This window comes from Coregonus lavaretus, assembly GCF_964263955.1.
Source record: "Coregonus lavaretus genome assembly, chromosome: 16".
Classification (NCBI taxonomy): domain Eukaryota; kingdom Metazoa; phylum Chordata; class Actinopteri; order Salmoniformes; family Salmonidae; genus Coregonus; species Coregonus lavaretus.
Genome location: NC_140003.1, coordinates 30,577,667 through 30,649,755, shown reverse-complemented (window position 1 = coordinate 30,649,755; position 72,089 = coordinate 30,577,667). Strand labels below are relative to the sequence as shown.

Below are 72,089 nucleotides of genomic sequence, written 5' to 3'. Positions count from 1 at the left end.
TCACCTCTCTCTACCTCCCCTATCTGGTTCTCATCAGATTAACATCCAGATATCAATCACATCGACCTCACCAAAATGGCTGCCATCCCCCGGTGACCTCACCAACATGGCTGCCGTTCCAGCCCTCTGTCAGACAGACGCTCCACCGCAGCCAGCCCTGGAGCAGACATCCTGAGGGCTGATGTTGTAACTTCTCTGGCTGGCCTACATCTGAACAGAACATCTAGTCCTCCTGTGTGTCTGACAGCACAGCTGCAGGAGGAGAGGGATCCGCTGAGATCTGAGAGGTGAGGACTGACAGGTAGAGGAGAGATTTTAGTTGTGTGAAAAGATGAGGGGATGCAGCATACAGTAGTCTCTCTCTGTGTGTGTGTGTGTGTGTGTGTGTGTGTGTGTGTGTGTGTGTGTGTGTGTGTGTGTGTGTGTGTGCCAACTGACATTGAACTTGGCTCATCTGTGCATCAAAACACTGAGTTAGCCCACTGAGTTAAAGCCAAAACTATGTTACATTAACTGATAAAGTAATCTCAGTTTTTTACACGTGCTAATCTTTGAAATGCTGTCTCAATGCAATGAGTATTGGCATCATGAATGAACCTGTCATACGACGCCATAGTTGGGATATGACATTCTGTCCTTTAGAATGCCCCTCCCGCATACAGTACAGGGCCCAGATTCACAAAACCTTCTTTATTTTTAAATAACTTTTTACCCCTTTTTTTCTCCCCAATTTCGTGATATCCAATTGGTAGTTACAGTCTTGTCCCATCGCTGCAACTCCCGTACGGACTTTGGAGAGGCGAAGGTCGAGAGCCGTGCATCCTCCGAAACACGACCTTGCCAAGCCGCACTGCTTCTTGACACACTGCTCGCTTAACCCGGAAGCCAGCCGCACCAGTGTGTGGAGGAAACGCCGTACAACTGGCGACCGTGTCAGCGTGCATGCGCCCGGCCCGCCACAGGAGTCGCTAGAGCGCAATGGGACAAGGACATCCTGGCCGGCTAAACCCTCCCCTAACACGGACGACGCTGGGCCAATTGTGCGCCACCTCATGGGTCTCCCGATCATGACCGGCTGCGACACAGTCCGGGATCGAACCCGGGTCTGTAGTGACGCCTCAAGCACTGCGATGTAGTGCCTTAGACTGTTGCGCCACTCGGGAGGCCCACAAAACCTTCTTAAGAAGAAATGTATTCTTAACTGCCATTTTTTTCTTAACCATAGGCTTAAGAAGAAAGCTAAGCAAAGTTGCTATTCCTCAAAAAGGTTCTTGGAAATGTTCTTGTGCTATTTCTTATGTTTCTCCTTAAGCAAAAAGTTAAGAAGAAATTAGATTATTGAAAATAAAGTTATTGGAAATGTTCTTAATTCCAAGATAGCTAAAACCTTGTCTTAAACTCAGGGCAGTGAGAGAAAAAGCTCATGAAAGCAATTGAACATGTTTAATTCACTCACAAACGTCATCTGAAAGTTTCAGTATTGATTATTTTAAACCCAAGAACATGTTTTAGAACAGTAATCTGAGTAAGAAATATGCCAACATGATTGCCTTTCCTAGCTAGATACCTAGCAAAAAAGGTTGCATAGCAACAAACATCTTAAGAAGATTTGTAAGAAGATATTTGAGAAGTTCGTAAGAAAATCATTAAATCTTAAGATATTGTTGAGGAATTGCACTTAAGAACCATCTTATGAACTTCTTTTTTTTCTTAGAAGCTTCTTACGTTTTTGCGTAAGGAGAGTTTTGTAAATCTGGGCCCAGTAGAGCTATTGAAGTGCATCTTGACATTGTAACTTTCAAACAATAGAATGTTGAATAATAGTTGCCAAGCAACCTGTGTCAGGTCATTCTGTTGAGGGAGAACAGAACAAAGAGGAACAGTTGGCCTGCCTCATGTTGTTGTTGTGATCAGAGCAGAGACCAGTCTGTATCTCAGCATCACTGGTAATGGATGACTCCTCATCTCCTAATACTAGCCATGTCATCTTTTCAACCAAGATGGTGTCAGCTAAACAAACCTCTACCTTGAGACTGTCATGCACACACAGAACTAGAATGAGATATTATTTCTATGCAAGCACACTAACATGCACACACCTAAAACACTCTAGAATAGATCATGAGGTAGTTTTCCTGAGCTATACTCTGCCATATGGTTTGGGTTATGTTATTATGATATTAACAGTGGAGAGATATTAGTGGGACAGAGAGAGAGTTTGGTTCTGATGGAGTGTGCTGCTCAGAGACACGTGGAGGACATCACGGCTGAAGCCCTACTGCACTTCTCTGTGATGGCTATCTGAGAGGAGAGGAACCAGATATGTGGATCAAAAACCTGCCTGTGTGTCTGTCTGGGTGCCTGTCAGAGTCTATTCACAGCAGATAACCCCCTATCTGATTCCACATTTACACTAAACTGGCAGAGACCTGAGGATTCAATGCATTCAATGAGTCTTGAATGCCAAGAGTGATGGAATTCTAGAACTCAATGCTCTGGAATGAATGCTATGCTCTTTTTAGAATGTTAGTAGAGATACTATTCTAGAATCTAATGAATGATGAATCCGACTAACCACAACAGGGCATGCCACACATACATTCCTGAGTCCATTCTTGTCTCAGCGTATATCATGTGATATATTTAGGCAAAGCATAGGATATATATTTTATCAGCAAATTCCCAGAGCCTTGCATATTTACAGAGCACAAGCTGTTAAAAACAGTTGGGTGGTGGGAGTTATATAGGCAAGTAATTTCCCCTCTCCAGCATGACAGTAGTACTGCCGAGTTGCAGAAGCTCAGCAAAACAAATATTTTAGACAGCAGGAAGCTGGCTAAGCAAAACCTTCTCTGATATTCGCAAAATCTGTCCTTTTTCACACTTGTTATGGAAAGATACTCTGGTGGAGAGGACTGGTGGAGGGAGGTAGAACGAGAGATCAGGAGGTGGAAGGGAGAGGCTGGCTCAGGAGGGCCATGTGGGTTCTTCAGTTTTACAGCTAGAAATAGACCAATCCACAGGATGGACAGCAGAGCAGAACAGGCCTTAGCCAAGCACACAGAGCCCTGACCTGTATCACAGCAACACACACAGATGCACTTACCCTGTACATGATAATCAATAGCTTCCCAACAGCGAACAACCCAACATCCAGCTGAGACCGGTAGTGTAGTATACTACAGTCAGGTTATAGGGTTTCAGAGGGAACACACACTGACTGCTAATAGGGAAATGCTTTACTGCAACTTCAGATTGGAACTGCATTCCCCCAGAATGAGTTAGTTTAGTATGTATTTTAATGATGCGTAGATGAAGCATGCTGGAATGAAAGCATGTGTAACATAGTCGTCTAAATGGTTGTCTAGCCCTCCGCTTAGATACTGGTATGTGGAAAAACCTTTTACTGCAGGCTACTGGTGAAACAGCTCTCATATAAAGTTACCAAATGTCACTGTTTGGCGCAGGAGCTTCAAAAACATATCTTACCCAATGTTCCCCCTCTCATCAGCACCTGCTATTGCCGTAGCACTGTTAGTAGTTTACTTCAATGGAGTTTCAGCGCAAAGGGACTAATCACAGAAACACATTCAAACAGAAACACAATAATGAGTCATTGATTAACATTCCATAAAATGCTTTATTCAGCAACCTTGGCTAAATTACACACACACACAATTCACAGCGGCCATAATGTCTTTACCACATTGAGGAATTGTAAGGTAACAGAAATGTTTTCATTTGTTTTTCTATGGAATATTATTCACTTGTATCTTATGGTGTATTTACAACAGACTGTACAGTAAACATGTTGACTTTTGTAAACCTATAACTACAGGCGACCTTCAACTTGAAAGAGAACCTTTCCTGACAGACGTAACAAACAAGGATTGTGTATATTGTCCATCGGTGCAGTCGCACTGCTTCTGGGGAAGGTAATGGTAAGGGATAGAAATGGATCTGAAGAGTACTGTAGTCCAGGTCAGCAGCTAGGTCTGTAGTATACTGTAGTCCAGGTCAGCAGCTAGGTCTGTAGTATACTGTAGTCCAGGTCAGCAGCTAGGTCTGTAGTATTCTGTAGTCCAGGTCAGCAGCTAGGACTGTAGTATACTGTAGTCCAGGTCAGCAGCTAGGTCTGTAGTATACTGTAGTCCAGGTCAGCAGCTAGGTCTGTAGTATACTGTAGTCCAGGTCAGCAGCTAGGTCTGTAGTATACTGTAGTCCAGGTCAGCAGCTAGGTCTGTAGTATACTGTAGTCCAGGTCAGCAGCTAGGTCTGTAGTATTCTGTAGTCCAGGTCAGCAGCTAGGACTGTAGTATACTGTAGTCCAGGTCAGCAGCTAGGTCTGTAGTATACTGTAGTCCAGGTCAGCAGCTAGGTCTGTAGTATACTGTAGTCCAGGTCAGCAGCTAGGTCTGTAGTATACTGTAGTCCAGGTCAGCAGCTAGGTCTGTAGTATACTGTAGTCCAGGTCAGCAGCTAGGTCTGTAGTATACTGTAGTCCAGGTCAGCAGCTAGGTCTGTAGTATACTGTAGTCCAGGTCAGCAGCTAGGTCTGTAGTATACTGTAGTCCAGGTCAGCAGCTAGGTCTGTAGTATACTGTAGTCCAGGTCAGCAGCTAGGTCTGTAGTATACTGTAGTCCAGGTCAGCAGCTAGGTCTGTAGTATACTGTAGTCCAGGTCAGCAGCTAGGTCTGTAGTATTCTGTAGTCCAGGTCAGCAGCTAGGACTGTAGTATACTGTAGTCCAGGTCAGCAGCTAGGTCTGTAGTATACTGTAGTCCAGGTCAGCAGCTAGGTCTGTAGTATACTGTAGTCCAGGTCAGCAGCTAGGTCTGTAGTATACTGTAGTCCAGGTCAGCAGCTAGGTCTGTAGTATACTGTAGTCCAGGTCAGCAGCTAGGTCTGTAGTATACTGTAGTCCAGGTCAGCAGCTAGGTCTGTAGTATACTGTAGTCCAGGTCAGCAGCTAGGTCTGTAGTATACTGTAGTCCAGAAGGTCAGTGGGGTGATAGGGGCTGTAGTTATCAGCCCCGTTGGTCTTTATCCAGCAGGTCCTTGGCCTCATTGATCTTTGCGGCCATGTAAGGGGATCCTCCTGGAGAGAGAACACACATCCGCTTCTCATCAATACCAGTCTGTTTCATCCTCCCACACTCTGTCCATTCCTCCATCAGTCCTCGCCACCACCCCATTAAAATGTTCTTCCCATTCTCTGTCCTCCCCAATCTTCCTGTTCCATATCTCTCAGCCCTCTATCCATTACAGGTGAGAACAACATAACACAGTATACACATGGCATGCAAGACATTCAGTCCCGCCGACCCAATGCCCTCTCAAAACCCCCTCAGTGCCATCAACTGACTGACACATCCAGTCTGTATAGAGGTCAGGTAGAGGTCAGGTGTAGATTGACTACAGCAGGCTCAGTCATTAGCTGTCTCAGTCACATCCAATCTACAGCTTCTCCGCCTGCCGGCACTGTGCATTAACACCCTGTGGAACAGTAATCACTATAGAGTACAGGGAATAGGTGTATGCTGAGCTAGCACAAAGAGGTTGGGTCGCATCCTAATGGTGTACAGTGACGTCCTCTCCTCATCTCCTACCCTTCACCACACTGTTCTGAAAACTCATGATAGAGTGTGTGTGTGTGTGTGTGTGTGTGTGTGTGTGTGTGTGTGTGTCTCCTGGGGCAGACTGGTCAATGAGTACAGCATCCTGGGAGTAGTAGGGTCTGCTGTGTGACACCAAGACAGCCTGAGGGCACAGGTGTGTGTACACAACACAAACCTCAGTAGCCAATAGCCATGTGTGTATACTGCCCTCTCTAGGCGGTGTGTGTATTTCAGCATTACTGTGTGTGTGTGTGTGTGTTTTTATAGTAATAAATGAGAGAAAGCGTTAAGGAGTGTTTGCAGTGGCAGAGAGCAGGGCCTGAGGAAGGTCCCAACTAGTCTGCTAATCAGTCATTGACACACACAGAGCCAGCCTGGCGCGTGGCCTACAGCACATTCAGAGAAAGAGAGATACCAAAAACAGGGCTAGAGGGCCAACTCAGGTAATTACTTTCAGAAACAGCACCAAAGAGAGAAAGACATCTTGTCCACTGAACCTCATTGGCTCACAGACAGGAACTAATGGAGGTAATTAACCAATCATTCCATCCTATTACTCTGACCAGGAATCAGTCAACACTTTCCTGACCAGACCCAGCTGACTGACAGACAGGTCTCAAGGTAAATTACCATTAATTAACAAACACTTTAGCATCTCCAGACCTCCACACATACAAGCAGCATACAAGCCACTGATGCATGCCTATGGAACATCTACATTTCTAATAAATAAATTTAAATGTACACCATCACAATAAATCCATTATTTATTTTAGGCAGGTCTAATGAGAAATGCATTTCAGATTAACAAAATATGAGTTGGCCTACTGTACGTTATCTGGCTATTCGCCCTGCCATAGGCTGTAGGATAGTTCTGACAATATATGCTTATAAGTCCTGTGTCATTATTTTATATTATCTGATTTTATAGTAAGAATATAATTGAACTCAGCTGAAAAAAATTGAAAGGATATTTTTCCCATTCCGGAGCGAGTGCGCATATGAAGGCTATGTTGAACGTAAAAGTGATAATTTGAAACAGGTTCTATAGGCTACGCTAGATTTAGAGTTATTTGGCAACTTTAGTTGTTAATGATACAAACCTTAAAACATATGGGCAGCATTATGCGACTATCGGCCATTGATGATTTCGCACAAAAAGCTTGCGCTCCTCTCTTGCCTCAGGCTGCGCATGCTGTTCTCTTATCAAGTGATCATATTTTCACCCAGACTATTCTCAATTGAATCTTGTCATTAATAATAAGTAAAATTAGTTTAGATTTAGAATGGGCCATTGATGATTTCGCACAAAAAGCTTGCGCTCCTCTCTTGCCTCAGGCTGCGCATGCTGTTCTCTTATCAAGTGATCATATTTTCACCCAGACTATTCTCAATTGAATCTTGTCATTAATAATAAGTAAAATTAGTTTAGATTTAGAATGGCCCATTCTAAATGGGCAGGAACAGGGGAAAAAATACGTAATCTGCCTATGCACTCGAATAGCGAATGGAAGCCGCTTTCCCGCATGTTTGTTCGTGTAGGCTACTCAGGTTATTTCACTCCATGCATCAACCACTGTTTGACGAGTGTGCAGCCTCTCGCTGCGCGACAGGTGATATTCCGCCCAAACTCTGTATGCCATGGCCTCCCCAACCCTGTTCCTGCAGCTACCAAGTGCTTAATTTGGGAAAACAAGTGAAATCTGTTTAGGAACATCGATAGTAACATGTTTTCACAACTAACAATATTTAATTAAACTGTTGACAGCGCCGCTCTGCGCCCTTGAGAAAGGAATGAAGGAGAGGAGACGGAAACGCACCGTGGTGAAACATTCTGTAGCTAAAAGGTAGCCTAATGTGTCATCCTATTAATTATGAAAATATCAAACACCCTATTACTAGGCTATTCAAAATCAACTGTAAGCCGCCCTGCACAATCAATGAACCAACAGCATCGCCTTGGCCTATAAATTCTCCCCCACTCATGGATAGAAACTTCAGTGTAGCATAAGGTCCATCCAGTATGCATAATAATAATACAGTCCACACTCAAAGGCCATTACTAGAATTTGTTTAATTTTGGAATATAGGCTAGACCAATGAAATATATCTTAAATCAATTTAAATGTTTTTCTGCAGTGCGTAATATGGATAGGTTGGCACAATTAATATTTGTATTACTTTTTGAAACAACATCCACAATGACCATGTTTTCCACTTTTTCAACCTGGGGCCTGTTGCACAAAAGTAGAATTAAGACATCCGGGATAAATGACTCAGCTGAGCTCAATGAAGCCAAAACATGTGCGTCCAGGCTTAATTGGTTGCACAAAGACCAAGCCAGGATGAGCAGACACGGATTCATTAAGCCAGGTGAAACCAATCCTGGATAGGTGCGCGCTCACGGCTCACTCAAATAGACCCCGCCACAGATCACAGATTAACTGATTTACCATGGCAACTAGAGCCGCGTACTTTTCCCCGTCGGAAGCACAAATCCTCATGGAGGCATACGAGGAAGTAAAATATATAATTAAGAAGAAAGGCAACACCGCCACAGTGATAAAGCAAAGAGAAAAAGCGTGGCAAAGTATTGCAGACCGCCTGAATGCGTAAGTAGTGCACAATTACACACTCACCGCTCCGCTGAAACATCACAATTACAATTCAAATATTTAATTCACATCTCCAAAAATGCAGTTGTACTGTAATTATGAAACGGTTAAATTTTTAATTGAAATGCACTGCAGATATGAGTGAAATTGTGTAAAGTAACTCCATCACACTGTATAAAGCTATGATAAATTTTGTGATATTTTTACTGAAAACAAGACAAAAATATCAAGTAATTTTTTGCAGTGTGACTCCATTAAATGTGTGTGTGTGTGTGTAGATTAAACATGAACGGGCCAAAACGGACATGGCAGCAGGTCAAAATCAAATACAAGAACATTCTGCAGAATGGTATGGTCCCTGACTAATATTTAACAAAGCACAAGCATATATTGTACCCAGAAGGTGCCTGCTCACACATTGTCTGTACTGTTTTAGCAGTGAAAAAGAATACCCACAGACAAGGCACGGGTGGTGGGTCACCAAAGGCTGACCTTACCCCAGCAGAGGACATGGCCTTGGAGCTAAATAAAGGCAGGCCCGTCTTAGAGGGGATCCCTGGGGGGAAAGAGACGAGCATAGGTTCCTCCCAAGATGCCACCCGCTTCATTCAAGGTATGTCCTTCCATCTCTACATGGGATACAACCACATTCATATTGAATCAATTTGGACTGTCTGACTTTGGTTTACCTATTTCCTTGCAGTGTCTGGCAGCACTGTGTTCCTGTTAGAGCCACCAGCACAAGCACCAGACGATGCTGATCCAGTGAGTACTCCATCAAAGGCATACTGTAGGCCTGGCATGTCTTGTCTACTAGCTTCAATATGAATCCGATTAAATGTGATAGGGTGAAGGCCCCAGTGCAGCAGCAACAGCACATGATGGAGACGATGATGAGGAGGAGACCATCTCTCTGGATTCCAGAAGGCATGAGGTATCATGTTAAGACTGTGAAAGTACTATTTACTCTACAATGGTGAGGAGTCCTCATCAAAATCAAAAAATCTAATTTCTTTTACAGGACCCAGATGCTATACAGTGGGAAAACCAGCCTGGCAACATAGTGCGTATTAATAAAAGGACACCACATCCTGCCAAATTCCAGCTGCGCTAATTGTATTGTGTTCACAGAGCTCACAAGCTATCAGAAAGTTGTATGGCAACCACCTCCGGCGCCAAATAGAACTGGCAGACATAGACATTCAGTACAAGAAGAAAAAGATGGAAAATCTTGCACTGGAGTCCGAAATAAAAAAGAGGACAATTAGGAAACTGGACCTTGAAATAAAAAAACTTGAGAGGGAGGTGAGATATGCCTTCAATGTACACTGTATGCTAACTGTAACACAAATGTATTAATCATTATTTTTCTTTCCTCCCCCAGCTCCAAGAAGATGACACAGCTCAAAATAAAAATTAGGTATATTCTCGTAAAGTCAAGTGAGCCATGACATATGAGCTCTTATTGTGAGCACACAGGACGGTGGCATCTTTCTAAGGTTTTTTTTATTTTCCCAGCAATCAGTACAACCAAGTCATCGTTATAAGGCATCGCCCTCTTTTGCCCACCCCCCCAGCACCAGGTGTGGCCACTAGCCTATATGAAGGCCCAAAATTGTGTGTTCCTTTCTGCTCTGACAATGGCATGCCCATTCGTGCGAGATGTGGTGGATGAAGAAGCACTTGTGCTGAGGAGAGCCTTCAGGCGAGAAAGGGTCTTCAGGGACCGGTTGGACCCACTGGCCTTCCCTGATGACCATCTATATGAAAGATACAGGTTTTCTGCAGATGGCATCAGGTATCTATGCAGACTACTGGGTCCCAGGATTAAGCACCGCACTGCACGGAGCCATGCACTGAGTGTGGAGCAAATGGTTTGTGTGGCCTTGCGCTTTTTTGCTAGTGGAGCCTTCCTGTACTCAGTGGGGGATGCAGAACAGCTGAACAAGGCCACAATTTGCCGCACAATAAGGAGTGTGTGTCTGGCTATCAAAGCATTAGCAGATGTCTTCATCTCCTTCCCTGGCCACAGAAGACTCTGTGACATCAAAGAGGAGTTCTATAGGATTGCAGGTAAGAGGATCTACAAATTACAGGACAACTGTTAACACATAGTAGGATACTCATTACTTTGTGTGACAGGTTTCCCCAATGTCATTGGTGCAGTGGACTGCACACACATAAGGATAAAAGCCCCCTCAGGTGCCCATGAGGCCGATTTTGTGAATAGGAAATCCTTTCACAGCATTAATGTTCAGGTGAACATAACTTTTTGATATTGTCCATTGACGAACACTCTGCATTGCCAGTGATGTGCATTGATTGGTGTAATATTCCTCATCTTATGATTTCAGATGGTCTGCAATGCTGACTGTGTGATCAGCAATGTTGTGGCAAAATGGCCTGGCTCAGTCCATGACTCCAGAATCTTTCGGGCCTCTGAAATCTATCAGTGCCTATCACAAGGTAAGCCACACAACCCCTATTTATAACCATCATGGCTGTGTCAAGAATATCACTGTGTTTATGAGGTAGTAATGATGAGATTTTGTGTTGACAGGTGAATTCTCTGGTGTGTTGCTGGGAGACAGGGGGTATGGCTGCCAGCCTTTTCTACTGACACCTTTCACAGACCCCCAGGAAGCACAGCAGGCCTACAACCATGCCCATGCCAGGACCAGGGCCAGAGTTGAAATGACCTTTGGCCTCCTGAAGGCACGCTTTCACTGCCTTCACAAATTAAGGGTCAGCCCTGTTAGGGCATGTGATATTACTGTGGCTTGTGCTGTCCTCCACAATGTGGCCTGCCTGAGGAAGGAGAGGGCCCCCAGAGTGCCACCAGCCATGGACTGGGACAATCCGGCAATCTTCCCTGATGACGACAGTGGTCGGCTGCTGAGGGACCAATATGTGTTGAATTATTTTAGTTAGTATGTGTGCTTTCAATTTTGGTTAAATATGTCCTGCGGTGGCAGAGGAATTTGGTTTTTTTTGGGTTCGTTTTTTTACGAATTTGGCCTCTTATGATGTTTGTGCGGTATACTGTGTGTAATACAAGGCTGCAGGGAGGCTACTGCATCCATTCATTTGTCTGTTCAGTTGATGTGTATGGATTTGTCCTGCATTTATTTTAGTGTGCAGACATGCAGGGTGTGTTATATACAGACCTTTGAATGTGTATGTATCATTTTGTATAATATGCTTGGATTCTGTGCTTTCCATCTTGTAGAGTCACTGTGACTTCAGTTTCGAAAGGAGCTGATGGTTTACCTGCTTTGTTTTGTCCTTATTCAATAAAGGAACATAATGTTACACATTGTGTTTTTATATTCATATGGAATGTGTATTTGTTTATATGACAGAGTACTAGGGCCACACTGAAGAAAAAGGATAAAGTCATAAATTTATGAGGCTGGTTCTTTCTGCAGAAAAGCTACATATTGTTTTTACAGTTTTGATACTTATGACAATGTGATACTTAATATTCTGGCACATCAGCATGTCTTTGTTTATGAAACCATACTGAAGTACAATTTCACGAAATGCCCCACATCTGTCATTTTAACAACTGTCCTCCTTTAAAACAACTGGTTACAATATTATGACTTGTTTTTTCCCCCTCTGTGGCCCTAATATTCTATCATTTTATATATAGCCTTATAGTCTATGGGAAACTGTAAATTATCTAATGATAGCAACATCATCTAAAAATCATTTTTTATCCAAAATCATTGAAATTAATGATCACAAACGTTTAAATAATGACAGTGGGTCTAGTTATATGTGATAACAATGTATAGTGAGCAGTGAAATAACTATTGGTTTCCATTTGTGGTGACTGCTGACTGACATTAGGGATGAGATTAAATAGATCCTGGAATTTAGCCTGGTCTGGAGCAGGCTAGCTCCACAGAATAAATCTCCATGGTAATTTATACCATAACATATCCTCCTGCCCCCTATCCATCTTTAGTGCAACCGGATTACGGATCAATTGAGCCAGGATCACCAAGATATCCTGGCTTAATCCCTTATCCTAGTTTTGTGCAACAGGCCCCAGTTGTTGAACTTCTTCAAATTCAGCAATCAAAGTGAGGAGAGTTTTAAAAGCACAATACTGTTTTTGATAAGTGTTTGATGTGATTATCGATTGCATTGATGTCAGAGTGGTTAGAACGACAATAGAGCCCTGAGTACCTTGCCATTAGCGACTTGGCTACTACCAACGCACGTCCTGGGTGCATAAAAGGAGATGACCATGACTCAACGGTTCCCTGGAACTTTCCTGTGGACATTACCAAACCCAAACGGAATATGCGTCTCTTTCTTCTTCTATTTTCTGCCTCTAGTGCAGTAACATTATTTAATAACATTGAGAACACGGTTTTATGGAAATAAATGCTTAATTCTGTGTATTAGATGACAATGAACCTATGGTTATCCTTCTACTAAAGCTCAGTTAAAAATAACCTCTACACAGACAACCTTTATTTGATCCTTTTATAGTAAATGTTCCCTTATGGAAAAATTTGATAGATAAACAAATAGTGTCAAAGTGCAAAGGCATATAAATACAAATAATACATTGATGAATCCATCTATAAATATATAAACACCAAATAGATTAGATGAACAATTCTGTATCTTCGTTCCATTCCCCATATACAGTTGAAGTCGGAAGTTTACATACACCTTAGCCAAATACATTTAAACTCAGTTTTTCACAATTCCTGACATTTAATCCTAGTAAAAATTCCCTGTCTTAGGTCAGTTAGGATCACCACTTTATTTTAAGAATGTGAAATGTCAGAATAATAGTAGAGAGAATGATTTATTTCAGCTTTTATTTCTTACATCACATTCCCAGTGGGTCAGAAGTTTACATACACTCAATTACTATTTGGTAGCATTGCCTTTAAATTGTTTACAGTTTTTCTCAGTCGCTTTGGTGCATTTCTTAGATCAAAAGTGCAATTCTTGATACTACTTGTACAAATTCCAAATCATCTAGTCACTTGTGCACATCATTAAAGCAATTTCTTATTCCTTTGAACAAATTGCAATTGCTTTTGTACATATTGCAATTGATAATGTACAAGTGTCAGCTTTTTTCCACATTTTCAATTGCTCATGTCATGTTGATCAAAATATAGTAGATGGTTCTCTGTTGAATAGTCTTACCCCTCAAAACATCTAGGCATTAGTTCCTTGCATAAGCCATTACATGCAAAATTGTTGAACTATTTGTCATAAACTGTCAAGCATAGTTTTACACATTTCTATTAGACCTTTTGTACAAAAACGTAAATTGCTGAATCGTGCAGGTGAAATTAACCCTCACTCATGAAGGAATGTAAAGTGTTAGTTCAACCAACAATCAACCAGTTGTCTAAATTGCTCAAAGGTGCATCTCATGAAGAATCAATTGGCAAGCATATATAGACAGACCACAACACAGAGTTGCAATTTTCCAATAATGGATGGACCAGGAAACGAACAGGGTCAACAGCCAAGAGGAGGAAGAAGAGGAGCAAGGATGCGTGGTGGAAGGCAAAACAGAGGAAGAGGCAGAAGAGGACATAGGCGCATATCTGATGACATAAGGGCCACTATTGTAGACCATGTTGTCAATCATGGCCTTACAATGGCTGAGGCGGGTCGAAGGGTGCAGCCGAATATTGGGAGATCAACCGTGTCCTCAATAGTACAAACGTTTCGAAGAGAGAACAGGTATGTCCACCAATGTACAGTGCACTGTTACTGTATATAAGCAGTATACTGTATACTTCCTACAATGCTTCATATTACAGTAGTCCACTTGTATTTCACAGCATACAGAAATATACTCTATACAGATACATACTGCACCTTACATGCACCCACCTGTATGTTTTACAGTAAAATGTGTGTTCGCATAGTTTTTGTCTATGTGAAAGTGTGCGATGCATCACTGCATTTTTCCACACATAGGACTGCAAGATTACCTCAAACCGGTGGCAGAGGACGCCTTTTCACACCTCAACAGGAGGAGGCTATTTGCACCATGGTTCGAGCAAACAATGCCATGAGACTCAGGGAAATACAAAGGACCATTATAGAAGACAACGATGTCTTTGAAAACATCCATACGGTTAGCATCTCAACCATCGACAGGGTGCTGCATAGAAACCAGATGAGTATGAAACAGCTGTACCGTGTACCATTCCAAAGGAATGAGGACAGATTTAAGGAGCTACGGTACCAGTATGTACAGGTAAAACATATATCTATGTAACTACTTTACAGCAACATTTTATAGTGTTACATAGTACAGTAAGCATAAACTGCACACATTTCCATTGCTGTGGAAGGAACATGCAATATATGTACATTTTATGTCACTCTTCCTTACCAAAACAAATTCAACTGTGTGTTCTGGGATATAGCGTATAATGGAGTTGGAATCAAGTGAACCCTCTCACAACTTTGTATACGTGGATGAGGCTGGCTTCAACCTGACCAAATGCAGAAGGCGGGGTCGGAATATCATCGGTCACAGAGCTACTGTGGATTTGCCAGGCCAACGGGGAGGAAATATCACCATGTGTGCTGCTATTTCGGAGCATGGTGTCCTAACCCATATCCCCCTTTTAGGGCCATACAACACCCAGCATCTACTCAACTTTTTAGAGACTCTCTACAGGGCTCTCATCCCTGATGATGAGAGGGGTCTGTTTAGAGAGGATTTGCCAAAGTATGTGGTCATTTGTGATAATGTGAGTTTCCATCGATCAAATATCATAAGGCAATGGTTTGTGACCCACCCGAGGATGCTCATAGAATTCCTCCCACCTTATTCACCATTCCTTAACCAAATTGAGGAGTTCTTTTCAGCATGGAGGTGGAAGGTGTACGATCGTCAGCCACACATACAGATGACCCTGCTGGCTGCAATGGATGCAGCATGTGAGGACACCACAGTAGACGCCTGCAGAGGATGGATAAGGCATTCCAAAAGATTCTTTCCACGTTGCATTGGAAGGGAAAATATCCGGTGTGATGTGGATGAGAATATGTGGGCTGACAGACAGGAACGTCTGGATGTGTAGAGACAGCACTAGAACAGTGCTGTGGGCAAAGTTGTGCCTTAGGGGTGGTTTCCTGTGTTTCTTTCTAATTTAGTTTTTTTTCCTTTGTGCCCCTTGGGTTGCCCAGTCTCTTTCAATCAATAACCCACATACAGTAATATGTAAATAGTACTGTTGAAATTGATATATGCCATAGAAGTGCAGCCTTGTGCATTTTCAATACAGTAACTGTCATCCAAACTGTAGCCCAAGTTTACATCAGGTAATACTGTCAAAGTACACAGTTCCATTGACAACATGCCTAAACATTTTGACAACCTTGTTCGTGAACAATGACTCAATGACTTATCATTCTGATGACACTGACATGATCATTGGCATGAATATTTACTTTTGAGAGATGTACTAAGGATTTTTAGTGACTGACTAGCTTTAGAAACATATCTATTGTATATTGCAGTTTGTACAAATTGTTCTGAGAAATGCACTTATTATTTTGCACATGTTAGGGATGATGTGAAAAATGCACCAAAGCGACTGAGAAAAACTGTAACTTGGGTCAAACGTTTCGGGTAGCCTTCCACAAGCTTCCCACAATAAGTTGGGTGAATTTTGGCCCATTCCTCCTGACAGAGCTGGTGTAACTGAGTCAGGTTTGTAGGCCTCCTTGCTCAAACACACTTTTTCAGTTCTGCCCACACATGTTCTATAGGATTGAGGTCAGGGATTTGTGATGGCCACTCCAATACCTTGACTTTGTTGTCCTTAAGCCATAACTTTGGAAGTATGCTTGGGGTCAATGTCCATTTGGAAGACCCATTTGCAACCAAGCTTTAACTTCCTGACTGATGTCTTGAGATGTTGCTTCAATATATCCACATAAGTTTCCTTCCTCATGATGCCATCTATTTTGTGAAGTGCACCAGTCCCTCCTGCAGCAAAGCACCCCCACATCATGATGCTGCCACCCCCGTGCTTCTGCTTCACGGTTGTGATGGTGTTCTTCGGCTAGCAATGTCTCCCTTTTTCCTCCAAACATACCGATGGTCATTATGGCCAAACAGTTCTATTTTTGTTTCATCAGACCAGAGGACATTTCTCCAAAAAGTACGATCTCTGTCCCCCATGTGCAGTTGCAAACCGTAGTCTGGCTTTTTTATGGCTGTTTTGGAGCAGTGGCTTCTTCCTTGCTGAGCGGCCTTTCAGGTTATGTCTATATAGGACTCGTTTTACTGTGGATATAGATACTTTTGTACCGGTTTCCTCCAGCATCTTCACAAGGTCCTTTGCTGTTGTTCTGGGATTGATTTGCACTTTTCGCACCAAAGTATGTTAATCTCTAGGAGACAGAACACGTCTCCTTCCTGAGCGGTATGACGGCTGCTTGGTCCCATGGTGTTTATACTTGCGTACTATTGTTTGTACAGATGAACGTGGTACCTTCAGGCGTTTGGAAATTGCTCCCAAGGATGTGGAGGTCTAGAATGTATTCGGAGGTCTTGGCTGATTTATTTTCATTTTACCATAATGTCAAGCAAAGAGGCACTGAGTTTGAAGGTAGGCCTTGAAATACATCCACAGGTACACCTCCAATTGACTCAAATGATGTCAATTAGCCAATCAGAAGCTTCTAAAGCCATGACATCATTTTCTGGAATTTTCCAAGCTGTTTAAAGGCACAGTCAACTTAGTGCATGTAAACTTCTGACCCACTGGAATTGTGATACAGTGAATTATAAGTGAAATAATCTGTCTGTAAACAATTGTTGGAAAAACTACTTGTGTCATGCACAAAGTAGATGTTCTAACCGACTTGCCAAAACTTTCGTTTGTTAACAAGACATTTGTGGAGTGGTTAAAAAACTAGTTTAAACTTCCGACTTCAACTGTAACTATTAATTAACTATTATCAAATTGATTCAAACCAAAACACAGGAAGAGTAGAGTGGTAGAGTTGGTGGGTGTGGGGGTGTGTGAGACTGACATGCTTTTTAGTGCTCAATGCGATTATACTTTGCAATCAACATTTTTCTCTGTGAGGCTCCTTCTACACTGACTAACATCTGATAAATGTGAGAAAAGTCTCTACATCGACTGAGGTAGTGGGGAGGCACAGATGTATCGCCGCAATGTGAGCTAAGGCTGGCATCCTGGCCTGCCTAGCTGCCCACTGCACTCACTTCCATAGAGTCTGCCTTGTCGATGCCCATGTGTCTGTGCCACTCCTCTGCAGACACCTGGCTCAGAGCAGGGACGGCATGGACATAGTCCTTAGTGTCCTTTCTTGCGCCTACCACCTGGGCTGGATCTAGAACAGTTATTGACTTGAACATGTGAAGGCAGGGGTGCTTGTCCAGCACAGTCTGCAGCTTGATTGAGCATGCTGCCATGGCAGACTGGAACAACTCAGTGCAGGAAGACCAGGAGAGCTGGTCTTCCTCTGGAAGCTGCCCCAGCAGCTCAGTTGTATGAGGGTGCCAGTCGTCAGCACCAGCTGTTCTGCCATACTCAAACTGTATTTGCAGGTCCTCCAGCTTGCTGGTGATGTTGTGGGCTGCTGGCACAGAGGTCTCCTCCAGCTTTGTCAGGTTAGCCACCATCTGGTTCACCAACTACTTCTCAGATAGAGTTCAATGTGTCAAAATCGGAGGGCCTGTTGTCTGGACCTCTGGCAGTCTCTATGGGGGTGCCACAGGGTTCAATTCTCGGGCCGACTCTATTCTCTGTGTATATCAATGATGTCGCTCTTGCTGCTGGTGACACTCGGATCCACTTCTATGTGGACGACACCATTTTGTATACATCTGGCATTCATTCATTGGACACTGTGTTAACAAACCTCCAAACGAGCTTCAACGCCATACAACACTCCTTCCGTAGCCTCCAACTGCTCTTAAAAACACTAGTAAAACTAAATGCATGCTCTTCAACCGAACGCTGCTTGCACCCGCCCACCCGACTAGAATCACTACTCTCGGCGGGTCTGACCTAGAGTATGTGGACAACTACCTAGGTGTCTGGTTAGACTGTAAACTCTCCTTCCAGACTCACATTAAGCATCTCCAAATCAAAAGTTAGATCTAGAATCGGCTTCCTATTTCGCAACAAAGCCTCCTTCACTCATGCTGCCAAACATGCCCTCGTAAAACTGACTATCCTACCGATCCTTAACTTCGGCGATGTCATTTACAAAATAGCCTCCAACACTCTACTCAGCAAATTGGATGTAGTCTATCACAGTGCCATCCGTTTTGTCACAAAAGCCCCATATACTACCCACCATTGTGACCTGTACGCTCTTGTTGGCTGGCCAAATCACTGCTAGGCAAATCCCTGTCTTATCTTAGCTCACTGGTCACCATAGCAACACCCACCCGTAGTCTGCGCTCCAGCAGGTATCTCTCACTGGTCATCCCCAAAGCCAACACCTCCTTTGGCCGCCATTCCTTCCAGTTCTCTGCTGCCAATGACTGGAACGAACTGCAAAAATCTCTGAAGCTGGAGACTCTTATCTCCCTCACTAACTTTAAGTATCAGTTGTCAGAGCACCTTACCGATCACTGCACCTGTACACAGCCCATCTGAAATTAGCCCATCCAACTACCTCATCCCCATATTGTTATTTATTTTGCTAATTTGCACCCCAGTATCTCTATTTGCACATCTATCATTCCAGTGTTAATACGAAATTGTAACTATTTTGCACTATGGCCTATTTATTGCCTTACCTCCATAATTTACTAAATTTGCACATACTGTATATATATTTTCTGTTGTATTTTTGACTTTGTTTTGTTTACCCCATATGTAACTCTGTGTTGTTGTTTTTAATCGCACTGCTTTGCTTTATCTTGGCCAGGTCGCAGTTGTAAATGAGAACTTGTTCTCAACTGGCTTACCTGGTTAAATAAAGGTGAAATAAAAAACATAATGAAGAAAATCTCCACAATGAACAATGCCTGGGCCTTCAGTTCCCTCAGCAGCTCACAAAGGTCCTGGACACACTTCGCCGTTTCTGGTAAGGTCCTAGTGAAGTTGGTGAGCACATCCATGTACTCTGCAAGGTACGCCATAGCACGTATCCAGTAGCCACACCTGGTCTGCACAGCATACACAGGCATCACAGTAGAATGGCCATTTTCCAGCATGAATGATGTCAGCGCCTGACGACATTGGGGTGCCTGAAAGAACCTTCACCAGAGCACACAGCCTGTTCACGTCCTCAAACATCTCTGGAAAAACATCCAGCACCAGGCTCAGGAGATGGGCAAAGCAGGTGACGTATCCGGAGTTGGGGAAGAGGCCCTTCAAGATGCTGGTGAAAGCCTTCTTCATGTAGCTAGCTGAATCGCTTACAAAAGCTGACACATTGTTAAAGTCAACCCCATTGTTGTTGAGACAGGAAATGACAGCTTGGGACACAGTGGTAAAGTTAACTCTATCCAAGAAAGCCAGATCTGCTACAACAGGTCGCTTATCCACTGGCTGGAGTAGGATGGCGAGTGCACATCTTCCAAAGGCATCGGTCGTCTCATCAAGGATGACATAAATGTCCTTTCCCTCTACAGCATCTTTGATGTCCTGTTTATATTGTGGATAGAGGCCTGGTAGGTACTCTGTACGCAGATGGGATGGCACTGGGAAAGACCCTCCCTGCTTGCAGTGTTTCTTCAGAAATGTGGAGAACTTGGGCCCCATCTCAAGTATATCTGCTTTGATTAATGTTCTTGTGAAGTCCAAGATGAACTCCTTTCTCTCTGTGGAGGGGGTCTTTGTCAGACAGGAGGCCAGGGTCTGTGTTCTTGTTTGGACAAAAAAAAAAGAAAAAAAAAGAACAATTGTTAAATTAAGAAAGAAGAGTACAATAGCAGGCCTACAGTGGATCTCAAGCTTTGAAGCTAAGCACACGCTCTCCTGAAGCGACACACACAAACCTGACACAGAGGCCTGGAACACACAGACAAAAACACACAGCCCATAAACCTGACAGTATGTCTCACACGAAGACTAAAAAAAGTCAAAAAAATGTCAGTGACTTGCTTCTTTTGTCATTCCTAACTTGTCACTTGTTTTGATAGCTCCACCATGTCACTTTGGCTAACTTGTTAGCTAGCAAACATTACCTCTGCTAAGTTAGCTAGCTAGCCTAAATGACGTGATGGAGCGACATGGGAAGCTTGCCAGGCTAAAGTTAGATAGCTAACTTGCCACTATGTAGATAGACAATTTAATTGTCAAGAACAGATATTAGCAAACTAGAACAAACCTACTAGCTAGTTAATGTCTGTAGCTAGCTAAAGCATCAGAATGTTTACCTGGTCCACTAGCCCTCCTATTTTTGAGTCGGAGTGACCTCAGGTGCTCCACCGCAGTTTGACACTGTATGTAGTCGATTGAATGCTGACAGACTTTGCAGAAAAGTACTCCTCCATCCTCGTACAGTTCAGCTGGAAACTCCTCCTTCCTGTCACCTCAGCCCTTATCGCCCAGAGTCAGATAGGAATCCCACAGACCATTTCACACAGAGTAAAACTAACCGCCGTGTGTACTCCTCTCAGGAGAGGGAAAAACACATTGAGGACGAGTGTGTAAAACTAGCTACTGTGTATGCGTATTGGTGCATGACTGTGTGTAATCCTCTCAGCAGAGGGAGACTGAGGGAGGCTATTAACCTTGAGTAGAAGAGAAAAGGAACAAGTGGTTAAATAGACAGGTGCTCTGCTGTTCATGCTGATAACCAGTAATAAGAGATTAAGCACGTAAAAGCAATATCTAATCTGTAATTTCTCATGTCTAGTACCTTGGGTTTAATACAGCGGTTAAACTGACCTTTATCTGGGTGGTTCAGGACCATGATCCTCCGGTGGGCATCTCTCACCTTGGACTTGGTGCTGGTTGGGCTTCAGGGGAAGCGACAGATAAAGGTTTGAGGTTAGAGAGGGATGGTTGGGCTATACAAAACAGATTTAGAGCAGAATTACAGCACCATCTACTGGCTACACCACAGACTGACAAGTCGCAGTAAAACCCATCCAGTTCTTCTGACCACTAAACTAGTCAGTGGTGTTCTGTTCTCTCCCTAATGTGTTAGACAGTGTGAAATTGAACTAAACCAGGAAGAGAGATGACTAATATAAACCCATCAAAGACCCAGAGAAATCACACACATCCTTAGCTTGAACACACACACACTGACTGAAATAGTAAAATTTGCACACACCTGCACAAAACAGGCAAGTATGAGTAGCACGCACACACACAAGCATGATTTTAGCAGTCTTACCTAATACCAAGGATGAGGCTGGCTTCTCTTTTAGTCATCTTCTGGTCAAACCCTCCTTTATAATGGTAGGATGAGAAGGCCTGGAGAGAGAGGAGAGATGTCAGTACTGAAAGTATACAACACACCTGTATTTATCAGTCACCTCACCTACTGACTGCTTATAAACGTATCCTTCTGTCCTCAGTTTAAATGTTTATAGTATGAAAGGTGGAAGTGCATTATTTGGTACAACAGATCAGAGATCAAAACTGTCAGAGATATGAGTAGTTGTTTGGTTAGGGTTCAGTAACTCCCTTCGCTCACACACTGCTTTGTCTCACACATGCTGGGAGTGACTCCCACAGACACAGTGTGAGAGGTCTGATCACTCAACTATCGCACGTCACGCACTGCCTCAAACACACTATATGGAATGACTGTTTCACTCACACACACGCAAAGTGGGTCATCAAGAAGTGCAGCTGTGTGTCTGCCCTTTCTGACCCCTCCCTGTCCCAGCTGACCTAGGTGCCCTCCAACTGAACTTGGGTACACAGACACACAAAACCGGTTCAAGAGGAGGTGAGAGGGCAGTGGGTGCATAATTCGTCTGGGAACCTGTTGTTGGAACCTCTGGCCTGTGGAGACAAACTCAGGTGCAGCAGGGGAATGTCTACTGTGAGTCAGTCCACCCACAGGCGCAGGTAGCCTAGCGTTTAGTGTTGGACCAGTAACCGAAAGGTCCCTGGTTCGAATACCCGAGCTAACAAGGTGAAATAAAATCTGTTGATGTGCCCTTGAGCAAGGCACTTCATTCTATTTTGCTCCAGGAGCGCCGTACTACTATGGCTGACCCTGTAAAACAACATTTTACTGCACCTATCTTTAGTATGTGACAACAACAAAAAACATCACCCTACAGACAGCCAGTCCACCCACTACCCGACCTACAGACAGTGGGATGAACACTTCACCACAAACACGCAACGAAACAGTGGTGCTTGGTGACTGATGGGGCAAAACATGAAACCCCCAGTTTTGCCAATGTGTGCACGTGTAGGGTGGTGGGAGAATTTTCTGCAAAACCAGTGGGTGTCATCACTGATCATGCATAGCTTCAGTGCTGTGTTCTAATAAAAGACAAACAGCAAACAGTAGGTAGAAGTCGCTCAAAACCACCCTATATGTTTCATCCCCCTTATTGTTAAGGTTAGGATTGTGGTACTCTCCTAGACCTGTGAACCACATAGCTAAGTTAGTTGGTTACTTACTGAGGTGGGCATCTTCTTAGCAGTCTGTGACAGGACCTGTCCTAGAGGCTTCCACAACTGGAATGCATAGCGACCTGAAACACAGTACATGTTTATTGCCCCACACACAAACACCTTTCCACAGCTCACCACAGTTCCATGTTCTTGCCCTGTCTAATATGGGTGGCAGGTAGCCTAGCGTTTACAGTGCTGGGCCAGTAACCAAAAGGTTGCTGGCTCGAATACCTGAGCCATCAAGGTAAAATAATATGTTGAGGTGTCCTTGAGCAAGGCACTTAACCCTAATTTGTTCAAGGGGCGCAATACTATTGTGGCTGACCCTGTAAAATAACACATTTCACTGCACCTATCAGGTGTATGTGACAATAACACACAGTGCATTCTGAAAGTATTCAGACCCCTTGACCTTTGCCATATTTTGTTACGTTACAGAATTATTCTAAAATAGATTGTTTTTTCCCTCAATCTACACACAATACCCCATTATGAGAAAAAATAAACAGGTTTTAGAAATGTTTGCAAATGTTTACATAGGTATTCAGACCCTTTATTGAAGCAGCGATTATAGCCTCAAGTCTTCTTGGGTATGACGCTACAAGCTTGGCACGCCTGTATTTGGGGAGTTTCTCCCATTCTTCTCTGCAGATCCTCTCAAGCTCTGTCAGGTTGGATGGGGAGAGACGCTGCACAACTATTTTCAGGTCTCTCCAGAGATGTTAGATCGGGTTCAAGTCTGAGCTCTGGCTCGGCCAGTAAAGGACATTCAGAGACTTGTCCCGAAGCCACTCCTGCGTTGTCTTGGCTGTGTGCTTAGGGTCGTTGTCCTGTTGGAAGGTGAACCTTCGCCCCAGTCTGAGGTCCTGAGCGCTCTGGAGCAGGTTTTCATCAAGGATCTCTCTGTACTTTGCTTGGTTAATCTTTCCCTTGATCCTGAAAAACATCCCCACAGTATGATGCTGCCACCACCATGTTTCACCATAGGAATGGTGCAAGGTTTCCTCCAGACATGACACTTGGCATTCAGGCCAAAGAGTTCCATCTTGGTTTCATCAGACCAGAGAATCTTGTTTCTCATGGTCTGAGAGTCCTTTAGGTGCCTTTTGCCAAACTCCAAGCGGGCTGTCATGTGCCTTTTACTGAGGAGTGGCTTCCGTCTGGCCACTCTACCATAAAGGCCTGATTGGTGGAGTGCTGCAGAGATAGTTGTCTTTATGGAAGGTTCTCCCATCTCCACAGAGGAACTCTAGAGCTCTGTCAAAGTGACCATTGGGTTCTTGGTCACCTCTCTGACCAAGGCCCTTCTCCCCTGATTGCTCAGTTTTGCCGGGCGGCCAGCTCTAAGAAGAGTCTTGGTGGTTCCAAAGGTTTTCCATTTAAGAATGATGGAGGCCACTGTTCTTAGGGACCTTCAATGCTGCAGACATTTTGTGGTACCCTTCCTCAGATCTGTGCCTCGACACAATCCTGTCTCGGAGCTCTACGGACAATTCCTTCAACATCATGGCTTGGTTTTTGCTCTGACAGGCACTGTCAACTGTGGGACCTTATATAGACAGGTGTGTGCCTTTCCAATTCATGTCCAATCAATTGAATGTACCACAGGTGGACTCCAATCAAGTTGTAGAAACATCTCAAGGATGATCAATGGAAACAGGATGCACCGGAGCTCAATTTCAAATCGCATAGCAAAGGGTCTGAATACTTATGTAAATAAGGTATCTGTTTATTTCTAATACATTTGCAAAAATGTCAAAAAACCTGTCATTATGGGGTATTGTGTGTAGATTGATGAGGGAAAAAATTTAATTAATCATTTTAGATTAAGGCTGTAACGTAACAACCTACCATTAAAATTATAGACTGATCATGTCTTTGTCAATGGGCAAACATACAAAATCAGCAGGGGATCAAATACACACATTGAGGGGAAAAAAGTATTTGATCCCCTGCTGATTTTGTACATTTGCCCACTGACAAAGACATGATCAGTCTATAATTTTAATGGTAGGTTTATTTGAACAGTGAGAGACAGAATAACAACAACAAAATCCAGAAAAACACATGTCAAAAATGTTATAAATTGATTTGCATTTTAATGAGGGAAATAAGTATTTGACCCCCTCTCAAATCAGAAAGATTTCTGGCTCCCAGGTGTCTTTTATACAGGTAACGAGCTGAGATTAGGAGCACACTCTTAAAGGGAGTGCTCCTAATCTCAGATTGTTACCTGTATAAAAGACACCTGTCCACAGAAGCAATCAATCAGATTCCAAACTCTCCACCATGGCCAAGACCAAAGAGCTCTCCAAGGATGTCAGGGACAAGATTGTAGACCTACACAAGGCTGGAATGGGCTACAAGACCATCGCCAAGCAGCTTGGTGAGAAGGTGACAACAGTTGGTGCGATTATTTGCAAATGGAAGAAACACAAAAGAACTGTCAATCTCCCTCTGCCTGGGGCTCCATGCAAGATCTCACCTCGTGGAGTTGCAATGATCATGAGAACGGTGAGGAATCAGCCCAGAACTACACGGGAGGATCTTGTCAATGATCTCAAGGCAGCTGGGACCATAGTCACCAAGAAAACAATTGGTAACACACTACGCCGTGAAGGACTGAAATACTGCAGCGCCCGCAAGGTCCCCCTGCTCAAGAAAGCACATATACAGGGCCGTCTGAAGTTTGTCAATGAACATCTGAATGATTCAGAGGAGAACTGGGTGAAAGTGTTGTGGTCAGCTCTTTGGCATCAACTCAACTCGCCGTGTTTGGAGGTGGAGGAATGCTGCCTATGACCCCAAGAACACCATCCCCACCGTCAAACATGGAGGTGGAAACATTCTGCTTTAGGGTTTTTTTTCTGCTAAGGGGACAGGACAACATCAAAGGGACGATGGACGGGGCCATGTACCGTCAAATCTTGGGTGAGAACCTCCTTCCCTCAGCCAGGGCATTGAAAATGGGTCGTGGATGGGTATTCCAGCATGACAATGACCCAAAACACACAGCCAAGGCAACAAAGGAGTGGCTCAAGAAGAAGCACATTAAGGTCCTGGAGTGGCCTAGCCAGTAGAAAATCTGTGGAGGGAGCTGAAGGTTCGAGTTGCCAAACGTCAGCCTCGAAACCTTAATGACTTGGAGAAGATCTGCAAAGAGGAGTGGAACAAAATCCCTCCTGAGATGTGTGCAAACCTGGTGGCCAACTACAAGAAACGTCTGACCTCTGATTGCCAACAAGGGTTTTGCCACCAAGTACTAAGTCATGTTTTGCAGAGGGGTCAAATACTTATTTCACTCATTAAAATGCAAATCAATTTATAACATTTTTGACATGCGTTTTTCTGGATTTTTTTGTTGTTATTCTGTCTCTCACTGTTCAAATAAACCTACCATTAAAATTATAGACTGATCATGTCTGTCAGTGGGCAAACGTACAAAATCAGCAGGGGATCAAATACTTTTTTCCCCTCACTATATATATATATATTAGTTCCAGTGGGTCAGAAGTTTACATACATTAAGTTGACTGTGCCTGTAAACAGCTTGGACAATTCCAGAAAATGATGTCGTGGCTTTAGAAGATTCTGATAGGCTAATTGACATCATTTGAGTCAATTGGAGGTGTACCTGTGGATGTATTTCAAGGCCTACCTTCAAACTCAGTGCCTCTTTGTTTGACATCATGGGAAAATCAAAAGAAATCAGCCAAGACCTCAGAAAAAAAATTGTAGACCTCCACAAGTCTGGTTCATCCTTGGGAGCAATTTCCAAACGCACCACGTTCATCTGTACAAACAATAGTATGCAAGTATAAACACCATGGGACCACGCAGCCGTCATACCGCTCAGGAAGGAGACGCATTCTGTCTCCTAGAGATGAATGTACTTTGGTGGGAAAAGTGCAAATCAATCCCAGAACAACAGCAAAGGACCTTGTGAAGATGCTGGAGGAAACAGGTACAAAAGTATCTATATCCACAGTAAAACCAGTCCTATATCGACATAACCTGAAAGGCCGCTCTGCAAGGAAGAAGCCACTGCTCCAAAACCGCCATAAAAAAACCAGACTACGGTTTGCAACTGCACATGAGGACAAAGATCTTACTTTTTGGAGAAATGTCCTCTGGTCTGATGAAACAAAAATAGAACTGTTTGGCCATAATGACCATCGTTATGTTTGGAGGAAAAAAGGGGGTACTTGCAAGCCGAAGAACACCATCCCAACCGTGAAGCACGGGGGTGGCAGCATCATGCTGTGGGGGTGCTTTGCTGCAGGAGGGACTGGTGCACTTCACAAAATAGATGGCATCAGGAGGAAGGAAACATATGTGGATATATTGAAGCAACATTTCAAGACATCAGTCAGGAAGTTAAAGCTTGGTCGCAAATGGGTCTTCCAAATGAACATTGACCCCAAGCATACTTCCAAAGTTGTGGCAAAATGGCTTAAGGACAACAAAGTCAAGGTATTGGAGTGGCCATCACAAATCCCTGACCTCAATCCTATAGAAAATGTGTGGGCAGAACTTAAAAAGCATGTGCGAGCAAGGAGGCCTACAAACCTGACTCAGTTACACCAGCTCTGTCAGGTGGAATGGGCCAAAATTCACCTAAATTATTGTGGGAAGCTTGTGGAAGGCTACCCAAAACATTTGACCCAAGTTAAACAATTTAAAGGCAATGCTACCAAATACTAATTGAGTGTATGTAAACTTCTGACCCACTGGGAATGTGATGAAAGAAATAAAAGCTGAAATAAATCATTCTCTACCATTATTCTGACATTTCACCTTCTTAAAATAAAGTGGTGATCCTAACTGACCTAAAACATGTAATTTTTACTAGGATTACATTTCAGGAATTGTGAAAAACTGAGTTGAAATGTATTTGGCTAAGGTGCATGTAAACTTCCGACTTCAACTGTACACACATATATATATATATATATATATACACATATATATATACACACATACACGCTGAACAAAAATATATAAACGCAACATGTAAAGTGTTGGTCCCATGTTTCATGAGGTGAAATAAAATAACCCAGAAATGTTCCATACGCACAAAAAGCTTATTGCTCTCAAATGTTGTGCACAAATTTGTTTACATCCCTGTTAGTGAGCATTTGTCCTTTGCCAAGATAATCCATCCACCTGACAGGTGTGGCATATCAAGAAGCTGATTAAACAGCATGATCTTTACACAGGCGCACCTTGTGCTGGGGACAATAAAAGGCCACTAAAATGTGCAGTTTTGTCACACAACACAATGCCACAGATGTCTCAAGTTGAGGGAGAATGCAATTGGCATGCCGACTACAGAAATGTCCACCAGAGCCGTTGCCAGAGAATTGAATGTTCATTTCTCTACCATAAGCTGCATCCAACATTGTTTTAGAGAATTTGGCAGTAAGTCCAGCCGGCCTCACAACTGCAGACCACGTGTAACCACGCCAGCCCAGGACCTCCACATCCGGCTTCTTCACCTGCGGAATCGTCTGAGACCAGCCACCCCTGATAGTTGATGGAACTGAAGAGTATTTCTGTCTCTAACGAAGCCCTTTGTGGGGGGAAAAAATCATTCTTATTGGCTGGGCCTGGCTCCCCAGTCGGTGGGCCTATGCTCCTGCCCAGTCATGTGAAATCCATAGATTAGGGCCTAATTTATTTATTGACTGATTTCCTTATATGAACTGTAACTCAGTAAAATCGTTGAAATTGTTGCGTTTATATTTTTGTTCAGTATATATTTTTTATATACACTTCAGAGTGTCTGTGTCATCGGTGTGTACTTGGTCAGTGGCTGTGTTGGTAAGATGCCATAAACTGTGGTCCCGCTCCAAACCCACATACAGCTAGTCAGCACCTAGACCCTGCCAAACATTCTCTGTTTATATACTCCACACACACGTTAGCAGAAACCCCTCTGGGAGGACTTGGTTTCCAAGAGAAAAACACTAAACCAGTCATCTATAGAGCCATGCTGCTAAACTCAGCTCAGGGAGTAATCAGGGCATTATTTATAAGCTGATGATTGACATGTTCTGAGTGGGCTATTCCACCTCCAGGCTGCCTGGAAGTTCTGTTTTCCTAAAAGTCCAGAGCTGAAAGCCCTTCCCCAGTGTAGGGACCGCGCACATACACGGCTGGGCTGCTGCTGCCCTTTCCATGTACAGAGAGAGGATAATTAGGCTGTGCTGTTCCTCAAAGCCGCCACAACTACTAACACTGACCTCAGATCACTCTAAACCTTTGGCAACTGGCAGACCACACACTGCTTAACTATTAACCATGATACAATATGGATGCGCAGACACTCTTCAACCAACCTTGATAGTAATGTCATGAAGGACCTACTCACTGTTGCTCTCTGCAAGAACCTGAAAACACCACCGAATAACTGGAAGATGACAATGCTCTGTAAGACACTAACTTTCTGAATAACAAAATAACCTGGGTGTGTGAGTGTTTGCCATTTCTTACCTGCAAATCCTGCGGCAGCAACACCAAGGCCAACCGCTATCAGAGTACCACCCTGAAGATACAGAAGAATATCAATACTACTACAACAACGCAGTTTCATTCATTGCATAGCTGAGTCACAAGCCGGTTGATTCCATCACAGCATGTTACCTGACGTTCATGTTACTGGAGATTGCTAGATTAATATTCATAATGACAACCTTTTGCTAGATTAATAACCATAATGACAACCTTGGTTCCGTTGATAATTGCTGTGATTTGCAACCATAACTTGCTTACTGTAGTTAGCTATCCATTAGCTAGCTAGCGTAGCTGTAAAACTGTTTGGCTTAGGGTCTGGTATTAACGTTAGCTGGCTAGCTAGCTTTAGAGTTTTGTAACTAGCTAGCGCAGCTATCCACCAAAATTTAAAATAACAAAATAATCGATATTCGTACAAGTCTTTTGTCGATTTCTGTTTCGCTCCTGATGTTAGATTGAGGATTGTATTCAGCATATAGCATCGTTTCGTTCGCCATGGTGTCCCTGTTCCGTCACTTGAAGGGCACAACTACGGAGCGTCTGATGTAACAAAAACCAAGGTCAATTTAAATACCATTTCGTAATCCAGAACGAACAGGTGATCTACAGGTAACTGACAAAATAAAGATAACACTTGAGTAAATAAGGGATACAACGTATATTGAAAGTTAATTAAGCAATTAACATTCCATCATGCTTAGGGTCATGTATAAAAATGCCCAGTTGCCCATTATTTTGGCTACCATGGCTAGAAGAAGAGTTCTCAGTGACTTTGAAAGAGGGGTTTCAAAGGAGCATAAGGGGTTTAAAGTGTGTGTGTGTGTGTGTGTGTGTGTGTGTGTGTGTGTGTGTGTGTGTGTGTGTGTGTGTGTGTGTCACAAGATCTCAACCTAATTGAACACGTACGGGAAATTCTGGAGCAGCGCCTGAGACAGCATTTTCCACCACCACCATCAACAAAACACCAAATGATTTAATTTATCGTGGAAGAATGGAATCAAATAGAGTTCCAGACACTTAGGCTATATGCCAGAATATATGCCAAGGCGTATTGAAGCTGTTCTGGCGGCTCATGGTGGCCCAACGCGCTATTAACATACTATGTTGGTGTTTCCTTTATTTTGGCAGTTACCTGTAGGCCTAACTTGCAAAACATTCTGTGGAAATTTTTAATAAATCAATTAACCACATGAAAACAAACAAATTAAATGTCAAAAAAATATACATAGTGAGATAATTCACAGCCATAGCAGATGACAGCAATACATTTGTATTTACTCCTAGGGAATGTAAATCCTGCCACACAATTTTTATTAGGATACAGCAATATTACATTTTACATTTACATTTTAGTCATTTAGCAGACGCTCTTATCCAGAGCGACTTACAGTTAGTGAGTGCATACATTTTTCATACTGGCCCCCTGTGGGAATCGAACCCACAACCCTGGCGTTGCAAGCACCATGCTCTACCAACTGAGCTACAGGATATACCCTATATAACATTTTGATTAAGCATCCAACTCACTCACTCACTCACTCACTCACTCACTCACTCACTCACTCACTCACTCACTCACTCACTCATATTACTTTTTATTCAGTTGTGAAAACGATTCTGCTAAACTTTTATAGTGTTGGGCTGACTGTAGGCTGTACAGTGCCTTCAGAAAGTATTCACACCCCTTGACTTTTTCCACATTTTGTTGTTTTACAGCCTCAATTTAAAATGGATTTAATATATATTTTGTGTCACTGGCCTACACACAATACCCCATAATGTCAAAGTGGAATGATGTTTGGGGAAATTTTTACAAATGTATTAAAAATGAAAAGCTGAAATGTCTTGAGTCAAAAAGTATTCAACCCCTTTGTTATGGCAAGCCTAAATAAGTCCAGTAGTAAAGACTTGCTTAACAAGTCACATAATAAGTTGCATGCAATTTCAAACACAGATTCAACCACAAAGACCAGGTAGGTTTTTCAATGCCTCGCAAAGAAGGGCACCTATTAGTAGATGGGTAAAAATAAAAAATCAGACATTGAATATCCCTTTGAGCATGGTGAAGTTATTAATTACACTTTGGATGGTGTATCAATACACCCAGTCACTACAAATATACAGGCGTCCTTCCAAACTCAGTTGCCGGAGAGGAAGGAAACCGCTCAGGGATTTCAGCGTGAGGCCAATGGTGACTTTTAAACAGTTACAGAGTTTAATGGCTGTGATAGGAGAAAACTGAGGATGGATTAACAACATTGTGTAGTTACTCCACAATAGCGTGAAAATAAGTAATCCTGTATAGAATAAAAAATATTACAAAACATGCATCCTGTTTGCAACAAGGCACTAAAGTAATACTGCAAAAAATGTGGCAAAGCACATAACTTTTTGTCCTGAATACAAAGTGTTATGTTTGGGGCAAATCCAATACAACACATTACTGAGTACCACTCTCCATATTGTCAAGCATAGTGGTGGCTGCATCATGTTATGGGTATGCTTGTAATCGTTAAGGACTGGGGAGTTTTTAAGGATAAAAAAGAAATGGAATGGAGCTAAACACAGGCAAAATCCTAGAGGAAAACCTGGTTCAGTCTGCTTCCACCAGACACTGGGAGATGAATTTACCTTTCAGCAGGACAATAACCTAAAACAGAAGGCCAAATCTACACTGGAGTTGCTTACCAAGAAGACAGTGAATGTTCCTGAGTGGCCGAGTTACAGTTTTGATTTAAATCTGCTTGAAAATGGTTGTCTAGTAATGATCAACAACCAATTTGACAGAACTTGAAGAATTATGAAAATAATAATGGCCAAATATTGTACAATCCAGGTGTGGAAAGTTCTTAGAGACTTACCCAGAAATACTCACAGCCAGTGGCGGCTCCTGAAAAAATTCTCAGGGGGGGCAATTTTTCTGATGATTTAGGTGACCTACACACATTTTAAAAAAGATATGTCCAGCAACAACATGAAGACAGGGGCAGCATATAAGTCAATACCAGAAGCATTTATTGACTGATCTCAAAAGTGTTGGCTTACCAGGGTTGGTGGAGCCCTCAGTTTCATCTTTGCCTCGCAAAGCTAACTCAAACACTCCGCAAAACTTCACACACTGGATTAGCCGGCTGAGGATGTGGCGGTTCTTGCTAATGTCGTAGTAAATATATTTGTTATAGTGAATATGGAATATGATATGTTGAGTAAAATGTTGTGCTAAGATCTATTTAGGTCAGGAGCTGGTTATAAGTTCTGTTCCTATCCAATAACAATGGACAAAAGGGTCCTATCTTGTCAGCCTTGTCAGTTTCAGTTCTCCAGTAAACTTGTGATTATCAACACTAACCTCATCGTTGTGGCGGCGGACAGCTAGCCTGTATCCCTCATCCAGTTGAGTGGGAATGTTCACTCTCCCCAAAGCAGACAATCTCAAACAGCTATCCATGTGGGTCTTTGACAGCTCATGTTTCTTAATCTTTCCTGAAAGATGGTGCATGTCCGTTACACACCAGTCGCTGTCCAAGCGGTGCTGTCTGCCGTGCCGCCTTCAGGGTGAAAGAGTAAGCAGGGGGTAGCAGAAGACTGCATTAGCTACATCGCAGCCTGCTAGCCAGGTTTTTCGTTCGTACCAATTTTTGGAAAATCCTCGGGTGTAGGACTTCCCCCCTTTAGTAGAAACCTGTTGAATTATTAAATTTGGTCTGGGAGGTCCTAATTGTTTCGTTGCCAATTTATCTTCATTTGTTCGCCGACAAAAAGGAACTTCTTTCAAAGACACAATCGAGTTGCACTGAAGCCTAGCCATTTTGACAGTAATAGTGAATTGATTGACGCTGCTACCCGCTCTTTTCTTAGTTACGTTCATGGTTACGTTACGTATGACGAAAGCGCGTAAGTGCAAGCCCTCAGAAACCCATAGAGATTGTATTGAAAGCTCTGATATTTGAAAAAAATAGATTTTACATGGGAGTCTATGACAGACTTCTGGGCGATTTTCAACCTGACTGAAATCGCCCCAAAAGGGGGGGGGGGCCATTTGAAGCACGACTTTAGCCTGATTGGACATTTAGTGGCACTGTGGCAGATCAGACGTCTAGATTACAACACTGATAACTACTGTTGCCGTGATATAATTGATTAGAAAAAAAATCCCTTCCTTTTCCCGTTTGGCAGTGCGTCGCCCATATCGCCCTATTGAACACACCGCCCCTGCTCACAGCTGTAATCGCTGCCAAAGGTGATTCTAACGTGTATTGACTTAGGGAATACTTATCTAATCAAGATATATTAGTATTTTATTTTTCATGATTTGTTTTACAAATGTTATAATTGTTCTTACACTTTGACATTACAGAGTATTTAGTGTAGATCATTGACAAAAAATGTCAATTAAATCCATAAAAAAATCCCACTTTGTACAACAAAAATTGGAAAAGTCAAGGGTTGTGAATACTTTCTGAAGGCACTGTTGTCCCGCACATTAACTAACCTGTACCCCAGCACATTGACTCGGTACAGGTACCCACTGTATATAGCCTCATTATTGTTATTTTATTGTGTTACTTTTTAATTCTTTTTTACTTTAGTTTATTTGGTAAATATTTTCTTAACTCTTTCTTGAACTGCATTGTTGGTTAAGGGCTTGTAAGCATTTCACGGTAAGGTCCTGTTGTATTCGGCGCATGTGACAAATAAGGTTTGATTTGATACTGGGAGTTAACTCTCCAATACGCGTGTCTGCCACAGGGGGTAGGGACTTCTCCAATTTACCGCCGTCTCAGACAGTTCTGTGTCAGGAGCCATAGGATATAGGGTGCCATCATGGACGACCAGGGATATTATAGTAATAATAAAATCAATTCTACCAATTCAGGAGCTAATCGGAGAACAAATAGGCAGTCTGTAAATAATGCATGTCAAGAGCCCCGGGATTCCAACCCTGATGCCAATGCTAACGCACCTGTCAACGCAAACACCGATCCACAAACACAGCAGGATCCAACTCAGCCTCAACAGTGAGTAGTAGTCAATACTATTTATCTCCAACTCAGCCTCAACAGTGAGTAGTAGCCAATAATATTTATCTCTATTAGACTATGTGTTTTCATATGTTTCAAGGGGATATTCGGGCTATACGGATATGGAAGGTTCTCTTCTGCATCAAGTTTAAGAAAGATTGGGAAAAGTTTGGGAAGTACTATTATGTAAAAGTATGGAATGTCATTCACATTTAGAATGTATTAAATTTAGTATTTATGTAAGGTCATATTCACGTTTAGCCTACAGTAAGTTTCGTTTCATGCTCTTAATTCCTGTGAAGCGGAAGAGAAACCAGAGATTATTTTGAGGAGATGGGAAACTCCATTGGATTCCTATTAATGCCTATTGAGTACGTTGCCTGTACGTCGTCAATGGGCCGCGCGGTGCATTTTGGGCGATTGTGGGACAAGGAGATCTCTCCTTTAAGGAGTGAATGGTTTAAAAACCTAACATTACCATGAATTTCGTGAACAAGAAGTACAACATTACAAATATTTTCTGTAAATAGGCAGGTTTATTGACTCATACCCTGAGTTTGAGAAGGGATTGCGTGACGATTAATTTAGCAACCGTGTGACGCAGCATGACAACGTGAACGTGATTGGTCGACAGTCTGCTGGGTGGGGCGTTAAACATTGGCCATTCATTCCTATCTCCTCCTTTCTCTAATATCTCTGGTAAAACTAGTCTATACACACGCATGCGCACATGGACAGACGCTTGTGTTCTGTTTGGGTGCACAAGAATAGTGTGTTTTGTGCATGAATTAGTTTTAGCACCACACCTCTGTCTGGTAAAACCCTTGGCACAGAAGATTATGAGGGTTATTAAATGTATAAGTAGGGGGAGGCATTTACATTTCCCTTTCTCTCGATTTCTCTGACTGGTTGCATCACCGCTTGGTATGGCAACTGCTCCGCTTCGACCGCAAGGCGCTACAGAGAGTAGTGCGTAGGATGGCCCAGTAGATCACTGGGGACAAGTTTGCTGCCATCCATGACCTCTATACTAGCAAATATTTTCTTACTTACTTAAAAAAAAAATCTGCATTGTTGGTTAAGGGCTTGTAAGTAAGCATTTCACGGTAAGGTCTACTATTTATATATATGCCATTTAGCAGACGCTTTTATCCAAAGCGACTTACAGTCATGCGTGCATACATTTCTGTGTATGGGTGGTCCCGGGGATCGAACCCACTACCTTGGCGTTACAAGCGTCGTGCTCTAACAGTTGAGCTACAGAGGACCACTACACAATACTACACATGTTGTATTCGGGCCATGTGACAAATACAATTTGATTAGATTTTTATTTACATCCTCTCATTCTCTCTCTCTCTCTCTCTCTCTCTCTCTCTCTCTCTCTCTCTCTCTCTGTCTCTGTCTCTGTCTCTGTCTCTGTCTCTGTCTCTGTCTCACAGTTCAGATGGGTTCACCATGATACCACCCATTGAATCAAGAAGGAGTAAACTACAGAGGAGTAAGTCTCGTTGTAGCGACCCTGGTTTATAAGCCTGGATATTGACTCTGCCACTTGAGCACGCTTTTGTGGCACAGTCGATTTCCGTGGGACTTCGGGCCAGAAGGTTGAGAGTTTCGAGGTGCACTGCCTGCCTGTTTCAGTACAATAGCATTGTTATGATATCTCTCCATCCCTCTTTCCATCCATCCCTCTACCCCCCCCCCCCCCCCCCTTCCCCTCTACTCCTCCCTCCAGTAATAGTATATATTAGTAATATACTATATATTGTAATATACTTGGAATGTAATATGCCAACATGTCACCATTCTCCCTTAACCCACAGTGGCTCAGAAAGAAGAGGAGGACTTCCAGAGATGGAAGGAAGCAAACAGACCTGGTCCTGTCCAACTGGCCCCAGAGAGGCTAGGTACACACACACACACACACACACACACACACACACACACATTAATCATATTATATTCTAATGCATGTATCTCTGTAAGGTGGTGCTGTGTCACTGGCTGAGGCCAGAGACAGGCAGCTGGTGGAGTTACGACACTCTAAACTGAAGAAACAGGTACTCAATCTTTACATTTTACAATAAATACTTATTTATAACATTATGGCCCGTATTCCATCCAATTTGTGCCTGGCATGTAAAACTCTCACATTCTGCTAATTTCTTGATGATGCCTTCTAAACAGCCCTTGACAGACGGTATGAGTAAGTTGTCTACTTGTGTTGTGTGTGTGAAGCTGAGAAAAGAGGAGCTGGACCAGCAACGGAGACAGGCTGAGGAAGAGGAGGATGAAAGGATGAAGGCTAAACAGCGGGAGAAGGTAAGAGAGGGATGGAGAGGGTGTTAGCACTGTACTATTGACGTCATTGTATTGTTACTATGTACTGTAGGTATACAGAAGGTATTGTTTCTCTCTATAATACCATTTAATTCCAACAGAGGCCACTGCAGACAGCTGGCAGGCACACTAAAAAAATCCTAGATGTGGTGATAGAGAGAGAGAGAGAGAGAGAGAGAGAGAGAGAGAGAGAGAGAGAGAGAGAGAGAGAGAGAGAGAGAGAGAGAGAGTGAAAGACAGAAATGGCAAGACTTCTAGTGTGTATGTATTTACACTTACTCAAATCCAATCATACCCTCTAAAGCCCCACTGTGCCCTGGCTCTCTCTCACAGAGAGAGAGAGAGCATAATAGACAGAGAGAAAGAGACATATCCACACCCATCATTAAGGAGACAATATTTCCCTGACTGATTGATGAGCGTTGGTGTTTCCAGGAACCACAGGCTACAGCAGAGAGAGCTGTTAGACATGTTCGAGTCCATGTCTGGCTGGCCCTCTCTGAGTGGTTAATACAGACAGAGATGTCTTAATAGTGGTTCATAAAGGACACTAGAGCAGTGGTTACGGAACCTTTAAAGAGTTGTGACCCTAATAACACTTCAAGCCTTGTGACCCACTTAATAAAGCTGACCAAGTTTCTCTCCACAACCTAGTCCTTGGTTGTGACCTGAGAGGGAATGGTTACGACAAGTCACTACTAATTAGTAACAAGTCACTGATGTTTTTAACTATGTTACAGGCTGAGAGACTGGAAGAGAGGAGAGAACAGGAGGACAGGCGGAGGAGAGAAGTTCTCGCACAGGACCACCTCAGGTCAGCACTTTGAACTTGTGAATAAAGGAGGTGTATCTGTAGCAGACAGAGGAGAGGAGATGGGTGTGTGTGACACACACTTAACCTGTGTGCCCCTATTTACCCTCACATGCATCACTGTTCTACCTAATTTCTACCATCATTAAATGTGCAACCAGAGGGAAAAAAACTCTAGACCACCTTTACTCCACACACAGAGACGCATACAAAGCTCTCCCTCGCCCTCCATTTGGCAAATCTGACCATAACTCTATCCTCCTGATTCCTGCTTATAAGCAAAAACTAAAGCAGGAAGCACCAGTAACTCGGTTAATAAAAAAGTGGTCAGATGACGCAGATGCTAAGCTACAGGACTGTTTTGCTAGCACAGACTGGAACATGTTCCGGGATTCTTCAGATAGCATTGAGGAGAACACCACATCAGTCACTGGCTTCATCAATAAGTGCATCGATGACGTCGTCCCCACAGTGACCGTACGTACATACCCCAACCAGAAGCCATGGATTACAGGCAACATCCGCACTGAGCTAAAGGGTAGAGCTGCCGCTTTCAAGGAGCGGGACTCTAACCCGGACGCTTATGAGAAATCCCGCTATACCCTCCAACGAACCATCAAACAGGCAAAGAGTCAGTACAGGACTAAGATTGAATCGTACTACACCGGCTCTGATGCTCGTCGGAAGTGGCAGGGCTTGAAAACTATTACAGACTACAAAGGGAAGCACAGCCGCGAGCTGCCCAGTGACACAAGACTTCCAGACGAGCTAAACCACTTCTATGCTCGCTTCGAGGCAAGCAACACTGAAGCATGCATGAGAGCACCAGCTGTTCCGGATGACTATGTGATCACGCTCTCCGTAGCCAATGTGAGTAAGACTTTTAAGCAGGTCAACATTCACAAGGCTGCAGGGCCAGATAGATTACCAGGATGTGTACTCCGAGCATGTGCTGACCAACTGGCAAGTGTCTTCACTGGACATTTTCAACATGTCCCTGACTGAGTCTGTAATATCAACATGTTTCAAGCAGACCACTATAGTCCCAATGCCCAAGGACACTAAGATAACCTGTCTAAATGACTACCGACCCGTAGCACTGACTTCTGTAGCCATGAATGTGCTTTGAAAGGCTGGTCATGGCTCACATCAACACCATTATCCCAGAAACCCTAGACCCACTCCAATTTGCATACCGCCCCAACAGATCCACAGATGATGCAATCTCTATTACACTCCACACTGCCCTTTCCCACCTGGACAAGAGGAACACCTACGTGAGAATGCTATTCATTGACTACAGCTCAGCATTCAACACCATAGTGCCTTCAAAGCTCATCACTAAGCTAAGGATCCTGGGACTAAACACCTCCCTCTGCAACTGGATCCTGGACTTCCTGACGGGCCGCCCCCAGGTGGTAAGGGTAGGTAACAACACATCTGCCACACTGATCCTCAACACGGGGGCCCCTCAGGGGTGCGTGCTCAGTCCCCTCCTGTACTCCTTGTTCACCCATGACTGCATGGCCAGGCACGATTCCAACACCATCATTATGTTTGCCGACGACACAACAGTGGTAGGCCTGATCACCGACAACGATGAGACAGCCTATAGGGACGAGGTCAGAGACCTGGCCGTGTGGTGCCTCTCCCTCAACGTGACCAAGACAAAGGAGATGATTGTGGACTACAGGAAAAAAAAGAGGACTGAGCACGCCCCCATTCTCATCGACAGGGCTGTAGTGGAACAGGTTGAGAGCTTCAAGTTCCTTGGTGTCCACATCACCAACGAACTATCATGGTCCAAACACACCAAGACAGTCGTGAAGAGGGCATGACAAAGCCTATTCTCCCTCAGGAGACTGAAAAGATTTGGCATGGGTCCTCAGATCCTCAACAAATTATACAGCTGCACCATCGAGAGCATCCTGACTGGTTGCATCACCGCATGGTATGGCAACTGCTCAGCCTCCGACCGCAAGGCACTACAGAGGATAGTGCGTACGGCCCAGTACATCACTGGGGCCAAGCTTCCTGCCATCCAGGACCACTATACCAGGCGGTGTCAGAGGAAGGCTCTCAAAATTGTCAAAGACTCCAGCCACCCTAGTCATAGACTGTTCTCTCTGCTACCGCACGGCAAGCGGTACCGGAGTGCCAAGTCTAGGTCCAAAAGACTTCTCAACAGCTTCTACCCCCAAGCCATAAGACTCCTGAACAGCTAATCATGGCTACCCAAACTAGTTGCACTGCCCCCCCACCCCCACCCCCTCTTTTTACGCTGCTGCTACTCTGTTAATTATTTATGCATAGTCACTTTAACTCTACCCACATGTACATATTACTTCAACTACCTCAATTAGCCAGTGCCCTCGCACATTGACTCTGCACCGGTACCCCCTGTATATATAGCCTACCTACTGTTATTTTATTTTACTTCTGCTCTTTTTTTCTCAACACTTTTTTGTTGATGTTTTATTTTACTTTTTTTATTAAAAAATAAATGCATTGTTGGTTAAGGGCTGTAAGTAAGCATTTCACTGTAATGTCTACACCTGTTGTATTCGGCGCATGTGGGCAATCAAATTTGATTTGATTTGATTTGAACCATGTAAACCCTTTTGTTCACCTAAAGTAACATACAGTATAATTACAGGTGTAGGAGAGTCAAAAACTGAAGTAGAATGCAGGAACATTGCACTTTAATGGATGTTTATTTGCAGAGTGTACAGAGTGTTATGTGCAGGAATCTCTTATCCAAAGCATAATAATATTAACACTGGTCCAAACCCTTAGCCCTCAAGCACCCCACAGAGTTATTGTGTTATTGGAACCCTGACTACTTTCCAACCCCTCTGGAGGAAAATGTCTGTTTGACACCACTGGCATCAGCCCAATAACAACAAACATGACACAACAACACACTAGGAGAACTGTAGGGAAGGAACAATACAAACATGTAGAGACAGACAGACGGACAGACAGAGGGAGCATGTTGGAGTCAGGGGTGGAGAGAGAAGAGGAGGTTACAGATGATGGGGCTAGAGATGGGACTGAGACGGGGACAGGACAGATAGGACAGAGTACTGAAACAGTAAGAGTCAGACCAGGACAAACAGACTAGGTGACTCCTCTGTGAAACAGCATCCTGCTGTGGGGAGAATCAGGAGTGTCTGCAGAAAACATTAACACTACAACACCACATCTCCATTTCACAACTGTGTGTGTGTGTGTGTGTTTGTGATCTGCAGGAGGACAGAGCAGTTCCTTCAGAGGGTGGAGAGGTCAGATGCAGCTCCAGTGGCATTGACTAGTGCCTCACACACATCACCCTGGGTAGGACTATGTGTGTGTGTATATCCTAGACAGGGCCCTGGGTTCAGGACTCTCAGAGCTGTGGCTGTGAGGTCAGGGGTAATTCACACCAATGGATCCGTCTTTGAATACGCTCTGCTCTGGAGCTCTCATCGACTGGGGTGGAGTGGGGATAAACTCAGCCCCAGAAAGGTTGGTCCAGCCCAGCCCGGGGAGAGGACTCATCCCCCTAATATTGTCCTCTGGTCAGAGCTAGTGGACACTGCGTGCGTGTGTGTGTGTGTGTGTGTGTGTGTGTGTGTGTGTGTGTGTGTGTGAGAGAGAGCCAGGGCACAGTGGGGCTTTAGAGGGTATGATTGGATTTGAGTAAGTGTAAATACATACACACTAGAAGTCTTGCCATTTCTGTCTTTCACTCTCTGTCTGTCTTTCTTTCTTTACTCTCTCTCTCTCTCTCTCTCTCTCTCTCTCTCTCTCTCTCTCTCTCTCGTTACCCTCACTTTCCTTCTCTTTCGCTCTCTCTCTCTATCCCCCCTCTCTCCTCATAAGTTGATGGTTAGAGGAAGGGAGTTGGTGGGGTGAGGCTCACAGAGTTCAAGGGACTTCCCAGAGTTCACAGAAAGTACAGAGAGATGGATAGAGACAGGGAGAGAGAGGGAGAGAGAGTTCACTGCAGACAGACCAAGGGTGGAATAACCTGCGTAGTTCTGGTGAAAGTACCTGAAAGGAAGCCAGGCTGTCAGCCAATGAGAGGCCAGGATGCAGGAAGACCTGCCAATCACAGAGGTCATCTTTGCTATGTCATCCAGGTCGCTATGTCAACCAGCTCCAGAACAACCAATCAATTTACCTGGTGAGGAAGGAGAGATAGACCACAAGCCATCATAGCTTAATGTGTGTAATATACTATTATTTGTATGTAGTGCTAATAATAGTAGTGTTGATGTCTCATCTCAGCCCTAGCCTGGTCTCAGTGGTGTCGTGTTGTGGTGATGCTGCAGACAGCAGACAGGGAAGTGCAGGAAGGAAGGGCCCCAGGGTTTGAGTATGTGTGTGTTAGGGAAGGGTTTCATAATGTACCGACTGACGACAGTATTGTGTCAACTGACATCTTTATTCGAATCGTACACACAGCTCCTGTGGAAGACAGACAGATGGACAGACAGATAGACAGGCAGAGGAAATGTTTTCTTGTGTGGCTTTTCTCATTGTTGTTCAAGTTTCTCTCTTTTCCCTTATTTCTCACATGATTGGGAGAATTAGCAGTGCCAGGAGTGAGAGAGAGGGTGAGGAGAGAGAGAGAGGGAGAGGAGAGGGAGAGAGAGGCTGACGAGAGGTCAGGAGAGAGAGTGAGGAGAGGGAGAGAGAGGATAGAGCGAGAGAGGGTGAGGAGAGGGAGAGAGCGAGATGGAGAGAGAGCTGTAGGCAAAGATGAGGAAACAGGACAGGAAGAGAGAGGGACTCCTCTCCCTGACAGACAGTGACTATAGGAGAACCCAAAAGGATAGAAACATCATATGACAATACCTGTCATCCCTGTGGAGACAGACATACACAGAGTAATGTGTGTAGCAGTATGCCTCTCCAGTTTCCATAGAGATCCTACATTCTATTCATATATTTTCTGCTTGTTTCCTCTGAGAACATGGTAGTGAAGGAGTGTCAGGATGTCTGTGTGATCCTGCTTTACTCTCTACTGACCTGGCTCTCTGGCAATGCTCCAGACTGCAGTACTGGATCCCTCCAAGCTAAACCAACGTCACAGACCCAGCGATCAAAGCTGCCTAGCAGGAGTGGGGAGAGCAACGGGGAGAAGGGGGAGAGAGGGGGAAGAGAGTGTGGTTGATGTGGTCTCTACAGTGGTACTGGGGAATTTGTTGTTCTTTCAGAGATGGTTCCTTAAGGCCGATTTAATATTCCTTATATCCTCTGTTTGTGTGGGGGAGTGTGCGTGCGTGTGCGTGCATGTGTGTGTGTGTGAGGATAGAGAACAGAGAAAGAGCAAAAGCCTGACTCCAGAAAAACAATGTACTGTATCTCTCTCACACTCTCTCTCTCTCCCTCCCTGCCTGTGTTTAAGCAGAGGCCTGAGACCCTGTTTCTTGTGTTCCTCTCCTGCAGGCCAGAGCCCAGGAATACAGGGCAGAGAGGAAAGAGGAGGAGAATACAGCTCTACAGCTGAAGAAGAAGGAACAGAGGATGAAGGTACCCTGTCAAATATACAACCATTGCTAACAAATGTTATCGGTATATGTAGCCCAAGCAGGAATTAAACTACACTTCAGTTATCGGGGCAGTACTAATCCATGTTCTTCCCCTCAGAGTGAAGTCTTGGAGGAGAAAGATAGTGATCAGGAGGAGGAGAGGAGGAGAGAATTGAGAAGGTGTGCTCATTTTTACAACCATGTTAAAACCTAACTTTCATTTTTGAATATCGAGGGATCTGTTTAGACATTGTTCCCTTATTTATTTTGCTCCAGTAATTGGCCGGACGGCCTGTAATCTATTGATATTGCTAATCTCTTTTTAAGAGTTTAGAATATATTATTATCCCTGTAAGGAGATGTGGCTTGCAGCATTACAAACATTAGCATAGAAATACTGAATACATTCCAAAGAAACATTCTGACATTTTATAACACACAAATGACTATGTCTGGTGGCAGGGGGAGATCAGCTTTCCTGGACCGACTGCAGGGTGGGGGCACAGAGGTTGCAGGGGGGCAGATGGAGCTACAGCGCCCCCCTGTGGTTATGGAGGAGGACAGAAGAGACTGGCAGACCCATAGCCAGACCTCCAGACCACAAGACACCTTTACATCCCCGGAGCCTGACCCAGCACACAGCACCTCAGAGTGGCGAGAGGAGACCAGTAAGACACACACGGATGCACGTACACATACACACTTGCACACTGGGTACCGTTAATTACAATGTGTCAGGAAGGGAGGGAAATTCTCTGCCATTCAGTCTGCCAAGCTGTCAAGTAGAAAGGAAAAGCCCCTCAGTGTGATTCTGTCAGAGAGAGAGTCTTAAATGACTGGCATGCTGGCTGCTTTGCGTGTGTGCTCGAACCATTTCACGGCCGTAAGCTAGATGTTTTGGGGTTTAGTTTCCCATGCCACTTCACGGCTCTCAACTCACCTGCCATGGGCCACTTTGACCACTGCCCATATCTACAAAAAAGGCAATAATACAGTGTAGCGTAAATACAATTCCAAATGAATTGATGAAACAACGTGTCAGAGACATTCCAGTAGTCAGGGCTTGGAACACAGTCAGATGCTGCCTTCTGGAATGATTTCATTTACCTGGTGCCAAGGCATGCAGTCTTCAAATCAGACATGTCTCTGTGTGTGTGTGTTTGTGCAGAAGACTAAACCCTTTAAATGAACCTATCAATGGCGGCAGCCAAAGCCAAAGCCCCCATAGCAGCAGCAGCAGCACAGGAGCAGATGTTCTGTTGACTAGAGTTACCTCATAACAAAGGTACGCTTTGATTCCCTTCCCACGTTCTTGGGCTTCTGTAGCTGATGGCATCTGATGCTTAAGCTTACTTCTGTTGGGTTTCACAGTTCAGTTCAGGAACAGTTCAGTTCAGGACCTACTGCTACTTGTCATCACATCTGCAAAATACTTTTGCTCTCACGGTCACATCGCACCCATGAAAACTTGCATTAGTTACCCAAGGCAACCCCTAGGCTTTTGCTCAGTGGGCTTAAGCAGGAGACCTGGGTTCGAACCCAGCTGTCATCACAGTACACATAGTTTTCTGCCTGTCAGTGCAGAGCTGGCTTTGCCTGGCCACACTATCTCAGCCACCATCCCTGACAAACCAACTCCATTCATCCTCTCTATCCAGTCAGCAGCAGCTTGTGAACTGGCTTGGATGGCTCAGTGGTTTGGAGCATGGGGCTGGCAATGCCAGGGTTGTGGGTTTGATGCCAGGGTTGTGGGTTCGATGTCAGGGTTGTGGCTGTGGGTTCCATGCCGGGGTTGTGGGTTTGATGATAGGGTTGTGGGTTCGATGCCGGGGTTGTGGGTTTGATGATAGGGTTGTGGGTTCGATGCCAGGGTTGTGGGTTCGATGCCAGGGTTGTGGGTTCGATGCCAGAATTTTGGGTTGGACGCAAGTGTTGTGGGTTGGATGCCAGGGTTGTAGGTTCAATGGCAGGGTTGTAGGTTTGATGCCAGGGTTGTGGGTTCGATGCCAGGGTTGGAGGTTCGATGCCAGGGTCGTGGGTTCGATGCCAGGATTGTGGGTTGGTCCTGAATACACCCGTCAACTTGCATCCGATAGCTGTTGTAAATGGCCATGTTCAGCAACCACCCTGATTAGGGTGTAATGTCAACTGGAAATAGTTTTGGAGAAAAGCCTCCGTTGGCTAAATGGCCGTGGTGATTAGGATGTAAAGAGGATGTTAGTCCTTCATCACCATAACACTCCTAATCTCCTCCTGGCTGGCTGATGCCCTCTCCCTCCAGGCTCCTCACACTGCCCTTCTGTGTGTGTGTGTGTGTGTGTGTGTGTGTGTGTGTGTGTGTGTGTGTGTGACCGACCAGGGCCTGGTATAGTGTGGTTAGTTGGAGGATCAGAATGACTGTGGTGGAAGACCAGTGTTTCTTCTCTCTCTCTCTCTCTCTCTCTCTCTCTCTCTCTTTCTTCTTCTTCTTCTTCTTCTTCTTCAGTCATCTGTCCTTCCTGGCTGAACCAGATGACCCAGCAGAGAGCATCATGGGAGTGTCCTCTCTAACTGCAGTGAACGGGCTTGGTCATTAGGACTGTCATCCTAATGTGTGAGCCTGTCTGTGTGTGTACAGTGTGTGTGTGTGTGTGTGTATGCGTGTGGGCCTGCGTGCGTGTGTATGTGTATATGCATGCATGGGATTGGATGAGGCTGAGCTCTGTGTCTGTCATCGTTTCTCATTACAAGGAACATTCATCCAAAATCAAAGTTTTCAGAAGGTTTCGTAACTCATAAAGTGATCTAAAGTCAAGTCTATATTCCATGCCATCTGTTGCGCAGATCCTGCTGTATGCAGAATAAATATACAGCTTTCATTTAGGGTTTGATAGGCCAGGATATGGTACCTCTGTCTCCATACCCCGCCATTTAGATACAGATGTAGGATCTTAATTTGATCAGGCTCTTTTTGCTGAAAATGTTCCTGCAGGAAATGCAGATGAGCTTTGTGATTTACATAAATTCACTGAAAACCCACACTAACAAACGGTTATATTAACAATATTGCACTTTTCATGTAGCCTACTTTTGGCTAGCTAATAGCCTAACCACTGATCAAGCAACATTATGGACAAAGCGTTTAAATCCTTTTGCTGCATGATTCTTTTGCTGTGACAACCTAGGTCAAATTAAGATCCTGCATCTGTATTCAGAACTAAAGGATCATACACAGTGTGTGGTATAAAACTCCATGAGAGCAGTTGTCTTGCTTTCCTAGGCTTGTCAATAGACTGCAACAAAGGCTTTCTTTGTTACCTAATATGACTGGAAAAATCATACATATGCATAAATGTACAATTTAACACTGAACTCTGTGTTTCTCCTCTGTAGATCCAGACTTTGAGTGGGTTGTGATGAAGCTTCAGAATAGCTTCCCGTTCTGTGAGAGACCCTTTCTGGAGGACATCGTCATTCAGTGTAACGGAGACTATCAACAGGCCTATGACTTACTTATCTAGTGCTGCAGAGACCACCAACAGGCATGTGTGTTAGTCTAATGACAACCCTTGTGTATTAACCTTTAGTACTGAATCTTCGTCATATCTTCATCTCTAATAGTAAAATTGTGAAACTTGATACCGTAATAATGATAATATTGTGAAACTTGATAATATCTATTAGATCAAGTAATGATAGTATTGTGAAACGTAATATCTTACTAATAATAATAGTGTGAAACTAGTTAATTTCTTCAACACAAATGACTCGTATTGCTCCATTGTGTTTGACATTGATTTAGGATGATGTGTGTTTTACAAATGAGCTGTAGGTCACTAGGATGAGTCAGCATCTTTATATCCGTTTGGCTTTTAACAAGCTCATTGTGTTGTTATGGAAACATCTGTCCAGGGAGAGATGCTGTTTTCTGTTTCTCTGTATAAAGGCTAATCACAATAACATGTTGGCTATCCATTACAAGGGTTTCTCATCTGTAAGAATGGACAACAATAGACCGTCTCCCTTAGTGTGTCCTATTAGATAATAGATTGGGTCTTTATGATATGTGTGATCTCTGGTTTCACTGAGATGTTTGACTTTTCACTTTGTATTCTTCAAATGTTTCCTTGATTGAATTAGTATTGTAATGTTTAGGTCAGCTATCCAGGGCTGTGTTTAATAAATGGGTGTTCAACACGGTACTATGCATGGTTGAAGAAGCTTTGTCTTTGTCTTTCTATGATGCTGTACTTTGTAAGGGTACTTGCAAATAGGTCTTTGTCAGTTGACCAAAAATAGAACAACACAGAAGCCAGTGTTTGTAACAATAGGACACAAAGGTGGTTAAAAACCCCACTTCCATTCATTATTTACCGGACAATAGCGATGTCATCCCCTTCTTTTAAATGATCAGAAACAAAGAACAGAGTGGTACTTTCACATGGCACAGGGTTGTGTTACTGCCAACCAAAACCCCCCTCAGACGTAATGGAAGTACTTATGGTAAATGTGACTCTACAAAGTCTTCAGCGATGACCTGGAGATCTTCCTGTTCCCATTGCTCAACTGGGCCGGGTTGAGATACAGTGGGGAAAAAAGTATTTAGTCAGCCACCAATTGTGCAAGTTCTTCCACTTAAAAAGATGAGAGAGGCCTGTAATTTTCATCATAGGTACACGTCAACTATGACAGACAAAATGAGATTTTTTTTCCAGAAAATCACATTGTAGTATTTTTAATGAATTTATTTGCAAATTATGGTGGAAAATAAGTATTTGGTCAATAACAAAAGTTTCTCAATACTTTGTTATATACCCTTTGTTGGCAATGATACAGGTCAAACGTTTTCTGTAAGTCTTCACAAGGTTTTCACACACTGTTGCTGGTATTTTGGCCCATTCCTCCATGCAGATCTCCTCTAGAGCAGTGATGTTTTGGGGCTGTCGCTGGGCAACACAGACTTTCAACTCCCTCCAAAGATTTTCTATGGGGTTGAGATCTGGAGACTGGCTAGGCCACTCCAGGACCTTGAAATGCTTCTTACGAAGCCACTCCTTCGTTGCCCGGGCGGTGTGTTTGGGATCATTGTCATGCTGAAAGACCCAGCCACGTTTCATCTTCAATGCCCTTGCTGATGGAAGGAGGTTTTCACTCAAAATCTCACGATACATGGCCCCATTCATTCTTTCCTTTACACGAATCAGTCGTCCTGGTCCCTTTGCAGAAAAGCAGCCCCAAAGCATGATGTTTCCACCCCCATGCTTCACAGTAGGTATGGTGTTCTTTGGATGCAACTCAGCATTCTTTGTCCTCCAAACACGACGAGTTGAGTTTTTACCAAAAAGTTCTATTTTGGTTTCATCTGACCATATGACATTCTCCCAATCCTCTTCTGGATCATCCAAATGCACTCTAGCAAACTTCAGACGGGCCTGGACATGTACTGGCTTAAGCTGGGGGACATGTCTGGCACTGCAGGATTTGAGTCCCTGGCGGCGTAGTGTGTTACTGATGGTAGGCTTTGTTACTTTGGTCCCAGCTCTCTGCAGGTCATTCACTAGGTCCCCCCGTGTGGTTCTGGGATTTTTGCTCACCGTTCTTGTGATCATTTTGATCCCACGGGGTGAGATCTTGCGTGGAGCCCCAGATCGAGGGAGATTATCAGTGGTCTTGTATGTCTTCCATTTCCTAATAATTGCTCCCACAGTTGATTTCTTCAAACCAAGCTGCTTACCTATTGCAGATTCAGTCTTCCCAGCCTGGTGCAGGTCTACAATTTTGTTTCTGGTGTCCTTTGACAGCTCTTTGGTCTTGGCCATAGTGGAGTTTGGAGTGTGACTGTTTGAGGTTGTGGACAGGTGTCTTTTATGCTGATAACAAGTTCAAACAGGTGCCATTAATACAGGTAACGAGTGGAGGACAGAGGAGCCTCTTAAAGAAGAAGTTACAGGTCTGTGAGAGCCAGAAATCTTGCTTGTTTGTAGGTGACCAAATACTTATTTTCCACCATAATTTGCAAATAAATTCATTAAAAATCCTACAATGTGATTTTCTGGATTTTTTTTTCTCAATTTGTCTGTCATAGTTGACGTGTACCTATGATGAAAATTACAGGCCTCTCTCATCTTTTTAAGTGGGAGAACTTGCACAATTGGTGGCTGACTAAATACTTTTTTTCCCCACTGTAACTAAACAACCAACGCCATGCCTCCTCAGCTATACAGTGAGGATAGGAGTACACCTGAACACACCTGCCATGGTTGAAGCAGCTTGTGTGTGCCACGTATGCATGTGTGTGTATATATATATATTTTTTTCTCCAAATGGGCTTTTGTTTTTTAGGCTGTTTGCTATCTCTTAAGTGGACAAGTCCTCTGTCCCTAGATGAATGTTGTGTGTACATACAGTTGACTAAATCGTGGTACAAACCACCACCCTCAGCATAATCAAACCAGTATTGCACAAAGCTTTGTCTTGATGAGACCATGCTATAATAAGGTATCACATGATGATTCTCGGGCGGTATATGTGTATCTGTTACAGGATCACACGCACGCGCGTGCGCGCACACACACGCGCACACACACACACACACACACACACACACACACACACACAGTAAGCAATACAAGCAGACTGGACGAGTGTGTATGATATGCACAGGAATCAGAAACTCCTAGAATCGATCCAAAACTAGTCAATAATGACAAAAACAATGTTTCTCTCAGGGATGTAGATATAGCTAGCCTTAACCCTATCCTTGACCTTTATCTTAGCCCTAACCCTAACTTCATGTCCACACCCCAGCTCAACCCTAACCCTGGCCATAACCATAAACCTTACCCTACACTCTTAGAAAATAGAGTTTCAAACGGGTTCTTCGAATGTCCCCATAGGAGAACCCTTTTTGGTTCCAGGTAGAACCCTTTTTGGTTTCAGGGTAGAACCCTTTTGGGTTCCATGTAGAATCCTCTGTGGAAAGAGTTCTACATGGAACCCAAAAAGGTTCTACCTGAACCAAAAATGATTATTCAAAGGGTTATCCTATGGGGACAGCCGAAGAACCCCTTTAGGTTCTAGATAGCACCTTTTCTAGACTTTACCATATCATCTTAACCAGCGTTCACCCGACCTTTATTTTACTGCTACAATGTACGTCTGTGTGTGTGTGTGTATCTCAATATGGCAATATGGCATTTGCAAAAAGTGATACAATCTCTCCCCAACTCTCAGTTTGAATGTACAGTATCTTGAAGATGTCTTTCAAACCGCTCGGCTCAAAGCAACTAGTCCTCACCTCATAACACCCTGGTGTGTTTCTCCGCTGACCCAGAATCAGGGCAAGACAGTTCCGGATCTAGCAAGGAGGAGAGATGGAGGGAGTGAGGGAGGGAATAATGTTCCTGTCCAATCTGACCCTGATATCCGACAGTGTGAGACTCTCCAACTTTTCCAGGGATTTAAAGTTGAACGAGCTCCTTCCCTCTCTCATATCCACAGTACAAACACACACACAAGCACTAAGGCACGCACACACACACACTGCTGCTCATCCAGTGTTGTAATAACAGGAGGTTTGTGTGAGGAAACGGTAGGTCTACAGTGGAAGGTATTAGCATCATAAAGTGTGACGCCAGCCCTTCCTGTACTCTGGCCTGATTCATCTCTGTTCAATAACAACATGGAGCAGCTCTCTCTCTCTCTCTCTCTCTCTCTTCTCTCTCTCTCTCTCTCTCTCTCTCTCTCTCTCTCTCTCTCTCTCTCTCTCATCTCTCTCTCTCTCTCTCTCTCTCTCTCTCTCTCTCTCTCTCTCTCTCTCTCTCTCTCTCTCCTCTCTCTCCCTCTCTCTCTCTCTCTCTCTCTCTCTCTCTCTCTCTCTCTCTCTCTCTCCTCTCTCTCTCTCTCTTTCTCCTCTCTCTCTCTCTCTCTCTCCTCTCTCTCACATCTCGTTCTCTCTCATCTCTCCTCGCATCTCTCTCCTCTCTCTCTCTTTTACCGTTGGCCCAAGAGGAAACAGTTCAGTATCAATCACCCTGCCGGTGTGCGTTTGTTTGTGTGTGCGTGTATTTGTGTGTGTTTGTTTATTTCTATGAAATAGGAATGGAATTTGTTTGAATAAAAATTGGAAAGAACTTGAAAGGTGTCCCATCCATTTCTCTTCACCTCTCCACCGCCACAGCTAGCCATCACAGCTGCTGAAACTATCAGAAAGAGCAGGTCAATGATAGCCCTCCGCAAAACAGAAACGTCTAAGAGTGGTGCAACATAGTGGTCATAAATATCCAGATCAAATCAGTATTTAATCACCTCAATATTAGCTGGAACACACGCACTCACACACACAAACACACACACACCAAAGTGTGAGTCGGGGGATTACCCATGGGTGGTTCCCACCCTGAATGAGGTCATGGCGTTACACGCACACAGAGTTCTGGCAGAAAATACAATAAAGTCTATCAACCACACACAATACACACATACAAATCTGGATAATATTCAATGTCGGTTTCAGAAAGACAAAATATACACACACACACACACACAACACATCTGCATGCACAAATCATAGTCATGCATGCTGAAATACACACACTTGCACAGGTGGTGTTTAAAGAGATACAGTGGGAGTGTGAGGCAGAGGCATCAGCCACTAGTCCTGTACTGATTCTTGTGTGGTCCAACTCTATGATATAGTGTTACCTTAAACACACATACGTTACATGCACGCAAGCACACATGCATGCACGCACAAACTTGACACTTTTTCATTCAGTATCCATTTCAAAGAAAAATCCTCATTCAGAATACAGAGCCAGTACTGTAACTTTGATTTATGAGCAAGTTCATTATTCTATCACATCCCAAACAATTGAATAACATGTAATAGAGAAATGTAATACTCTCTCATGTTTCTCTTTCAGTGTGTGTGTGAGAGAGAGAGAGAGAGAGAGAGAGAGAGAGAGAGAGAGAGAGAGAGAGAGAGAGAGAGAGAGAGAGAGAGAGAGAGAGAGAGAGAGAGAGAGAGAGAGAGAGAGTGTGTGTTTGTGTGCGTGTTCTTAAACTCTCTGATCTAGGTTCTTGGCTCTGAAGCAGAAACTGAAAATGTATACTGTTCAATCTCTTACCGCAATACTGTTAATCCATGAATGTCATTCAAAATTGAACAGAATACTGTGGGGGGAAAAAGTATTTAGTCAGCCACCAATTGTGCAAGTTCTCCCACTTAAAAAGATGAGAGAGGCCTGTAATATTCATCATAGGTACACGTCAACTATGACAGACAAAATGAGAAAAAAATATCCAGGAAATCACATTGTAGGATTTTTAATGAATTTATTTGCAAATTATGGTGGAAAATAAGTATTTGGTCAATAACAAAAGTTTCTCAATACTTTGTTATATACCCTTTGTTGGCAATGACACAGGTCAAACGTTTTCTGTAAGTCTTCACAAGGTTTTCACACACTGTTGCTGGTATTTTGGCCCATTCCTCCATGCAGATCTCCTCTAGAGCAGTGATGTTTTGGGGCTGTCGCTGGGCAACACAGACTTTCAACTCCCTCCAAAGATTTTCTATGGGGTTGAGATCTGGAGACTGGCTAGGCCACTCCAGGACCTTGAAATGCTTCTTACGAAGCCACTCCTTCGTTGCCCGGGCGGTGTGTTTGGGATCATTGTCATGCTGAAAGACCCAGCCACGTTTCATCTTCAATGCCCTTGCTGATGGAAGGAGGTTTTCACTCAAAATCTCACGATACATGGCCCCATTCATTCTTTCCTTTACACGGATCAGTCGTCCTGGTCCCTTTGCAGAAAAACAGCCCCAAAGCATGATGTTTCCACCCCCATGCTTCACAGTAGGTATGGTGTTCTTTAGATGCAACTCAGCATTCTTTGTCCTCCAAACACGACGAGTTGACATTCTCCCAATCCTCTTCTGGATCATCCAAATGCACTCTAGCAAACTTCAGACGGGCCTGGACATGTACTGGCTTAAGCAGGGGGACATGTCTGGCACTGCAGGATTTGAGTCCCTGGCGGCGAAGTGTGTTACTGATGGTAGGCTTTGTTACTTTGGTCCCAGCTCTCTGCAGGTCATTCACTAGGTCCCCCCGTGTGGTTCTGGGATTTTTGCTTACCGTTCTTGTGATCATTTTGACCCCGCGGGGTGAGATCTTGCGTGGAGCCCCAGATCGAGGGAGATTATCAGTGGTCTTGTATGTCTTCCATTTCCTAATAATTGCTCCCACAGTTGATTTCTTCAAACCAAGCTGCTTACCTTTTGCAGATTCAGTCTTCCCAGCCTGGTGCAGGTCTACAATTTTGTTTCTGGTGTCCTTTGACAGCTCTTTGGTCTTGGCCATAGTGGAGTTTGGAGTGTGACTGTTTGAGGTTGTGGACAGGTGTCTTTTATACTGATAACAAGTTCAAACAGGTGCCATTAATACAGGTAACGAGTGGAGGACAGAGGAGCCTCTTAAATAAGAAGTTACAGGTCTGTGAGAGCCAGAAATCTTGCTTGTTTGTAGGTGACCAAATACTTATTTTCCACCATAATTTGCAAATAAATGTGATTTTCTGGATTTTTTTTCTCAATTTGTCTGTCATAGTTGACGTGTACCTATGATGAAAATTACAGGCCTCTCTCATCTTTTTAAGTGGGAGAACTTGCACAATTGGTGGCTGACTAAATACTATTTTTCCCCACTGTATGAACAATATAGCGTAAATGCACTATTATCAAACCGAGAAATGTCAGTTAGAAATCAAATCACTCAATTGAGAAAAGGTAGCAGTAGGCTATGGAAATACTGTGGACATCATTTTTGTCACGATCGTTATAGGAAGCAGACCAAGGCGCAGCGTGATATGCGTACATCTTTTAATGAGTACTTTAACCAAATAACAAAACGATACGTGAAGTCTACAGGTTCACCAACACAAACCTATACAGAACAAGATCCCACGAATCACAAGTGCAAAAGGCGGCCTAAGTAATGGTCCCAATCAGAGACAACAAGCAACAGCTGATTCTCGTTGCCTCTGATTGAGAACCACCCCGGCCAACATAGAAACACATAACCTAGAACAGAACATAGAAAACGAAACATAGACACTACACAAAGAAACTAACACCCTGGCTCAACATACAAGAGTCCCCAGAGCCAGGGCGTGACAGTACCCCCCCCCCCCCCCAAAGGCGCGGCAACCGCGCCAGCATAAACCCAACAGGGGAGGGGCCGGGTGGGCACGCGCACCACAGGCTTGGTGCGGGGAGCAGGAACAGGCCGGGCCGGGCTGACGACGCGCACCATTGGCTTGGTGCGGGGAGCAGGAATGGGCCGGACCGGGCTGACGAAGCGCACCACTGGCTTGGTGCGGGGAGCAGGAATGGGCCGGGCCGGGCTGGCGACGCGCACCATTGGCTTGGTGCAGGGAGCAGGAACAGGCCGGGCCGGGCTGGCAACGCGCACCATAGGCTTGGTGCGGGGAGCAGGAACAGGCCGGGCCGGGCTGGCGACGCGCACCACAGGCTTGGTGCGAGGGGCAGGAACAGGTCGGGCCGGGCTGGCGACGCGCACCACAGGCTTGGTGCGAGGGGCAGGAACAGGCCGGGCCGGGCTGGCGACGCGCATCACAGGCTTGGTGCGAGGGGCAGGAACAGGCCGGACCGGGCTGGCGACGCGCACCACAGGCTTGGTGCGGGGAGCAGGAACAGGCCGGACCGGGCTGTGGAGACGGACTGGAGGTCTGGAGCGAAGAGCTGACACAACCCGTCCTGGCTGAACGCCTATTTTTACACACTCTGTGTGAGGCATCAGCACAGGACGTACAGGGCTGTGTACTCGTACTGGCACTACAGCACGTGACACTGGCGCAGGATATCCGGGACCGAGGAGGGGTACTGGAGGCCACGAGCGTTGAGCCGGCACACTCCGTCCTGGCTGCATGCCCACCTTAGCACGACACGTGCGTGGTGCTCGCACAGGACGTACCGGACTGTGCCGGACCACTCGCGGCACAGTACGCAGCTCCGCATACCCCGGAACCTGCCCAGTCTCACGCTGCCTAGCCTGAGTACGGGGAGTTGGCTCTGCTCTACCTCTAGGCTCCGCCAACCTCCCTTCCAGCCCCCCAAACCCGGTGGACTCCTCTCCTAATCCACAAACTCGCCCAGTAGCTGCCTCCAGCAGCCCCGTCGTCCATGCCGTGTGCCCCCACCCCCAAACATTTCTTGGGGTTGCCTCTTGCGTGTCCGACGTCGGCCCGGTTGGCGCCGCTGCTCCTCTCTATGGCGCGCCTCCACCGTCTCCTCCACGGACGGCGATCCATTCCGGCCTGGATTTCCTCCCAAGTCCAGGACCCCTGCCCGTACAAGATCTCCTCCCAAGTCCAGGCTGTCTGCTCCTGGACACGCTGCTTGGTCCTGTTTTGGTGGGATCTTCTGTCACGATCGTTATAGGAAGCAGACCAAGGCGCAGCGTGATATGCTTACATCTTTTAATGAGTACTTTAACCAAATAACAAAACGATACGTGAAGTCTACAGGTTCACCAACACAAACCTATACAGAACAAGATCCCACGAATCACAAGTGCACAAAAGGCTGCCTAAGTATGGTTCCCAATCAGAGACAACAAGCAACAGCTGATTCTCGTTGCACTGATTGAGAACCACCCCGGCCAACATAGAAACACATAACCTAGAACAGAACATAGAAAACGAAACATAGACACTACACAAAGAAACTAACACCCTGGCTCAACATACAAGAGTCCCCAGAGCCAGGGCGTGACAATTTTCCATCTCCTGTTGTCTGTTGTGATTGTTTTGATAATAACATGGACCTTTCCATGATCTGTTTGTGTGTTGCATGTCTTCAGAATTACTCTGAGTCTAACTGCACACTAATTTTAGCTTGTCACAAACAACTCAGGTTATTGAGGTTACAGTTTTTCTCAATTGCTAAAACACTAAAACCCATTGGCTGAACAAAGTTCTCAGTTGCCTGGACTCATTTAGCTAATTATGCAGTCTGTTGTCAATACCTTAAACCATTTCACATGGTAAAACACAATTTGCAGATCTCACTTAGACTTTTCAGCAAAACTCTAAACACATTCTCATTCTCAAAACACATTCTGCACTCTAATGCACATGTCATCCATACTGGTAAACACAAGTGGCAACAATCAAATACAAATAGAGAACACATGTCATTGATTGAACACAACCACTCAAAATTGATTTAACCTGTTTCAAATGATGCGACACAACCAATATAAGCCAGTTCAGAGAGCAAACAGGTTGTTGAAGGTGGGAAGGAGAAAGTCTGAGAATGGATAGAAGAAACAATGTGAGAGGACGAGGACGAGTGCGTATGCGAGGTGGGCTACGAGGAGGAAGAGGAGGAAGAGGAGGAGGAGGGCAAGAAAGAGGAATAGGAGGACGAAGAGGAAGACAAAGAGTGGAAATATCTGATGAAATTCGACCAATAGTCATAGACCATGTTCTTGTCCATGGACTGACAATGAGGGAAGCAGGACTTAGAGTGCAACCCAATTTGAGCCGATTTTCTGTGTCCACCATAGTAAGGACATTCAGAGAAGAGAACAGGTACAGTATACTACTGTATTTTTGTAATTGCAAATTTACTGTACTACACTATATGCAGCTGTTTCAATAGACATTTGTAAAGTTAATCACTGTATGTATTGTACTGCATGAATATGTTTTGTAACTGCACAACTACTTTTTGTAGAATTGCAAGGCTGCCACATGCAGGTGGAAGGACAGGTATATTCACTCGGGAGCAAGAGGCCGTTATAGTTGGCATGGTACTTCAAGATAATGCAATACGACTCAGAGAAATCCAGGAACGAGTGATACAAGACAACACACACTTCCAGGGAATCGACAGTGTGAGCATTTCCACAATTGACCGTGTCCCCATCGTAACAAGATGCGAATGAAACAAGTATTCAGAGTACCTTTTGAACGCAACTCACCAAGGGTGAAAGAACTGGGAGTTCAGTATGTGCAAGTAAGTGTACATTCAGAAACATCAATGGGCAGTTTATGAACTTGTACCTCCCTCCATACTCGCCTTTCCTGAATCCGATTGAGGAGTTTATCTCCTCTTGGAGATGGAAAGTGTATGATAGACAACCCTACACCAGAGTAAATCTGCTGCAAGCAATGGATTTAGCCTGTAGTGATATATGTGAGGAATCATGTCAGGGCTGGATACGGCACACAAGAGGCTTCTTCCCCCGTTGCCTCAGGAGGGACAATATTGCTTGTGATGTCGACAAAGTGCTCTGGCCTGACCCAGCCCAAAGACAAGAAGAAGCACATTGATCACATGTTTACTCCTTTGATTTTTGTCCCTTTTAGTATTGTATACTGTAGTACAGTGCATTGTAGGCTGTATACTGTACAATGGACAAATTGTATGGCCCTGAACATTGGGCTTTCCATTTGTTAACAGGACTGACTGCTCAATAGATTTAGACTGGTTGCAGGTTCATATCAACAAAGAACAATAATTACAGTATCACAGAGACAAAGGACAAGTTTGTGAGATGCAGGGTACAGTACTGTAAAAATAGGGGTACAAGGAGGAGGAAGAACAACAAATGTTGACCTACTATGATAGAACATGTTTTTGTTCATCAAAAGACAATGATGGAAAAATATGAAATTTGTTTTGAGATAAAAAATGTACTTCTCACTGAGAACTGTATGTTTTGAACAATGTGTTTTCTATTTTTCGGTGTATTGTTTACTGACTGCTTGAGAGTGTATATCATTTTGATCACTTTGTTTATGATTTGAGAGCAGTGTTTGATTTTGAACACAGGTAAAACTGTTTTGAGGCGAATGTTTCATTTTGCAAGAGGAGTCAGAGGTTTTGTAAATAGTGCTTGAAAATGAGGTTTTGTGTTCAATGTTTTCAGGAAATGGAGCAAGGTTTCAGAAATTGTGTTTTAGCAATTGAGAAAAACTGTAATAGTTCACTGCTACTTGTGGCGTCCTGTACCGGGGGAGTGTGGGTGTCTTGACTGATTTATGGAGAGAGAGAGGAAGAGAGAGAGAGATTGAGAGAGAGAGAGAGAGAGACAGAGACAAAAAGGGGGGACATTAGAGAGAGAGGTGGAGAGATAGGGAAGGAGAGGTTAAAGCGATGGTTAGAGTCTCTCCACTACTTACTACAGCTTGACGTTCCTGTATTGCTGGGTTGGACCCTGGCACCATCCAGCCTCTAGCTCTGTCTCTGTCACTCTAACCCAGGGGTAACATTAGTTCTCTTATGCTCTTCCCTGCTGAACTTTGAAAGGAAACAAATATTTGTTTCTGATCATTTTATTGTGTGTCATGAATTCTCTCCTGTACTCGGCAGCATCTCAGGCGTAAAGACAGGAATAACATAAACAACTTACAGTACAATGAACCCACGACCACGGGTCAGCTCGCTCTTCCCAAAACATCCCCTCCCCAAAAAATCACTGACTTAATATATCCGCTCCACAGGACCGTGACCTGTCTGTGACTTGATCGTGTCTTGACCAAGCCTGTGGTCACTCTGTGTCTCTGTAGTATCCTCACTGATGAGTCTGAACTCCCGACAAAGCTTTGGTTTATACCAGCTTAATCAGCCTAGGAGCCTGAGAAACACACACACACACGCACACGCTTAATGCACAAACACACTTACACACACTCATACATACTACACAATGATCCCAACAAAGCTGCTGCTGTTGCGTAAAGGCCAATTCAGGGAAAAATGTAATTGCGGTCTTCCTCACAATACAGGTCTCTGTAGACCATGTCTCTCTATGTCCGCTATGCACACACACACATACACACACGAACGCACACACACAACCACACACACTACACAAAGACAACAAAGTGTTCTCTTCCACTTGATCCATCCCATAATTATCACATAAATCATGGAATATTGCAGGATAATTGTGATGTATATGTTCCAGTGGTGTAATAATGGTGGAGGACTGGGTAGGATATAGAAATACCTCTGTTTTTCACACGGTCAGTGTCTTGTGTGTGTATGTATGTATGCATGCATGCATGTATGTATGTATGTATGTATGTATGTATGTATGTATGTATGTATGTATGTATGTATGTATGTATGTATGTATGTATGTATGTATGTGTGTGAAGATAATGGGACTACTGTAGATCTAAGATTACAGCTGATTTCCATCCCCTCCTGTCTGTTTACAGCTGATTTCCATCCCCTCCTGTCTGTTTACAGCTGATTTCCATCCCCTCCTGTCTGTTTACAGCTGATTTCCATCCCCTCCTGTCTGTTTACAGCTGATTTCCATCCCCTCCTGTCTGTCTACAGCTGATTTCCATCCCCTCCTGTCTGTTTACAGCTGATTTCCATCCCCTCCTGTCTGTTTACAGCTGATTTCCATCCCCTCCTGTCTGTTTACAGCTGATTTCCATCCCCTCCTGTCTGTTTACAGCTGATTTCCATCCCCTCCTGTCTGTCTACAGCTGATTTCCATCCCCTCCTGTCTGATTACAGCTGATTTCCATCCCCTCCTGTCTGTTTACAGCTGATTTCCATCCCCTCCTGTCTGTTTACAGCTGATTTCCATCCCCTCCTGTCTGTTTACAGCTGATTTCCATCCCCTCCTGTCTGTTTACAGCTGATTTCCATCCCCTCCTGTCTGATTACAGCTGATTTCCATCCCCTCCTGTCTGTTTACAGCTGATTTCCATCCCCTCCTGTCTGTTTACAGCTGATTTCCATCCCCTCCTGTCTGTTTACAGCTGATTTCCATCCCCTCCTGTCTGTTTACAGCTGATTTCCATCCCCTCCTGTCTGTTTACAGTGGGGTTGTCTTCTCTCTGCTTTAGGTAATTGCAGTGAATGTGCACGTCCGTGTGTCTGTGTGTAATTCAGCTTCTTTTGTCGTCTGTGTGTTGGACACAGTACAGCGACCTTAATCGCACACACACACACACACACACACACACACACACACACACTGGCTCCTCAGATAGACAACACCGCAGGGATCAAGTCTTCCACTCAAGCATTTTATTTTCAGAGAGAAGGCTCTCTGCTTCTGACTGAGATCATGTTGGTTTAAGCCCCTCTGATCTGCCTAAACAGTAACCAGGCTTTCTGTATCTGCATTCTGTGAGTGTGATCTAACCCAGCAGGCTTACTGTATACTGGGTGTGGCTGGAGGGTGTAGACAGATCTTCCAACACCAAGAGATAATAATAATAATAATATGCCATTTAGCAGACGCTTTTATCCAAAGCGACTTACAGTCATGTGTGCATACATTTTTGTGTATGGGTGGTCCCGGGGATCGAACCCACTACCCTGGCGTTACAAGCGCCGTGCTCTACCAGCTGAGCTACAGAGGTCTGCGTTTGTAAATGGTGTGACTCAATCAGACATTAAAGAACAAAAGAAAGAAATAATAAAAAACCAGCAGGCACTGCAGCCCTCCAGTAATGGAGTTTAACGCCTTCATCACCATTGTATTTCCTTTCTAAACAAATCTACTGTATAGGAAAACACAGGTTTCCAAGGTGAAATCAATCTTTCTTAATCCTAGTGATGGGAGTTTTTGTTATGACTGCAGCAGCTGATTGGATGTCTGGATCTGACACACTCGGTCTGAGAACAACCACTCAGACACACCTTGGAAAAGAAGCGTTTCTGAACGCAGACCGAGACAGGGAATTCAGTCATGTGTGTACAGTCTGCGGACGCAGACGTGAATGCAACACCCACAGTGGAGATTAATAGCTAATGATATTGTGAGAACACACAGACATACATTTCCAGGGCCTGTTGCTCATCTGAGGGAGAAGTTTACCAGAAGTCTGTCCAGAGGATACCAGCCAGCTACCAAGTATTTCTGAGGTTGGAGGTACAGTAATGTAATGATGTATTTCAAGACCAGGCCCATCCTACCACCTCTTCTGTCTAGTATGGTGCCATCAAAGATTATAATTGACTGGAAAAGGGTGGACCATGCAACCATGAAGTAAACTCTTATTGGTTTATGCATAGGATGATGAAACAGGCAGTAGCTCTCTCCTCACCTGCCTCTTTGAAATCTCACAGCATCACCTCTCCTCTTATTTTTTTCACACAGGAAATGGGACTGGATTTGACAATGGGAAGTCCCCAGGTCATCAGTGGCATAGTGCAGTTCCGCGGGGCCCCCAGCAAGGTTCGAGCAAGGGCTTTTTTTCAGTGATGGAGTTGACAAGCCACTGACGGAGTTTACAACAGATACTCAAAACATACATATTTTTGCCTCTAAAAATAAAAGTTAAATACAAACATTTGTAAAATATGGAAAATGATTCATTTGAAAATCCCCAATAAAAACATAACCATTTTGTTAGATCTTTCAGCACTCTGACGGAGTTGATGTTTTATTTATTCATGTGGTATACACAGTAGCAATTTAGTTTTTCCTCAGTTGCTTTATGACTATAAAACCTAATTAAATGTAACGTATTTTAACCAAAATGTATGTTCTATTTTAATCTATCATGCAGATGGAGTTGATAGTTTACGGTTGTTAACATGGTGATTCCAATATTGTTTCAACCTATCAAAAGTAGAGATAGTATAGCTGACCCTGTATGGTATAGATTACCCTGCTCATTCTTGATTAATTTAGGATTTTAGACCAAATCTCCAGACACATCTTTTAGGAATCACAGTTTTGAGATAAATATTCTTTAAAGTCACAGAGGGCTATTGCAAGAAACAACAAAATATAATTATTCAGTTAATATCCATTATTGCCCGTTTTTAGAATTTGAAACACTTTTTGGGAGAGTTTGAAATCGGGATCCTTTTCTCCAGGCATAGAGCCGACATCTAAATGAATAATATAGATTTTTTTTTTATGTTCAAAAACTTCGCCTAAATGTACATTTTAAGCTCAAATAATTAAATAATTAAAAAAGAAAACTATAAAAAACGTAATTCCCTGCGCTAATTTCCTGCTATTCTACAAATGTTTCCATGAGGCTGAGAGAAAATGTTTCAGTTTTAAAGCTAATTTCCTGTAATTCATGGCTTATGACGTGTTCATTTACTTTCTGGGGGGCCCGACCTTCGGGGGGTCCCCAACCTCCCCAGAGGGCCTTGTGGGTGCTGTGCTACACCACTGAAGGTAATCAGAAGTTTTGATATCGCTGTTTCACAATACACAAAGCTATATACTGTCTGTACACAATACATTCACAGTCTGCTGTTGAACACTGGTCCTCAACCCTGGTCCTAGAGCTACAAGGTGTGCAGGATTTTATTCCAGGCCAGCATGAATACGTCTGACTCAATTAATCAAGGTCTAATATGTTACAAGCCTGCACACCATGTGGGTACCCTGGACCAGAGTTGGTGACCATTGATGTTGAACAAGATTCGTTCAGCAGTCATTCTGTTTCTGCTGTCGTGTGTAGTATTGTATATAGGACCGGAGTTAAGGAGAATCCATGTGGCGGTTTGGCACAGCCTTTTACTTTACTTTGTGGTGAATAAAATAAATAATGCACACAACTTGGTGGGAAAATGTCAGGCTCTAACAAACCCAAAACCAATGTTCAATAAACATCCGTCAAACTGGAGTAACACCTGGTCAGCATCAACAGGACACACACACACACACACACACACACACACACACACACACACACACACACACACACACACGGTTACTTTCTAAATGTAATCCATTTCAGTTACTAGTTACCTGTCCAAAATTGTAATCAGTAACATATCTTTTGGACTACCCAAACTCAGTAATGTAATCGGATTACATTCAGTTACTTTTGGATTACTTTCCCCTTAAGAGGTATTAGAAGAAGACGAAAAGGACCCATCAAACGCATTTGGTGAGTCATCATAGTGGTCTCTGATTGGTGGTCATCATTTGGTGAGTCATCATACTGGTCTCTGATTGGTGGTCATCATTTGGTGAGTCATCATAGTGGTCTCTGACTTGTGGCCAGACTCGGTCAGATGGAACAAACTTAAACTTGTGCATTTTTTCAATGCTGAATTGAATGTCATTGAGAAAACAGAATGGTGTCATAATGTATTTTTTTGCACATCCTTTCTGAATTTAAAAGTAATCCAAGATGTAATCTATTTTTTCAAAAGTATGTGTAATCTGATTACAATATTTTTGCTGGTAACGTAACTGAATACAGTTCAATTTTTTTGGTAATCAGATTACATGTAATCAGTTACTCCCCAACCCTGCCTATACACGGCCGATGTGACAGATTTAATTTAATTTCAATGAGTATAAATAATGTCCAGATTAGGAATGAGAGAGCAAGAGTCTTCTGGATGTATATGCTGTCACTCCCTCTTAGAGCCATGTTGTCTCAGTGTGTGTTTATGTGTGTATTTGTGCATGTGTGTGTTTATCTTTGTGTGTTTGTGTGCATGTGTGTTTATCTGTGTGTGTGTGTATGTGTGTGTTGGCTGGACAGGATACAGTGACTGTGAAACCGAAGCAGGCCCAGCCCACTCCCACAGTGGAAAGAATTATGGTTATTCTGTAAATGAAACTATTGACCAGGACAGTTGCTTCTTGAGGTAAAGTGGTGGTAATGTCTCTGTATGTGTGTGTGCTTGTGTATATCTGAAAGCTATTTTGTAGTAATGCAACATCTAGCTTGCTTACGTCTCCTCGCGTCTCCATGTTTGCAACAACACTTTGTACCTAGGAAGCAGGAAGAAGGCCCAATGCAGTCAAAAATGTGATTTTCCTGTGTTTTATATGCACTCACCGGACAGTTTCTTAGGTACACCACCCCGTTTACGAAAATTGATCGCTTCTACAGACAGTGAGTCAAGTGGCCCTGGCGTGCTATATAAAAAAGCAGGCAGACAGGCTTTGAGGCATTCAGTTACTGTTCGATTGAACATGAGAACGGGCAAAACGAGTGACCTAAGCAACTTTGAGCATGGTATGATCGTCGGTGCCAGGCACGCCAGATCCAGTATCTCAGAAATGGCCGCCCTCCTGGGCTTTTCACACACAACTCTTCACACACGACAGTGTCTAGGATTTACAGAGAATGGTACGACTGAAAAAAACATCCAGTCAGTGGCAGTCCTCTGGGTGAAAACAGTTTGTTGATGAGAGAGGTTGAAGGAGAATGGCAAGAATCGTGCAAGCTAACGGGTGGGCCACAAACAGACAAATAATGGCGCAGTACAACCGTGGTGTGCAGAATGGCATCTCAGAACGCACAACTCGTTGGTCCTTGTCATGGATGGGCTATTGCAGCAAACAATCACACCGGGTTCCACTCCTATCAGCTAAAAACAAGAAGAAGCGGCTCCAGTGGGCACGCCATCAGCAACAATGGTCAATTGAGGAGTGGAAAAACCTTGCCTGGTCCGACGAATCCCGGTTCCTGTTTTGTCATGCTGATGGCAGAGTCAGGATTTGGCATAAGCAGCATGAGTACATGGAGCCCTCCTGCCTGGTGTCAACAGTACAGGCTGGTGGCGGTGGTGTACCGCCATCCAATCTGCAGCAACTGCTTGATGCCATCTAGTCAGCATGGACCAACATCCCTATGGAATGTTTCCGACTTGTAGAATCCATGCCCCAAATAATTCTGACTGTTCTGGAGGCAAAGCGGGGTCTGACTCGGTACCTAATAAACTGTCCACAAATATACTGACTGTATATTTCCACACTATGAAGTTGGAATGATACTGTGAAATTGTGAAAATTATGATAATAATAATAATAATATGCCATTTAGCAGACGCTTTTATCCAAAGCGACTTACAGTCATGCGTGCATACATTTTTGTGTATGGGTGGTCCCCGGGGATCAAACCCACTACCTTGGCGTTACAAGCGCCGTGCTCTACCAGCTGAGCTACAGAGGACCATGATAATGTCCTTTTACTGTGAGAGCTGTTTGAAAAAAATGAGTTTTGGCTTGCCTGTTGACATCACCAGGCGGTAAATTAGTTCCAAACCTCTCTGCCAATAACAGCTTTCCCCAACCCACTCAGACCACTCCCAGATGGTCGTAGCGAAATCTTGCTTGAGAAATTGCTCTTTGCTAAGAAACTATTTTTTCTTTTTGACCATTTTAATTGAAAACAATCACAGTAAGGTACTTAATAGTTAACCAGAAATTATTTGATATTGAGATAAAAACAGCTGCATTGGACCTTTAAACGCTGGACAATGGTAGTGCTCACTTGCTAGTTCATATCAGAGCCTCACATCTGCTCCATGTGCATGCAGTAGATGTGTGAGTGGGTGCTGAGGGCTCTGACAGGTATGTTTTATAATGACAGGTAGGGTTTATAATGGCCCAGTCACTAGGTCTCCTGCTGAGTGCTTAGTTTAGCCAGCTCCTATGTTGTGGTTCTGCAGAAGGGCTAGGAAACGCTATGTGTCATGTAGGTACAGTGGGCTAGGAATGCCTTTCAACTCTACTGGCTACTCTCTATAATCAGCTGTATCTCAAAGTAAATTGTTTGTTTGCTTGTTTATTTGTGTGTGTGTGTGTGTGTGTGTGTGTGTGTGTGTGTGTGTGTGTGTGTGTGTGTGTGTGTGTGTGCATGCGTGCGTGCGTCCATGCGTGTGTGTATGTGCGTGTGTGTGAATGTGGTCTCTGGGTCTTGGAGTGGTTAACGTAATTGGTTTTACAGTAAATTTACTGCCTACATCTGTCTCTCTTTAGAACAAAGAATTACCAAACACATGAGGTGCGTACGAGAATCAGTCAGTGCTTTTCAATGCATGGTCACGACAGCCTGTTCTTTTCTAAACTTCCCAAAATATTTGTTCTCCAACATTTTCATTGTTTGTGATTCTATACAGGACTTGAGAGGCTGAAACAGTGTCCTCTTGAGATCATATCTAATGTTCAAATTCAAGTACAGTAAAATGCTTAACTTGCATGTTGTTTCTGATAACATCTGATGTAGCAGCGCCTAATGTATTCTCCTTCACATAATATGTTTCATGTTTTTGTGTGTCTGTTCTGTCTCAGCCATATAGCTTCTGTCTCCCAGTGTTTCCCAGTGTTACGGTCTGTCTGTGTGAGTCACCCTTCCCTGCTGGTCTCATCCAACCCTGATAGCTAATCCTCCTAATGTAAACACACTTTCTGGATGGATCTAGTGTTGGAACCATTCACACACACAGCGCTGCCTTGGACCGGCAGCTAATGGAACTCTCAGTGCCAGACCTGTAACCGTGGACCCGGCTGTGTGTGTGAGGTTTCTCTATCAGTCTCTCCTTAGACAGACAGAAGGATGTCATTCTGTCCAACACAAAGAGGAGAGAATGGAGAACAGGTCCCTCACATTCTCCCACTCCCAGTTTTGGGAATTTAGTGACGATGAGATACTGTGTGTGTATATTTGCGTGCATGCATCCAATGCTTGACTTCTCTCCCGGTTCTGCAGTGCTTCTGCTAGTGTTGCCTGTAACCCAGACAGATGGATCGAGTGAGGAAACATCTCTAGATTCAATTCTTAATTCTAGACAGACATGGATTAACTACAGAAACATCTGTAGATGACATGTTTAATTTTAATCAATGGGAGGATAACCTGAGATTAGCTTTTTGTCCTGTATAGAGTCTAATCTCTGCCAGGTGATCTGTCTCCTCTGACATACACATAATCTCCCTCATAAATATCATCTGACTCTTCTCTAATCCAACTATTAGTACTGGAGTCAGAGTTAAGCCCAGCCCAAGGTTTAGAGACTGGTAAAAGGATGTTTGGCAGATGTTTGTGTGTGTGTGTGTGTGCGTGTGCGTGGCCAGAGGTTTCAGTAGGCTTGCATGTTATTTCATCTGTGTCACGATTTGGAGATTTAGTTTCCCAAACCGTGGGTCAGGACCACCTTATCTATCGGTGCCAAATCCCACTGGGTCAGGGCTTTGGACAGTGCTGTGGCTGGAAATATTGGGTCAGTGGAACATCTGAAAAACTTTAGGTGGAGCATGTCATAACATAAAGGTTGGGAACCATGGTTTTGGTGAAGTTTGGTATGGGAAAACAGAAATGCTGCATGGCAGTGGGAGGCAACCTGGTCTCAGAGCATTTCGTATTATTATATATGTAAATTTGTGAAACTAGTATGATATGTTACGTTTCGTATGGTATGTATTAATTTGTGGATGTTCATCACCCATTTAGTATGATATGTTACGAATTACAAATCATTATATGTTACGGATTTGCAAAACGTATGATATTGTAATGTCCCGGCTGGGTCATAAAGGAAAAAGAGATGGACACCAGGTGTTCAGGGCAGAACACAGGTTTATTCCTAAATTGGGCTATTGTTCAGGCCACAGCCCACGCCGCTAAATTCCGAACGTACACAAATATACCATGTCAAGTTAAGGGTCACCCTCCTAGGAGCAGATCAGGGTCCCGAACAGAAGAGAGAGAGATGAGACAGTAACCCCTATTTATGCATTTCAAAACCCTGCGGGATTACCCATCATTCCCCCCCAACCTTTCCATCTGTCCTGGCATATTTAACCCCTGCTAGCACCCACGAACACAGAACAATAACACACCCACGAACACAGAACACAATACCGGGTCGTTACAATATACTGTATTACGAATTCTAGCTAGGTGGCTAACGTTAGCTAGCTGGCTAACTTTATCTAGTCTAGGGGTTAGAGTTAAGGTTAGGGTTAAGTTTAGGAGTTAGGTTAAAGAGTTAAGGTTAGGGTTAGGGTTAGGGGAAGGGTTAGCTAAAATAGTTCAGGTTATGGTTAGGGGAAGGGTTAGCTAAAATGGTTAAAGTTAGGGTTAGGGGAAGGGTTAGCTAACATGCTAAGTAGTGCAAAGTAGTAAAAGTAGTAAGTAGTTGAAAAGTACCTAATTAGCTACAATGTTGAAGTTGTCTGTGATGAGATTCAAACTAACAAACCTTTGTGTTGTTAGATGTTGGCGTTATATGGCCACCCATCCATGTAACCATACCAAACGTAGCATAATGTATTTTACTAATTTCAGTGTCCTGGATTTACATTTACTATGTTACGTCTAGCTCATGGGAAGAAGTAGGAGGTTTGATTTTAAGATTGATTATTAATTCTGTTTCAATGGAACTTCAATCAACTCAGAGCTATTGCAATGATGTAGTCATACCCCGCTTAGATCAATGTGGAAAACCAGAAATTACTGCAATGCGCATTCACGCATACAAATTGATGCAGTCTGCCTGTACTTACTGACACAGAGACACACACAAACTAAAGATTTCTACTGTCTGCACCTAACAACCTGTATATAAAAGTAGAAATGTTATTTAAGGATAGGAAAGGTCATTGGAGAGTATAGTTCGAGGAAATAGTAAATGTACAGTAATGAAAATGACAGACTATTTTTGTTGAAAAGGAAAATAATAGATATATATAATATTTCACCAGCGAAAACAGAGGACAATTCTATTTTTTATGACATACTGGAATAATCTGCCATGCGGAGAGAGAGAGATGCATGTGGTTTTGAGGAGCTGGTTTTCGGCAAATGGATGACAGCCAGTAGGTGATTGGATGTCTGGTCTCTGGTGACCTTACCTCACAGGACGTGAGAGAGGTCGTCTGTGCCAATGAGGTCATCTGTAGCACCACATCATTAAATGGCTACCTCACCAGGGACGTTTAGCAACCCTCCATCACTACCTCACTGTCTCCCAGATTAGCCGGGACCTACTGGTGGGTCTCCTCAGATTCCCTCAAGGCAGTAGCTACAGAATGTGTTCTAACAAGAACCATTGGTTTGGTTTATCCAATGGGTCTCACCTCAGGAGAATTACAGAAGCCTTTCAGGGGGGTTGGAGCTCAAAAAGACTAGGAACCCCTGCTCCATATGACCCCAGAAGGCAGCATGTTATTTCTCTGTGGTTGAGTGTTCACATTGTGAGCATGGAGGGGAAATGTGTGGAAATGTGTGTGATGCTCAGAGAAGATCCTGCCTGTTCAGTAATTTAGACTTGTTTTAACTGTAAATGTGCAGAGTTATTCCAATGCAAACATAGTTTAACTAGGTAGGCCTAATTGCAGTGGACCTTGACTTGTTTCACTTCAGCTTGTTCAAGACTACTGTAGGCTGTAGTGCTCCTTGTGTTTTTAAGTGTTCATTATTCCTGATCACGGTCCAAATCCATTTACAAAACCACAACTTTCTTCTAAACCTGAGGAACCTGTTTTCACCGCTGCCGAAAAGTGAAATTCTATGCCAAAGGTGACAGCACATAGACTAGTTATAAAATGAGCTTTCCAAAAATCATTCATCTCATTTAGGACCAGGATTTAATCTCAAACTTTCCCCTTTCACACCCTCCTCACCCTGATTAGACAGAAAGATAACATCCAAGTCCACTCAGTAGAGTCTTTCCTCTCATATGGGCAGTAAGCATCACGATGTGTCTTTCAGTTGGGGAAGGCTAGTCTAGCGATCCTCAGACACATCTTTGGGACCATGTCTCTCTCATTACACACAGCGCAATCTGAGAACGCAACGCCTTGACGAGCCAGGTGGCCCGGAGAGCAGCGTGCTGACAGCTCGGTGGCATGCTCGGAGAACACCGGCTAGGCCTCTCAGAGACGGGAGATTCCACAGATAAGACCACAATGATCAGAAACGCAGTTGAACCGAGAGAAGTGATCAGGAGATTGATCTCGTCCCAGTGGCTGTGATGCTCGGTGTGGTGAATATCAAGGCCGTGCTGCATGGGCAGGGCTGGGCTGAGAGGAATCTACTGTTTAACTGCTGGACTGTGTGTTCCAGATGACGAGCAGGAGATATGCATCAAACCTCAAGCAATAAACAGTGCAGTTGGCTGACATCGGTCTGGTTTGGCACAGACATACTGTATAGAGAGATCCACAGTGGTGATTTGGATTCCCCTTCAGAGAGTTACAGCGAAAAGGTCTCATTATGAGTTATGGTAGAACACAATGGAAACCTGCCTGTTGCCTTTCCAGCTCCACTGGGGCTTTTTCACGTTCATCTTCCTTATGTTGAGAAGAAATGCTGTGTTGTGCATTGGCTACAGAGAAACATGTTTGGCAACAACGCTGCTCTCATTTTGCATATTTTGCTTGGAGCAATTAAAAACATCAGGATAGTTTGCTATCTGTATAGATAACGAGTAGCTACTGAGGGCTACAAATTGTATCTGACAGTCTTAAAGTCTCCATAGTTATTAAGGGGAAACATAGATTAGGGGACTTATAAAGCCAGTGTTTGCATGCGGCAGTGGGTAGCTGTCTGTGCAAGCAAATACCAAGCTGGAGATGTGCCATCCCTACTCTGGATCCAACAATCTCGCTCCTCCCTCCGCATAGGATGGAAAGAGGTGAGGGATGGAGGGATGGAGGGAGAGGGAAATCAGGACCATATGAATGACATTCCTGGTCCTCTGGCTGGGCGTGTAGCTTGTTGTTGGTGGTTTGGGAAGTCTGGGAGCCGCTGCTTTGGGTCTCAGATGTTGACATTGTCCTGGCAGAACCCTTCACTGAGTCACTGCCATCGCGGCAGTACGTCACACAGGTCACACTGTATACACACACACACACACACATGCAATGTATGCACTCACTAACTGTAAGTCGCTCTGGATAAGAGCGTCTGCTAAATTACTTAAAAATAAATAAAAAGTCTGAGTGCACTTACTGACACAGAGACACACGCAAACTAACACACACTGACAGCTAGTAACTACTGTACTGACTTTTTTGATATGCTTATCTGATAGATGTCTTCTTCTTGGCTCTATTTAGTCTTGTTCTTACGGGGACATTATGCTTGCAGAAGGACTGTACACACTGCCAAGCCTAAATAAACCCACCAGAGTATCCATCAGCAGAGAGATGTCTGCTGACCATTGACTCCATCCTGCATGCATATTCACCCCAATGGTCCTCAGCATATTTACTCATCATCATCATCATCATCATCATCATCACCATCATCATCATCATCATCACCATCATCACCTACACATCACAATCATCACTATTTAAAACTATCACTGCACTGTGCGTGGAGATCCCATTTTCCAACAGTTTGTGTAGTTGTAGTAAGTCAAACAGGTGTTTATTGCTGAACTTTTGGTGACCTCTGCATGGTTTACCTCAGTGAGTGAATGAAGAAGCTGAATATAAAGGATCTTTGTTACCTCATAGAACCAAGCGCTGATGTGTTTCCTGAGTTGTGAGTGTGTTGCTGTTTGAAGTGCCAGGCCTCCCCTGAGATAAGAGTTTGAGTTTGAGACACACAGCAGGGATTTATGGGTAACTACAGTAGTGGAGAGAGGGGTAAGTTGAGCCATTTTTTACATCCAGCATCACTATGTCAAGGGAAATATAGTATTCTTTCTAACAAAGATATATACATATATTTCCGGATGTTGTGTTTCCCTGGAAATAATCAGAATTCATGTACCTGTCACAAGTGACACTGACTCTTACTAAACTAGAGACTGTCATTCTCTTTATATTGCGTATCACCATGTCTTATTATTTGATGTCATGCCTATTTATGAGTGCCTTTTAATCATGTGTGCTGTGTTTACAACGGTTGCCTTTTACTTAATTCCTTATATTCTCACGTGTGAAATCGAATTGCATCGCATGGAGAAAAAAATATTGCTTGCATGGTATGCTGTGATTCGGCAGATTGGCATGGACTAAAGTGACATTGAGACAGCTGTTGCCAATTCCCTATAACCTCCTCCCTCCCCAAACGAATTGCTAAAGAAGCCCCAGAACTAGAACTTACTTTCAGGGCGCCCTTCGGACCAGGGACCTCTCGACTGACGGACGTCCACGTCGTTGCTGCTGCACCTCTCAGCCTGCTGTGGGAAAAAGGCACAAATCACAACACTCTCTATAGCGCTAGTAAAGGAAAGTGCTTGTTTCGAACGTGTGAGAAACAGCCCAGCAAACAGCCACCAACAACCGAGCCAGGCTACCAAGAGCTCAACTCATACAACGCTCTCTATAGAACTAT

At 43.9% G+C, this 72,089-nt stretch overlaps 2 protein-coding genes across 4 annotated transcripts; one reads left to right on the top strand and one right to left on the bottom strand.

Moving 5' to 3' along the window:
• Positions 1-3,622: 3,622 nt before the first annotated feature.
• dnajc15 (DnaJ (Hsp40) homolog, subfamily C, member 15) lies at positions 3,623-29,885 on the bottom strand. 2 transcript variants are annotated; one of them, XR_014614472.1, is made up of 7 exons: positions 29,760-29,885; positions 29,323-29,374; positions 22,834-22,907; positions 21,584-21,663; positions 21,130-21,200; positions 20,616-20,972; positions 19,099-20,101 (listed from the first exon to the last, which is right to left on the bottom strand). XR_014614472.1 is itself a non-coding variant. In XM_084180175.1 (6 exons), exons 1-6 carry the CDS (start codon positions 29,838-29,840, stop codon positions 5,028-5,030), a joined length of 429 nt encoding a protein of 142 aa, XP_084036301.1. In that variant the 5' UTR covers positions 29,841-29,885; the 3' UTR covers positions 3,623-5,027. The 2 variants fall into 2 exon arrangements, 1 of the variants encoding a protein (XP_084036301.1); XM_084180175.1 differs by lacking the exons at positions 19,099-20,101; positions 20,616-20,972 and adding an exon at positions 3,623-5,098.
• A 4,203-nt stretch (positions 29,886-34,088) lies between these two features.
• On the top strand, positions 34,089-47,231 carry epsti1 (epithelial stromal interaction 1). 2 transcript variants are annotated; one of them, XM_084180173.1, is made up of 11 exons: positions 34,089-34,361; positions 35,807-35,865; positions 36,191-36,274; positions 36,354-36,427; positions 36,606-36,689; positions 37,448-37,521; positions 40,770-40,854; positions 42,955-43,038; positions 43,156-43,217; positions 43,500-43,705; positions 46,410-47,231. In XM_084180173.1, exons 1-11 carry the CDS (start codon positions 34,168-34,170, stop codon positions 46,535-46,537), a joined length of 1,134 nt encoding a protein of 377 aa, XP_084036299.1. In that variant the 5' UTR covers positions 34,089-34,167; the 3' UTR covers positions 46,538-47,231. The 2 variants fall into 2 exon arrangements, with proteins under 2 accessions (XP_084036299.1, XP_084036300.1); XM_084180174.1 differs by having other exon boundaries at positions 34,133-34,405.
• Positions 47,232-72,089: the final 24,858 nt, after the last annotated feature.

Bases quoted from the DNA above. Each gene is read 5' to 3' on its own strand.
- epsti1 (XM_084180173.1), top strand. From the start codon at position 34,168: ATGGACGACCAGGGATATTATAGTAATAATAAAATCAATTCTACCAAT. The intron at 35,866-36,190 runs GTAAGTCTCGTT...CTTAACCCACAG, and splicing joins AAGGAGTAAACTACAGAGGA to TGGCTCAGAAAGAAGAGGAG. The intron at 40,855-42,954 runs GTAGGACTATGT...CCTCTCCTGCAG, and splicing joins CCTCACACACATCACCCTGG to GCCAGAGCCCAGGAATACAG.
- dnajc15 (XM_084180175.1), bottom strand. From the start codon at position 29,840: ATGGCGAACGAAACGATGCTATATGCTGAATACAATCCTCAATCTAAC. The intron at 29,375-29,759 runs GTACGAATATCG...CTGTATCTTCAG, and splicing joins CAGAAATCGACAAAAGACTT to GGTGGTACTCTGATAGCGGT. The intron at 21,201-21,583 runs GTAAGACTGCTA...CTTCCCCTGAAG, and splicing joins AGCCTCATCCTTGGTATTAG to CCCAACCAGCACCAAGTCCA.